The sequence below is a fragment of the Nicotiana sylvestris genome, chromosome 10 (assembly GCF_000393655.2).
Source record: "Nicotiana sylvestris chromosome 10, ASM39365v2, whole genome shotgun sequence".
NCBI lineage: Eukaryota > Viridiplantae > Streptophyta > Magnoliopsida > Solanales > Solanaceae > Nicotiana > Nicotiana sylvestris.
The window spans coordinates 153,371,269-153,443,357 of record NC_091066.1 but is presented as its reverse complement, the minus strand read 5'-3'; the positions used below and the strand labels follow the sequence as shown (position 1 = coordinate 153,443,357).

The window sequence follows — 72,089 nt, the reverse complement described above, 5'->3', positions numbered from 1 at the left end:
GCCAGTGGCTATTTTAGAGCGTCTGTTGATACCCAATTTTTTCCTATGTATTTTTATACTCAAAATACTTTCAGAATATCATATACATACATATATAAGTATGCCCAAGTGTTTTAGTATTTTTCCAAAAAAATTTTAAGATTTTTAAATTAATTTATTGCTCATTTTAGCAGTACAAAAACTAATAATTGTTCCTCAAATTATAATTTTGGTTAATAACTTATTTTATTCTCACATTTATACCAAAATATAGCTAAGGTAATTTTTATGCATTTTTACAAATTTATTTATTATTATTAAAGCTAAATTGTGTATAATTGCAATTTTAGCATATCTTAAGATTTAATTACGTTTATAATTACAAAATTGACTCTAGTATTTTTAATTTAATATTTACATTATTAATTAGTTTAGTACCCTTAATTTATTTTCAGAAATTATTTTACTATTTTTTATAAAATAAAAGGGAGAAAATGGCTATTTAAATACTAGCCCTATTTTATTTCAGTTTTAGCCTAAAATCAGCCCCAATTAACCCCAATTTCAAATTCAAACGGGCCAGCCCAATTCCTAAAATAACCCGTCCCTAACCTGCTTATCCAACCCGCCCAGTTTCCCCTTTTGATCCAGGTCGTTGATCATTCTGATCAACGACCAGAATTTCCCCTTTCCTTTTTAATTCCCAAACACCCCCAACCCTATCCCATTTCTCATCAACCGCCGCCTCTGAATCTTCTCATCTCTCAAACTCTCTCGAACCTTCCCCTAACCCTAGTAGCCTCCCATCATCCTCACCTCAAAATCCACCGGAATCCATGGCTTCTCAGGCCATGGAAACCTTATACTCACCTCCCTTTGCTCTTATACACTTGGTCCTTGAAGATTCGAGGTCTGACCTCGAAGGTTTCGTCCAGATCTCTGCCGATTCAAGGTTCTACGGCCATCTCCGACCTTGCTCTGGTGGCGCCTGGTCTTCTGAGCCTGATTCTGATCTTCTCCGACTCCGATCGGACCTTTTCAAAGCCTTTCTCATTCTAGGGTTCTTCCGAAACCCTAACTATTCGAGGTTTTCTCCGATTTTTCTTAGATTTGTTGTGTATCCATGCTCTACTAGAGTTTTCAAATGATTTCCCAACTTTTCTTTCAAAAATTACTTTCAAAATCATTTCTTTTCGATTTAGGGTTTTCTGAAAATGCTTAAAATGTTTCTCTGACTTTTCTTTTCCTTATCTTTGTGTGTAGTTGTCTCTACTATGTTCTTAGGTTTTCTTTTTACCATGCATGTTCTTCTACTGTGTTCTTAGGTTTCCCTTTTTATCACGCATGTTTTCCTATTGTGTTCTTATGTTTTCCGTCCTTTCTTCTACTTTGTTTTCTATGTTATGGTCTCACATGCTTTTTCGATATGTTCTGCTATATTCTGATATGCTTCGCCTACTGTACCCTTCTACCATGTTCTTAAGTGCTTACTGTTTTCTCTTCTACTTTACCTTGTTTTAAATTTCTTCTAAAAAGACCTGCTTAAGCATGTTTTCCTCTACTGTTTCTTCTACTCTCATTATACTTCGAATTAGTTTCTTCACTCTATTTGTTTGGACTTTCTACTATTTTTACCTTTTTCTCATGAGTTTCTGAAAGAAATCTCTGAGCCTGCTTCGACTACTTGCCTCCTCATCTATGTATTTGACTCGAGGTGGAAACCCTAGAATTTGGGGGTTTTACCGAGGTTTGATCATGTGATTGAACTAGGGTTATTTTTGAGAACCCTTGACTCTTTCAGACTAATTTTTGAGTCTTTGAACTGAGTTGGGACCCCTTTGTTTTCATACAATTCTGAACTTTTAAATTCTTCTACACTAGACTCTTTCTACTAATTTCACAAGAGCATGACAATCTTTTTTTCCCGTGTCTGTATGCTTTTATATGTGTCGAATCTTTCTTCAAAAGGGTTTTCAAGCTAGTGATTGATTCAGAATTACTGTTAAAAAGGTTTAATTAATTGTTTGCTGATTTTCCTTAAGTTAAAATCTTTCCCCTCTTTCTGACTTGGTTCATTCATACAAAATTTTCGACTTCTGATTTCTTGGCTAATAATTGATTTTCTTTCCTTAAATGTTACAACCATGTACTGTCAAGACCCTGTCCTTAAATAGACTTTATGTATTTTCCCTCAATTTGCTACTTTGCACAAAGTGTTTATTCAATTCCTTTCCTTAAAGGGCTTCACCCGTTTGAATCTGAATCCCTTAATTAAAGAGAAACCTTGTGTAATTGATTTTTAAACTATTATCTTACCTTATTTCTGCCTGATTTCTACACTATAAAAGGGGACTACCCTTCTGCACTTTGACACACTTCGAATTGCATACTCTTACACACAGACACACACTGAAATACACTCGAAAAAAACACTTCTGATTACTTACTGTCTTGCAATACTGTTTGAATTCAATACTTGGCTTTGCTTGAGATCTTTTGGAACTACTTTGTTTGCAACTTGGCTCTCTCAAGGCTACTATTTTCTTACTTATTTTCCTCTGAAACTGGTATGTCTTTAATTTAATTTTCTGCCTCACCCTTATGTGTTCACTCTACAGCTTCAGACTTTTGTTTACTTTACTGCTCATGTTCAGTAATTTGTGTTAAATATTTTTCTTCCTTGCTTCTATTTCTGTTATAAATCCCTACCCCTATTCCCTTCTATATGCCTGAGTTAAGGTCTTGGCCTGACAGTATCTTAATTACTGCCTAGGCCATAACCTGATCCACAATGGATCCTAGCTCTCAATGCTTGACTAGCAGGCTGGTCAGGGGTGTGCCAGCATCCCAATTGTTGGGCATGACCACTAGCTTGCCCTGTCTCTCTCTGATTCCCTTCCCCCTTGTGCACTTACACCTATTCCTAGAATCTTAAGCTCCGCCCCTCTCTTTTTAGCCTTGCTTTGGGACCTTGAGTTCCCTCTGAACTTGGACATCTGAGAGCTGGCCCTTCCACACTGCACTATAATCTAATTCTACAATATATTGGGTGTAAGCATTGCCCGAAGCCCTTTGAGACTCTTGGAAACTTTTGACATATCCCAGATAAGAGAAGGGCTTTGGAATCTGATCTTTGGAGTTGGTTTACTTCATGCTTCAGACAGAAATCTGAATCAGGCTCTCCTTGGTTGGGATTTTTAGCTTTCTAATGTAATTTTATTTTACTTTTTTTATTCATTCTGGGTTGTAATAATTTGTAATAACTTATGGGATTTTATTGAAAAGGGGAGGGTCACTCATGTATGCATAAGGGTAGACAATATGTTCATAGGTGTTGTTACTCATGAATCATGTCTACAAGTTCTGCACTTTCGCATTTAATGTGTAAAAACCATGTCTATAGGCTTCTGCACTTTTGCATTCTAGAAATCTTGTCTATAGGTTTCTGCATTTCTGCATTTTAGAACTCTTGCCTATAGTTTCTGCACTTCATACATAGATACCATGTCTATAGCTTCTGCACTTCATACATAGTTACCATGTCTATAGCTTCTGCATTTCATACATAGATATCATGTCTATATCTTCTACATCTCATATAGAGACCATGCTTATAGGTTTCTGCATTTCTGCCTATCATATAGAGAACATAGATTATCTATAGAGCTTCCTGAATTCTGCATATGCATCCATCATTAGGCAAACGTGTACATAGGTTTAAATAACAATCAGTATTTTAGGTACCATGCCTATAGGACTTCTGCACTTCTATAAATGTTTAAAATCAGTAACGCCTAGAAAGCATGCCTATAGGAGCTATCAACTAAATCAGAATCATTCAACTTGCTTATAAGTCTAAAATCAGTAACAACAATGCTTGAACATCTGCAAAACTTATGTTCCTGCAATTAATAAGTCTTCTTCTGTAAAATTAGTATATTTCTCTCCTGCATTATTAGATATCATGCCTATAGGTTTCACCTAGGCAAGCCATAAGATGAATTAATTAGCTGAATCAGACTTCGTTAAATTCCAACCAGCAGGCAGGTCTGATTCAGATTTCTTATCTGAAATACGTAATAAATCAGTCTGCCTCACGCATTTTTTCTAAGTTTAATCAGACCATAACTAGTACATGCAAGACATGTTAAACAATCTGTCTTTAAGTGAGGAGGCCTGTTTGAGCCTTTTAACTATTATGTGTTTTCTCATATCTGCTTTATGTGTTTTGTTTGTCGCCCTAAAATTTTATCCTTTTAAAACCATAAAAGCCCAAATCTCCCTCCCTTTTAGGATTAGTAGTCCCATCTGCCTCCGGGACTGATAAGATTGGTACGGGTAATAGCATGCAATAAGTAACGATACTATTCCGCGCTTTAATACCTTAACGGGGTGGGAAGGGTAGATATGGATATGATAATCAGTGCGCTAATATCACATGTGACCCCTCTTTTGAGGAGTGATTGCTGGGTATTGCATTGAAAGTGATCCATATTAATCATAAACCTAGGACCTCTATCCCTTTATTTTCTTTCATCTCTTCTTGTAAAACTATTCAAATCTTTTTCATAAATTTCTACCCTCTCTACTTACCATCAAAAGCTTTCAACTTATTTGCAATGTTATATGCAAGTCCCTCTATTTGAACCCCTAATTGCTTATTTGATTATATGAAGTCACAATTGTAAAATGGTCGGGACCACACTAGTGGATCTTGAGGGGTGCCTAACACCTTCCCCTCGAGATAATTTCTAGCCCTTATCCGAACTCTGGTTTTCCAACTCAAACCTTTCTTAAAGTGTCCTAATGCACTATAATCATTAGGTGGCGACTCTTCAACTTCTAAACCCAATTCTCGAAAGGGAATAGAGTTGTCCTCCCAATGTCGTATACCCGATTTCGACCCAAATAGAAAAAGGGGGCGTCAACAGCATGGCGACTCTGTTGGGGAGATTCTTTAGGCTTTTACCATTGCATGTTGCTTGTGACTTTACTATCTCATTAATTGCTTTATTTACTGTCTTTTATTCTTTCACTACGAAACTGACTTGGCTCTTCATGTCTTTCTTTCCTTTAACTGCTTTCCTTTACTGCTTTATTTCAATACTGTTGTAATTACTGCAATTATTGTAATCATCTATCTTATGAACATGGAAATACATGTCAATTTGTTTCATTCTTGTAAACTGCATCTTCAACATCATATTCCACTCGTGCCAAACAAATACTATAGCAACGCTTATAATGAGTGGTTGCGCTCTTCCAATATTATCACCCTTTAAAATTGGCAAAGGCGTATTTGCGGTAAAACCAGTCGATCAGCGGTGCAGTCGACGGTTCTGTGCCGTTCCCTCTTGAGTTGTCCGCTCAAGGGTACCTGTCTAATACCCCAATAGAAACCTTACCCTGTTCAATTGTACATGCATTATGGTCGAACCTAGCCGAGTCAGTTATGTTGTCCGCTATGTTGTCCAGGGAAACCCAAACGAACACCTACATGTTCTGTGCATTTATTTGGAGACCTAAATGCTTGCTATGTTAATTATTGGTTTAAATAGTCGAGTCTGGTGGGGTAAGGACCTAACACTCTGTTTTGCAGAAAATGAGGCACGAAGTCCCCAAATTTGGCATGGTAACCAACATTAATCCAAGGCTGTTAAATTGGTGGAAAGACCTCTACTCCAGTGATCAGATGCTCATCCGTCAATACTTAGGGAATCTGCCTTCTCTTCTAGAAATCCAGCCTGACAACAAAATCATAGAGGCTGCAACTCTACTCTGGGATAGTGACAGGTCCGTGTTCTGCTTCGGGGACCTTGAAATGACTCATTTGCTCGAAGAAATAGGAGGTTTAGCTGGTATTCCTTGGGAGACTCCGGGTTTGCTTATGCCAGAGAATCGCAAGGGTAGGGGTTTCTTTAAGATGGTGGGATTGAAGAAGAATACAGACTTGACCTGTTTGAAAGACTCCTACATCCCATTTGACTATCTGTACGAGAGGTACGACCATAGCAAGTCATACCGCACCAACTCAGACGAATTTGTCATCACCTCACTGGGGCATATTCACAGAAGGGTCTTCGTATTCATGTTTTGTTTCCTGGGGATGATAGTGTTCCCTATGAAGAAGGCTAGGATCCACACCAGACTGGCCATGGTAACCAAGACTCTGATGGAAGGAATTGGCGGACAACCTTTCAGTATAGTTCCCATGATCGTTGCTGAGATATACCGAACCCTGGACAACTGTCAGCGAAAGGCCAGTCATTTTGAGGGATGCAATTTATTACTTCAGCTCTGGCTCATGGAGCACCTCTAGAAAGGAGAATACCAGCAAGAGATCTTACGCAGAGACTAGGATGATCACATTGCCTTCCACCAGCCAAGGCGCATGAATTATATGCCTAACATGTTCGCTCAGCCAGAGGACGCTGGAGGATGGGTAGAGTTATTTGAGAATCTAAAGGAAGACCAGGTACAGTGGATGGTCGAGTGGTTCCCTACGGAAGAATTCATTGTTCGATCCCGAGACGCACCATTTCTCATACTCATTGGTCTAAGAGGAACTTATCCCTACGTTCCCCTCCGGGCCATGAGGCAGGCTGAAAGGAATCAAATCATACCAAGGATCGACAAAATGAGTCACTTCAGGGCTGATTTCCAGGACGATGATAGCCCTCACAAATGGCAAGCTCAGCACATGTGGCATTGCAAGCTCGTTTTGGGGAAAGAATCTATTGAGCCAGACAAGTATCACGCCGGTTGTGTGCCGCACTATTCGGGTTGATTGGAAGATAATCATAATGGTATGGGTCAGCCTGAGTTCATTCGAGGACACAGAATTATCGACGAGAAAGCTGAAGCGCGGGTTAAGTAAAATCAACTCTGCAAGAGAATTCGAGAGTGTGAAAGTGAGCATCGGGAAATACAAGAAGCCCATCAGAAGTTGATCGAGGAATGGAAGGATATGGCGGTCAGTGCCAACAAGCGACTAGGGTATTTGGAACGGGGTCTAGTGGAGCTAGAAGGAAAGTTCCTCAAGAGGATTGAAAACTGTCAAAACGCTGAAGGGAATGCAGGCAGACATTTGGCCCGAGCTTATCTGCTGCTAGGACTGCGCGAGCTGGTAAAGCTGTTCGAGGGAGACAAAGATGCCGAATCTGGGGAAGGTCCTTCTGGGACCAAGTAGTTAGGAGTCTTTTATTTTTGCTTTAACGATGTAATAAGGCCGATGGCCGCTAGTGACATTTTACTTTCTGTTATTTGGCGTCGTTTTGGATTCGTCTTATTTTTATCAATAAAATGAGGCATTTAGCATTATAATTTCTCCAAATTAATTTGTCGCTAGGCCTACCTCGGGCACAACGGGGCACCCAAATTAGGACACGATTTATATTCTTGCACAATGTGTTTATGCAACATTTTCTTCTCATAGCCCGCACTAACTTGTTACCTTTTTTGTTTTTATTTTATTTTTTTTATTCCCCTCCCCAAAGGTTAGTTCGTGCATTTTGGCACCATCATCATACAATACAAGATCTAAGGGCCCTTCACCTCCTCCTCCTCCGAGTCTTATCCGGAACAAGAACAAAGGTAGAATGGGAGATTCAAGCGCCAGAAAGGAAATTGAAAGAATTGAGATTCCTCAGGTACCCCGGTTGTTAAGGAAACTGTTGCCCAACTTGAGCAGAAATTATTGAAGCTCCGAGAAGAACTGGATCAAGTTCGGAACTTGACAAATTTATCATTCTCTCTCACCGCTCCTGATGTCAACTTTTCAAATGCTCAAAATCCCGCACCTCCACAGAACACCCCACAACCACAGATGCAACCTACTCATGCTCAACATTGCAACACATGCCACACTCCAAACAACACTCCACTACTCATTCCTGAACCACTGAACACCACAAACGACCACCTCCACAACACTCCCATTTACGTAGATACCGTACCCCACTACACTCAACCAATCTCAAGTGCACCTGAGTTTGATGAAAGGGACTCTCTTATCAGAAACTTGGTAGCAGAACTCAAGAAGTTGACCAGCCGAGTCCAGGGAGTGGAAGGAAACAAAGGTATAGAGGGGCTGAATTATGAGGACCTCTGCATTCAGCCAGATGTTGAACTTCTAGAGGGGTACAAACCTCCCAAGTTCGAAATGTTCGATGGCACGGGAGATCTCAGAGTCCATTTGAGGACATATTATGATAAGCTAGTTGGAGTCGGAAGGGATGAGAAAATCTGTATGAAACTCTTCATGAGAAGTCTGAAGGGGGATGCTTTATCCTGAACATCAGCCAGGACCCCAAGAAATGGACAAGCTGGGTAGGTATGGCATCGGATTTCATGGATAGGTTCCGATTCAATACAGAGAATGCACCAGATGTATTCTATATCCAGAATTTGAAGAAGAAGCCTATCGAGACATTCCACGAGTATGCTACTCGTTGGAGATCAGAGGCTGCTAAGGTCAGGCCGACCTTAGAAGAGGAACAGATGAATAGATTCTTCGTCCGGGCTCAGGATCCACAATATTATGAGAGGTTGATGCTGATCGAGGGCCAGAAATTCTCCGATATCATCAAGCTGGGAGAAAGAATTGAGGAAGGCATTAAGAATGGTATGGTTACTAATCTTGAAGCATTGTAGGCCACCAACAAGGTTTTACAGTCTAGTGACACGTCCAAGAAGAAGGATGTGAGTGCCATGATGGTCGCACAGGGAGCCAAATCACCACTAAAATACCACACTTATCTGTCACCTCCACTTACATATCAGCCCATCCCAAATTACCAAGCACCCGCACCCTCTTACCAAAATCCAACACCCGTTTACCAATCATCTCCACCTCCCACATATCAACCTACTTCACCCAGATACTCTCAACCTGCACCTATTTACCAAGCTTATAATGCTCAACCCTCTCATTACCAATCACCTCCCACTCGCCAAAATTTCCCTAGACCCAGACCAAATTTTGACCGCAGACCTCCCAGACAATATACAACCATCGCTGAGCCAATTGACCAGCTGTATGAGAGACTTAAAGCTGCTGATTACGTCTCCCCTATCCTTGCCATAACTCCAAAAAATCCTTCCCAGTGGGTCAACCCTAATAAGACCTGTGTGTACCACTCCGGCATGAAGGGACATACCATTGACGAGTGTCGCTCGTTGAAGGACAAGATTCAAATTCTGATCGACAATAAGGTTATCGTAGCAAAGAAGCCTACTCCTAATGTCCGCAACAACCCTCTGCCTGATCACAAAGGTGGAAACATTCACATGATCGAGATCGAAGATGATTGGGACCCTAAGGGGTCGATAGGATTGATTGTTGAGGGTGATGAGCCAAAGAAATCGGCGGTCACACTTAACCCAATTGTTGTGCAGAATCAGTCCCCTAAGGGCAATGAAGTAAATATGTCTATAGCTCTCGAATTTGAAGCACCTTCTTCTGCAAAGGCACCCGGACCAATTGAGGTTGAGTTTGGAGTCCCGAAGGTGCCTACACCTTTCGAAGTTGTTGTGTTACCACCAAGGGTACCTATTCCTGTAGCAATGTTAGACATAGCACCATTCCACTCAAATGCCATACCATGGGATTACACAGCTGAAGCAAGGAGGAAAGGGAAGACCAAGACGGGAGAAGCAATTGTTGCGCAGGGTATGACCAGAACAGGCAGGGTTTACACTCTAGAGCACCTAGCTGAATACAGTAAGCAAGCCTCTGGGCGGACTATTGAAACTGGGCCCGATGATCTTTGGAGGAAAATACAAGTTAAGAAGTTTTCAGTTGTTGAGCAGTTGAACAAAACCCCAGCACAGATCTCCATCCTAGCTCTTCTGCAGAGCTTTGACACACACAAAAATGCCTTGTTGAAGATATTGGGCAAAGCTTATGTGCCCAGCAACATAACTGGAGGCGAAATGGAAAATATGGTAGGGAAAATACTGGAAAGCTACAAAATCACCTTCCACGAAGATGAGCTGCCGCCGGAAGGACTGAGTCACAATAAGGCCCTGCACATCATCGTGCAATACGAGGATTACTTCATCACCAGAGTCTTGATCGACGGAGGCTCCAGCCTCAATATTTGTCCATTGATAACTCTCAGAACATTGGAAAAGAGCCTGCACGAGATCAAAATGGGGCCATCAATGTCAAAGTCTTCGATGGGTCCCAAAGGTCTACTATCGGAGAGATCACCCTATGCTTGCAAATAGGGACAACCTGGTTCGACATTGACTTTCAAGTGATAGATGTCCCAGCATCCTACAACTTGCTGTTAGGACGACCATGGATCCACACTGCTGGAGCTGTAGCATCGACCCTGCATCAGGCAGTGAAGTTCGGATGGAATCACCAAGAGGTGATTATTCATGGCAATGGTAGCAACCCCATATATAGTCGCCAGACCATCCCGATGATTGGAGGTAGAAGGATAATAGGCGGAGAAATGTACCATCACATCGAGCGGGTCAACACTGTAGACAAGGATAAATGGTGGGATAACAAGATTGAAAGTATCTTGAATTGGTGTGGATACGAACCTGGAAAGGGACTCGGCAAAAACCTCCAGGGAATCACCAAACCCATCAAGCTGAAGAAACATGGTACTACATTTGGTTTGGGGTATGAATACACTTGGAAGGAGTTCAATGACTGGTCGCCACCATGGCGCAGTCCCTACTATCCACTGGAGCATCCGATACCTCGCTTGGAGCAGACTTTCCAGCCGACAGACATCATATATGGATCAGAGGAAGATGAAGCATTAGCAACCATGAAGAATCTGTTCCTGGAAGATGATGATATAGACTGCTGTGTTATTTTCGAGGAGGAAGGGGAGGAAGGCCCTTCTATACAAGCTGTGAACCAAGGAGAATGCCTCAGCAATTGGTCAATCAGAACCACCATGGCCCGGAAAGCTTCGGGGTAGCAAGGCTAAACAAAAGCACCACGCATCACATTTTTATTTTTACTAGATAATTTTATTTCCGCATTGTCTTTAATTTTGAAAAAGCTCTGATATTCAAAACAATTATGAATTCAACCAAAGCATTTCAGTTTATTATATATCTCGCTCTTATTATTTTTCTATCATTCACTTTACACAGCATTACTATTACTTGCCTTGACGATGAACTAACGATTGTGACTTGCAACGAGACAACGCAATAAACGGATATGGATTTAGAAAAGGATGATATACCAAAAGAGGTCGTCAGAGAGGTTGAGAATTTTGAGAATAGGCCTAAGTCTAACTTGGATGAAACTGAGGTCGTTAATCTGGGATTTACAGAGAATGTCAAAGAAACACGCATCAGTGTTCACCTGTCACTATCAGAAAAGAAAGAGTACACAGAGTTCCTAAAGGAATATGAAGACATATTTGCCTGTTTGTATGATGATATGACCGGTCTCAGTACATCCATTATAGCTCACAAACTGCCAACAAATCCGACATGTCCATCGGTAAAGAAGAAGCTCAGGAAATTCAAACCCGACATGAGTTTGAAAATCAAAGAAGAGGTTACCAATCAAGTCAAAGCCAAGGTTCTCAGGGTAGTAGAGTGTTTGACATGGTTAGCCAACATCGTGCCAGTGCCAAAAAAAGATGGGAAAGTTAGGGTCTATGTCGACTACCGGGATCTTAACCGGGCTAGTCCCAAAGACGACTTCCCCTTGCCGAACATACACATTCTAATTGACAACTGCGCCAAGCATGAGTTGCAGTTTTTCATTGATTGTTTCGTTGGGTATCATCAGATATGGATAGATGAGGAAGATGTAGAGAAAACGGCTTTCATTACGTCGTAGGGTATGTACTGTTACAAAATGATGTCATTTGGTTTGAAGAATGTTGGTGCCACCTACATGAGAGCCATGACTACTATCTTTCACGACATGATACATAAGGAGATCGAGGTATAGGTAGACGACATCATCATCAAATTCAAGAAAGCCACAGATCATATGGAAGACCTAAGAAAGTTCTTCAATAGACTGAGGAGGTACAATCTGAAACTGAATCCCGCCAAGTGTGCATTCGGGGTTCCTGCTGGTAAATTATTGGGTTTCATCGTGAGTCGTCGAGGAATAGAATTGGATCCATCAAAGGTCAAAGCTATCCAAGAATTGCCGCCGCCAAATAACAAGAAGGACGTGATGAGTTTCCTGGGGAGACTCAGCTATATCAGCCGGTTCATAGCTCAATCTATGGTCATTTGTGAACCTATCTTCAAAATATTGAAAAAGGACGCTGCTACCAAGTGGACTGATGATTGTCATAAGGCTTTTGACAGAATTAAGGAATACTTGTCAACGTTGCCGGTCTTGGTTCCTCTTGAGCCAGGAAGACCCCTATTGCTTTACCTTGCGGTATTGGATGGAGCATTCGGTTATGTTCTGGGACAACATAATGAAACAGGGAGAAAGGAGCAAGCCATCTACTATCTCAGTAAGAAGTTCACACCGTACGAGGCCCGGTATTCCCTTTTAGAGCGCACTTGTTGTGCTCTGACTTGGGTCGCGCAGAAGTTGAGGCATTACTTATGTGCTTACAATACTTATCTTATATCCAGAATGGACCCGCTGAAGTATATCTTCCAGAAACCCATGCCCACTGGCAAGCTCGCCAAGTGGCAAATCCTGCTAAGTGAATTCGACATTGTTTACGTGACCCAGAAAGCAATCAAAGGGCAAGCCTTGGCGGATCATCTCGCTGAGAATCCCGTGGACGGAGAATACGAGCCCCTAAAAACGTATTTTCCCGATGAAGAGATATCTTTCATAGGAGAAGATATTGCAGAATCCTATGATGGTTGGAGGTTGTTTTTCGATGGAGATGCAAATTTCAAAGGAGTTGGCATAGGAGCAGTCCTAGTATCAGAAACCGGCCAGCACTACCCGGTATCCGCCAAGCTCAGGTTCCCTTGCACCAATAATATGGCCGAATATGAAGTCTGCATCTTGGGGCTTAAAATGGCCATTGACATGAACGTTCAGGAGTTACTAGTGATCGGGGATTCAAACTTGCTCATACATCAAGTTCGAGAAGAGTGGGAACCAAGAACTCTAAGATACTTCCCTACTTGCATCACATACAAGAGTTGAGGAAAAGGTTTACAAAGACAGAATTTCAGCACGTCCCCAGAGTCCAGAACGAGTTTGTTGATGCATTAGCTACTTTATCATCCATGATCCAGCATCCAGATATGAATTTCATTGATCCCATCCCAGTAAAGATTCATGATCAGCCAGCTTATTGCGCCAACGTTGAGGAAGAAACGGATGGAAAACCATGGTTCCATGATATCAAGGAGTACTTGACAACAGGGGAATATCCAGAACTTGCCAATGCTACTCAGAAGTGCACACTTCGTAGGTTATCCAGCAACTTCTTTCACAGTGGAGGAATTCTGTACAGGAGGACTCCCGATTTGGGTTTACTAAGGTGTGTCGAAGCAAAAGAAGCATCCGGGCTATTGGACGAAGTGCATGCAGGGACCTACAGGCCGCACATGAATGGTTTTGTCTTAGCAAGAAGATACTCCGAGCAGGGTATTTTTGAATGACTATGGAAACAGACTGTATCTGGTATGTTCGCAAATGCCATCGATGTCAAATACATGCAGATATGATAAAGGTGCCTCCAAATGAGCTTACTGCAACAACCTCACCATGGTCATTCGCCGCTTGGGGAATGGATGTTATCGGATCTATCGAGCCTGCCGCATCAAATGGGCACAGATTTATCTTAGTGGCAATCGATTATTTTACCAAATGGGTCAAAGCAACATCATACAAAGCGGTCACTAAGAAGGTTGTGGTAGATTTCGTCCGCGACCGCATTGTTTGTCGATTCGGAATTCCGGAATCAATCATCACTGATAATGGTTCCAATCTCAATAGCGACTTGATGAAAACAATGTGTGAAACATTCAAGATCAAACACAAGAACTCTACAGCCTACAGGCCTCAGATGAATGGAGCTGTGGAGGAAGCCAACAAGAATATCAAGAAGATACTAAGGAAGATGGTCGAAAGGCACAAACAATGGAATGAGAAATTATCATTAGCCTTATTGGGATACCGCACCACAGTCCACACATCGATCGGAGCAACTCCCTACATGTTGGTTTATGGTACAGAGGTGGTTATCCCTGCCGAGGTAGAAATTCCCTCCTTAAGGATCATACAAGAAGCAGTGTTGGATGATGCAGAATGGGTAAAAGGTCGCTGCGAGTAGTTAGCCCTTATAGATGGGAAAAGGATGAATGCAGTTTGCCACGGTCAGTTGTATCAGAACAGAATGTCCATAGCCTTCAACAAAAGAGTTAAGCCAAGGAAGTTTACACCGGGGCAGTTGGTGTTGAAGAAAATATTCCCATATCAAGATGAAGCCAAGGGGAAGTTCTCTCTCAATTGGCAGGGTCCGTACATGGTTCATCGAGTTCTAACTAGGGGAGCCTTTATTCTTGCAGAGATGGATAGAGAAGTCTAGCCGAAGCCAATCAATTCTGATGCAGTGAAACGATATTATGTGTAACCACTTATGATTCCTTTATGATGTAATTTGAACTACGCCTGACCTGATTCCATTTAAGAGGGGATACGTAGGCAGCCCTATGGGTTCGGTCACAATTTAATAAAAATTCCATTTTCTCCCGCTATTGGAACTGGGGCAGAATTTTGAGGAGGACCCTCAAAATTCCGAAGTTGATTTTAGTCCATGCATTGCCAGAAGCGCCAGCCCAGTAAACTGGGGCAGAATTTTAAGGAGGACCCTCAAAATTCCGGAGTGAAAGAGGTTGCAATGTCTTGAACCACATCCCAGTCGTTGGTTCATCTAAAGAAAACTATTTTCGATTATATACTTACATTATATTTTCTAAATCATGCATAATATTATCTGAATTGTTGTTGTTTAGCGACGCTACCCCCAATAACACACAACGTCAAGAGCCCGGGGAAGACAAACTAACCTTTTCCCCTTACAGAACTCACGATTTTTCTTTGGATGCAGGCACTCAACTTGCAGTATCGTTAAGTATATTTATGTACGCATACTTTTCCAAGAATGCAACTTCTCAAAATCATCACTTGCCCGCAATTGCTATCCGTACACAATCTCCCCAGCAGTCATATTGTCGTAATCGGCTATCAGCTAAGAGATCTTACTACTAATCGTCCTTTTACATTCTTGCACTGCATAAGACTACTTTTCTGCCTTTCAAGACTAAGACCTGTCTCCATCATCATCTACATAAGGCTACTTATCTGCCTTTCGAGACTAAGCCCTGTCTCCATCTGTATTTTTGCATTGCATAAGGCTACCTTTCTGCCTTTCGAGACTAAGCTCTGTCTCCATCTGCATTTTGCATAAGGCTACTTTTCTGCCTTCCAAGGTTAATCTCTACCTCCATATGCATATCTCTGCATTGCATAAGGCTACTATTCTGCCTTCCGAGGTTAAGCGCTACCTCCATCTGCATTTTTGCATTGCATAAGGCTACCTTTCTGCCATCCGAGGTTAAGCTTTACCTCCATCATCATCTGCATAAGGCTACTTTTCTGCCTTTCGAGACTAAGCCCTGTCTCCATCATCATCTGCATAAGGCTACTTATCTGCCTTTCGAGACTGAGCTCTGTCTCCATCTGCATTTTGCATAAGGCTACTTTTCTACCTTCCGAGCTTAAGCTCTACCTCCATCATCATCTGCATAAGGCTACTCTTCTGCCTTTCGAGACTAAGCTCTGTCTCCATTTGCATTTTGCATAAGGATACTTTTCTGCCTTTCGAGACTAAGCATTGTCTCCATCTTGCATTTCCTTGCATTGCATAAGGCTACTTATCTGTCTTTCGAGACTAAGCATTGTCTCCATCTGCATAAGGCTACTCTATCTACCTTTCGAGACTAAGCATTGTCTCCATCCTGCATGGCTGAAATATCGCCTCTTTACCTTTCTCGCACGGCTACAGCATCGCCACCTTCATTTAAATTCTGTACCGGCTGAAAGATTGCCACCTTTTGCATTTCATGGGCTGAAAGATCGCCAACCTATTAAAAGGCATCATAGTTCGAAGGCACCATCTACATGGCCCGAGAATATCATTTCACGGTCTGCAAATTTTTATTTACGCTCTTCATAGCCCGGGACGTCATGATCCAAGGACGTCATCCTAACCGTCCAAAGATAGCATTCATGGTCCAATGGGAACTTGTATCACGTTTAAATTTATGCACGATATATGCTTGTATTGCTTAATTGCAGGTACACCGGCTGGCAATGTCCGTCTCAGCAGGAGCGATCCCGCTCCGGTTCCCGCCGCCAATCGATTTTTCAGAAAAACCACTCTCAATCTAAACATCGCGTCCGTCCGTTTCAGATCTCCATCGGCATATTCCGTCAATGGTTCCTAAACTACATACGGCTTGATTCCTGTAAAACCAGGGATATGTAGGCAGCTCAGAAACCAGAGCCCGGTCAAAGTCCCTTTCAAATCGCCACTTTCGGTCAAAATTGGCCATCATATCTTTACCCGACAACTCTTTCATCCTTCCCGGGTTAAGAGGGGCAGCTGTTGATACCCAATTTTTTCCTATGTATTTTTATACTCAAAATACTTTCAGAATATCATATACATACATATATAAGTATGCCCAAGTGTTTTAGTATTTTTCCAAAAAAATTTTAAGATTTTTAAATTAATTTATTGCTCATTTTAGCAGTACAAAAACTAATAATTGTTCCTCAAATTATAATTTTGGTTAATAACTTATTTTATTCTCACATTTATACCAAAATATAGCTAAGGTAATTTTTATGCATTTTTACAAATTTATTTATTATTATTAAAGATAAATTGTGTATAATTGCAATTTTAGCATATCTTAAGATTTAATTACGTTTATAATTACAAAATTGACTCTAGTATTTTTAATTTAATATTTACATTATTAATTAGTTTAGTACCCTTAATTTATTTTCAGAAATTATTTTACTATTTTTTATAAAATAAAAGGGAGAAAATGGCTATTTAAATACTAGCCCTATTTTATTTCAGTTTTAGCCTAAAATCAGCCCCAATTAACCCCAATTTCAAATTCAAACGGGCCAGCCCAATTCCTAAAATAACCCGTCCCTAACCTGCTTATCCAACCCGCCCAGTTTCCCCTTTTGATCCAGGTCATTGATCATTCTGATCAACGACCAGAATTTCCCCTTTCCTTTTTAATTCCCAAACACCCCCAACCCTATCCCATTTCTCATCAACCGCCGCCTCTGAATCTTCTCATCTCTCAAACTCTCTCGAACCTTCCCCTAACCCTAGTAGCCTCCCATCATCCTCACCTCAAAATCCACCGGAATCCATGGCTTCTCAGGCCATGGAAACCTTATACTCACCTCCCTTTGCTCTTATACACTTGGTCCTTGAAGATTCGAGGTCTGACCTCGAAGGTTTCGTCTAGATCTCTGCCGATTCAAGGTTCTACGGCCATCTCTGACCTTGCTCCGGTGGCGCCTGGTCTTCTGAGCCTGATTCTGATTTTCTCCGACTCCGATCGGACCTTTTCAAAGCCTTTCTCATTCTAGGGTTCTTCTGAAACCCTAACTATTCGAGGTTTTCTCCGATTTTTCTTAGATCTGTTGTGTATCCATGCTTTACTAGTGTTTTCAAACGATTTCCCCAACTTTTCTTTCAAAAATTACTTTCAAAATCACCTCTTTTCGATTTAGGGTTTTTTGAAAATGCTTAAAATGTTTCTCTGACTTTTCTTTTCCTTTTCTTTGTGTGTAGTTGCCCTCTACTATGTTCTTAGGTTTTCTTTTTACCACGCATGTTCTTCTACTGTGTTCTTAGGTTTCCCTTTTATCACTGATAATAGGTGAATTTAACTATAATTAGGCCCTAAATAACCACCTTCTTGTATAGTTTGGATGATAAAAGTGATAACAAAATGCTCTTATTAGTGTTTTTCATGCTTGCAAGTTATATATGACCAGAGAAGGCTATGGAGTACTTTTAGGATCAAATATGGAGAATAAGAGGCCGATCGTAAAATTTCGTCAAGTAAACCACGCGAAACAGCTCAAGTCAGAACTGAAAGAGGACTGTCGCGGTTCCATCGCGACCGCGGCAGAACCGCGGTAGAAGATGGCTGCAGACAAAGTGAGAATCAGAGAGCATGTTTGGCCGCGGTTTGACCGCGACCGCGGCGGAGGCGGAGAACTTCAGGGACTAAAGTGCAAAACACGGGATTTTTAGCCCAAAACCCTATTTTAAACATTAGACTTCGCCCAAGAGAGGTATGTATTGATTTGGAGAGTATTTTGGCAAAATAAAATAATTGTGAGAGATCACCCAAAACATCTTTCTTCTTTTCTTTGATTTTTCTTGCAAGTTTTATGATGAATATTGTTTTAGTTTGTTTACTCATAGTTATGAGTAGCTAAATCCTTTGTCTAAGGTTTTGATGGAACCTATTGGGGGATGAACTTCTTGTTTATGTGAATACAAATTGCTAGTCTCAATCTTTATTTGTTCAACTTTGTGCATGTGGTAGTTAATTGACATGATCCTCAATTAGCTGTGCCTATTTAGTGTGCATAACTTGGGAGAGAGTGCATATTTAGGTTATTGTTGAACAACACCACTCCTAAAGTATAAGAGAGATCTATAACTGCGGGTTTAAAGGCGAGATTAGGGATAACGAAGCCTTGAGTGCAATCTAAAGTGAACCGTGTTAATTAGAGCTAGCTAGTGTATCTCAAGAGAGTGCATTGAGTATATTACTGTGATTACTCGGGAGAGATTTACGGTAAGATGAGCGTTCATGATTGATAGAGAGGTGTTGGTCAATTTGTATGAAGCATAAATAGAATGGATTCCATCAATAGGGGAAGTCATTACCTTAGTGTTTTCTTATTATTGTTTACAACCTTAGCATCCTTAGTTTACAGCTGTTTATTTACTTGCAATTTTAATTATTGAAGACACCATCAACTGTGATTCAAACGTTTGGGGAAATTGGTTCTCAAGAGTTTAGTGGGTCTAAAAATAGTGATTGATAGGTTAACTCTTTGTGGATTCGATTCTGGGCAGAATACTCAGGTTATATTTGCAACGTCCGCACGGTCCTTTTTATAAGGCATAGTTGGGCGTGATCAAATTTTGGCGCCGTTGCCGGGGAGTTAACGGAATTATCAATTACCATTGATAGAAATACAAAAATTCATAGTGTAGTCAGTTTTCTCTACACCAAATTTTTGATTGAAATTTTTTACAGTTGTTGACGTGGTTGCACAGGTGTATGCCTAGAAACTCTACGAGGACTGTAGAACTACTTGAAGGACTCTCAGACCCCGAGAAAACATTCCGGATATTGAACCGTGCCAACAAAAGACTTCAACAACCTCATCAAACACACAAACTCGAAATTGACATGGGTGACGTAGACAACATCAACGAAAACGTCAAAGATATGGCACCTCCTGTGCCTGAGGCTGCACTATATGACTGGGCACAACCCACAGCTGACAATATGGCCACTACCATTGTTGTGCCCGCGATACAAGCTGAATCGTTCCAGATCATGAACAACATGCTACACTTGTTGCAAAACAAGGGACTATTTTCTAGGATACCAGCTGAAGATCCTCAGCAACACTTGAAGAACTTCCTGTCGATTTGCAAAACTCAAAGGCAACCCAACGTAACTCTGGAAGCAATCAGGCTGTTATTATTTCCATTCTCGGTGATAGGAGCTGCTCAAGTCTGGCTAAACTCACTCCCCATAAACTCTATAGAAATTTGGGATGAGTTAGTCAAGCAATTTCGCATCAAGTTCCACCCGCCCAACAAAATAGCTCAACAAATTGATGAGATCATGAGCTTTAAACAGAAACCAATGGAGACACTGCATGAGACATGGAGCCGGTTTAAAGGAATGTTGGTTATATGTCCACACCATGGTATTCCAAATCAGATGTTGGGACAACAGTTTTACATGGGACTATCAGATAGCATGAAGAACATTGTAGATGCCTCAGCTGGTGGGGCATTTTTGAGCAAAACTTGGAGAGAAGGTGAGTCTGCTTGACAAAATGGCTCAGAATTCGGGGTGGACGACGAGGAATGCACCTATCACTCCAGTGGTGCACTCAGTGCCTTTTGACCCATCAAATTCCATGGCTGAAAATCTGGTGACCCTCTTGACACAGATGAGCATACTCACCAAAAAGGTGGAGGAATCAGGGCAAAAACAGCAAGTGCACATAGTAGATACTACCAATGGGGGCTTGTGCACATCTTGCATTAATCAGCCAGTTGGTAATCCTTGGAATGCAGAACATGATCATCATCATCAGCACCCTGAAGACATGAACTATGTGTCAAACTATGGAGGCCAGAGACGGGGCAATTAGAACTGGGGTTAGCAAACTCAGCATCCATACAAACCACCTCAGCCACAGTACAACGCTGGAAGCATGGGAGGTATGAGACCTCCCAACAATATGACACCTTATCCAAGGCCACAGGGGTACAACAATCAGCAGCAAGGGTATCCCTCACCTCAGCAACAGCATGGTGGAAGGCAAGAAGATGGGTTCACTAGACTTGAAGCAATGATGCAGCAGGTTATTGGGTCCAATGCAAAAATAAATGAAAGAGTAGATGCACAGGACGCAGCAATCAAAAATATTGAAGTGCAATTGGGCCAAATTTCAATGTCTCTGAACAATCATCCTCAAGGGACATTACCTGCAGACACCCAGATTAATCCAAAAGATCAGGCCCAAAGCAGCTGATGGCGGTGAGTCTCCGTAATGGCAGGGATCTAGATGTAGAACAAGAGAGAGCTCGAGAAAATGTACAAGCTGAGACATTCATTCCAGTGCCCATTGAGCTGGATGAGTCTACGATACTGACAGAGGTGACAGTCTAGCCTGCTCAGGAAGAAAAGAACATTCAGCAGGAGACCGAGAAAGTAGCTGAGCCAGTTGAAGAGCCAGTAGTTGAAATAGTAGCTGATAAAGAGAAGTCCCAAGTGATTGGGAAGAAGAGACCTCCTGCACCCTTTCCACAGAGGCTGGCCAAGCATCAAAAGGAGGAGCAGTATAAAAAGTTCTTTGAAATGCTCAAACAAATCCAGGTAAATATTCCACTGATTGAAGCTTTAAAGGAGATGCCTGGTACGCAAAAATGATAAAGAACTTGATGTCCCAGAAATTTGATTTTCAAGACTTGGCTACGGTTACACTTACTCAGACCTGTAGTGCAGTGGTGACGAGACCTATTGCTGAAAAGCTGTCTGATCCAGGTAGCTTTACAATTCCATGCACCATTGGAAATTTCGCCTTTGCTAAGACGCTCTGTGATTTAGGGGCCAGCATTAATCTTATGCCCCTGTCTATCTATAAGAGGTTGGGCATTGGGAGAGCTAGACCCACCTCCATGTTGTTGCAGCTGGACGACAGGACTGTGAAGCGTCCATTCGGTATCCTTGATGATGTGCTTATTCAGGTGGGGAAATTTGTGTTCCCTGCAGATTTTGTGATCTTGGATTGCAAAGTGGATAAAGAGATTCCTATAATCTTAGGAAGACCATTCTTGTCCACGGGGAGAGCTCTGATTGACTGTGAGACTAGGGAGCTCAAAATGAGACTCAATGATGAGGAAATAACATTCAATGTGCAGAAGTCTATGAGGCGACCAAGCGAGTTCGCCAATTGCTCTCTTATTGATGTCGTGGATGTAATTGTAGAGTCCGATGATGAGGTGTTGACAATTGAGGACCCCCTTGCTGCATGTTTGATGAACTTAGATGAAGTGAATGGTGAGGATTTGGCGGAATGGGTGTTGGCATTGGAAGGTAGAGGGTTCTGGGAGAGAAATCTAGAGTTTGAGCCCTTGCACTTAGAAAAGAGAGAAACTCCTCCAGCTAAGCCATCCATTGAAGAACCACCAAAGCTGAAGTTAAAGCCATTGCCAGCCCACCTCAGGTATGAATTTCTGGGACCTGACTCCACATTACCTATTATTATCTCATCTAGTTTGTTAGATGTGCAGGTTCAAAAACTTTTACAGGTACTAAAGGAGTGCAAAACTGTCATGGGGTGGACCATGACAGACATCAGGGGGATCCGCCCCGCCTACTGCATGCACAAAATTCTGCTGGAAGAGGGGCACAAACCTTCCAGGGAACATCAGAGGAGGCTGAACCCCAACATGAAGGAAGTGGTGAAGAAGGAGGTGATAAAGTGGTTGGATGCGGGAATTATTTTCCCAATCTCTGACAGCAGCTGGGTAAGCCCAGTGCAATGTGTTCCTAAAAAGGGTGGCATGACGGTTGTGACAAATGAAAACAATGAGTTGATCTCAACAAGAACCATCACATGCTAGAGAATTTGTATGGACTATCGAAAGTTGAATCTAGCCACCCGGAAAGACCACTTCCCACTTCCCTTCATTGATCAGATGTTGGACAGATTGGCAGGGAGGTCACACTTCTGTTTTCTAGATGGGTACTCAGGGTACAATCAGATCTCCATTGCACCGGAGGATAGAGAGAAGACCTCCTTCACATGCCCGTATGGCATTTATGCCTTTAGACGGATGCCCTTTGGCCTATGCAACGCACTTGCCACATTCCAACGGTGCATGATGGCCATATTCACTGACATGGTTGAGGACATAATAGAGGTGTTCATGGATGACTTCTCAGTGGTGGGGAATTCATTTGATGAGTGCCTGATAAATCTGACGTGTGTGCTGAAACGGTGCATCGAGACTAACTTGGTCCCGAACTAGGAGAAGTGCTATTTCATGGTACAAGAAGGCATAGTCTTGGGGCACCGGGTGTCAAGCAAGGGAATAGAGGTGGATCATGCAAAAGTTGATGTAATAGCAAAGCTGCCTCCACCAACTTCAGTCAAAGCCATCAGAAGCTTCCCGGAGGTTCATAAAAGACTTCTCCAAAATCGCTAATCCTCTCTGTAAGTTGTTAGAAAAAGATCACCCGTTTTTGTTTTCTGATGATTGCAGGGTAGCATTTAAGGAGTTGAAAAAGAGACTGGTCACAACACCCATCATTGTTGCCCCCAACTGGGAGCAACCGTTCGAACTAATGTGTGATGCCAGTGACTATGCAGTGGGAGCAGTGTTGGGCCAACGGAAAGACAAACTGATGCACCCAATCTACTATGCTAGTAGAACGCTGAGTGGAGTCCAGTTGAACTACACTGTGACTGAAAAGGAGATGTTGGTTGTAGTGTTCGCGTTTGACAAGTTCTGATCCTGCCTGATAGGGTCCAAGGTAATTGTATATACTGACCATGCAGCTCTCAGGTACTTAATAGAAGAGAAAGAATCTAAGCCACGCCTGATTCGTTAGGTGTTGCTATTGCAAGAGTTCGATCTTGAGATTCGTGACCGTAAGGGCACTGAGAATCAAGTCACTAATCATCTATCATGACTTGAGGGAGCTGAAAATGTAGTTGAGGTTGAGGAAATACAAGAAACTTTTCCTGACGAGCAGCTGCTCGCCACCACTCATCAGGAAGCGCCATGGTATGCAGACTTTGCTAATTACCTGGCCAGTGGTATAGTTCCTCATGACCTTTCATCGGTCCAAAGGAAAAGATTTTTTCGTGAAAGCGGCCAGTATTACTGGGATGAACCTTATCTGTTTAGAATATGCCTTGATAATATGATCCGGAGATGTGTCCCCGAGATAGAGCAATTTTCTGTTTTGCAGGCGTGTCACGCATCGCCGTATGGTGGACACTTTGGAGGGGTTAGGACAACGGCAACGGTGCTAGAGGCTGGATTCTTCTGGCCGACAATGTTTAAAGATGCGCACCTATGGGTGAAGGGATGCAATGAATGTCAGCGGACCAGGAACATTTCTCGACGCCACGAGATGCCCATGAGCCCAATTCAAGAGGTGGAAGTGTTTGACGTCTAGGGGATTGACTTCATGGGTTCCTTCGTCAGCTCCTATGGCAATAAGTACATTATTGTTGTTGTAGACTATGTGTCCAAATGGGTGGAAGCTGCGGCGTTACCCACCAATGATGCAAAAGTGGTGGTGGGATTTCTAAAGAAGAACATATTCACCCGCTTTGGGACACCACGAGCAATTATCAGTGATGGAGGCACTCATTTCTGCAACAGGGCCTTTGAAAAGTTGCTTGCTAAGTATGATGTGCGCCACAAGGTGGCTACTCCTTACCACCCACAAACTAGTGGACAGGTTGAAGTGTCCAACAGAGAAATCAAGAGTGTGTTAACCAAAACTGTGAACGCCACAAGAACTGATTGGGCAAGGAAGCTAGATGATGCACTGGCTTACAAAACTGCCTTCAAAACTCCAATTGGTATGTCACCATACAAGTTGGTGTTTAGGAAGGCCTGCCACCTGCCAGTGGAACTTGAACATAAAGCGTGGTGGGCATTGAAATAGCTGAACTTGGACATGGAAGCTGCAGGCACGTCAAGAGTCACTGAATTGAATGAGCTCGAGGAGTTCAGATATCTTGCTTTTGAGAGCACAAAATTGTACAAGGAGAGAATGAAGAGGATGCACGACCAGAACATTGTTGAGAGAAATTTCAAACCCGGGGACATGGTATTGCTATACAACTCAAGACTACGTCTGTTCCCAGGTAAACTTAAGTCACGATGGTCTGGACCATTTTGAGTAGTTGAAGTTTTCCCTTCATGAGCTATTGAGATTGCCACAGAGAATGACTCTCGTACATTCAGAGTCAATGGTCAAATATTGAAGCCATATGTGGGCATGAGCGAGAAAAATAAAGTGTTTGAGCTGCACCTGACTGAACCACAGAGGTCGAGCGAGCCTTAAATACGCTCATCTTGCATCGTGTCGCGATGTTAAATCAGGTGCTGCGTGAGAGGCAACCCACGAAATTGTTGTAAGTGTAACACATTATATGGAAAAAAAATCAAAAAAATCAGACAACTGCCAAGAACGCGGTCAAACCGCGGTTAGAGACCCCCTCTGAACTTCGTTCACCGTGTTTCCACCGCGACCGCAGTAGAACCGCGGTGGGAACCCCTCTCTGAACTTCGTCTACCGTGGTTCAACCGTGACCGTGGCAGAACAGCGGCAGACCCCGTCGGGCCCAGGTATGCAAAAAAAAAATTTTATTAATTCACCCCCCTTTCTAATTCACCTAACCCTGCACCCACCCCAAAACAATTATTCCCCCTCCCTATTCAGAAACAGAACGCCCCCCAAAATAAAAAAAAATAAACCCAAATCCTCTCTTCTCTTTATCTCTGAAATCCCTCCCTCACTCCCAAAAAAAACCGCCATTGTTATCTTCTCCACACCTCCTCTCACCACTACCCACCCCTTCCAACCTTCATCAAGTAAGTGTTCTCTTCTTTTTGATTCTATTTCTTCTTCTAATTAGTGTAATTTAGTCTAAACTAGTTTAGTTAAACCCTAGGTCGGAATAGTGTAGATTTTCTTTCAATTTTTGCTTCTTCTCTATTTTTATTATTGTATTTGCTTCTTGTGGATTTGTTTGGTGCTAAAATAGTTGGGTCTTTCTTATACTGCAATTGTGGGGGTTGTTTAGATGATTTGGAGGCCTAGAAATAATTTTTGCGGTGTAGTTTGGTGGAGGGCCCTTTTTGACCGAAAATTTGGGGCTTGTGGTGCTATTTTGAGGCATTTTGTGCCTATCCTAGGTTGTGGTGGTGTTATATTTAACGTGAATCACTTGAGGGAGTAAGCGTGGGGTGTTGTATGCCAGAATTTGTAAGAAAGTTGTGGGGCCATTGTGGAGGTTGTAACCTGGAACACCTCACTAGTTGGGGGTTTGGCATAGTGTATGAATGGAATAAATGGGGGATATTATTTGGTGCCATCGGGTGGTGAAGTCTGAGTAACCATCCGGCTGGCGCATGTAGGATATATTTGATGGTTCTTTTGTATTCTTTGCAGGTCATATGGCTCGTAAGAAGCAAAAGAGATCGGCAGGCACATCCCAACAGCCTACATATGATGCCTCACGGTTCGAATCAGAATTGGCAGAGGACGACTTTCATGCCAAGGCCTCAAAGAGCTTCATCCCTGAGATTCCGATTGACAGGGCAGCCCTCCATGTAGAAAAGGAGGAGATATATGAGGAAATCCAGCGGAGGGAAATGGAGTTCTTATTTGATGAACCTAAAACGGTGAACAGGATGCTTGTAAGAGAGTTCTACGCGAACTGACCATCACATACGTTGCGGGAGGTGACTGTATGGGGAAAATGGGTAGATGCCTCAGTTGAAACTATTCAAAAGGTGTTGCGGCTGCCCCGGTTTACTGGTGACGTCGACTATTACCAGGACGCACCAGGAGTCACTTGGGATATTATGACTGATGCACTCTACGCAGGGGGCAACCGATCTAGATACGTGACCATATCACCCTGAACTCCAATTCATTCACCCATTTGGCTAAGTGTTGGCTCACTATCATTTACAGCCGGTTCTTGCCCTCAGGCAACACGACTGACGTGAACTTCCAAGGAGCCCTCTTGACGTGGTGCTTCGTCACAAAGAAAGATTTTGATACTGCAAGACTTATTGGTGATGAAATGATCATACGGTCCCCGCTGAGGTCAAAGGGATTCTACTTCCCCTCCCTGGTGACTACATTGTGCCTACTGAAGAATGTCCCCACCAATCCTACTGATGGAGCGTTGTCCCCTAAAGCAGCTTTCAAAGCTTCGGGCATCAGAGTGGGCAGGAGTGCACGCACCACCATTTAGATCGATGATGAGGATGATGACCCGGTTCCCATGGCACCATCCAGGAGATCCTATGACAGTGCAAGACTCTCTCGGCACCCCCATGCTGGGACAGGCTTATTCAGATCACAGTCCACCCAGCCTATGTTGCGTACTATGGAGGAAGAGGTCGCGGATCTCTGCACCTCGGTGGAGGGCCTACACATGCGTATTGTCATGGGCGGCTTTCCAGCCGTGTCCCATGACCCCTTGGGCGCACCCCGTGGTGTCCTAGCAAGCCTTCCAATGCCTAGCGCCACAGATGGCCCCGTGGTCTTGGTCGCGCCAAGTGACAAGCGCGCATGTGCCTCTGTCGCCCCACCGATATCCCTCGCTAGCGCCCAACCGCAGGCAGATGCCAACAGCGCTGCGCGCGCAGACAATGCCGCGCGCGCAGACCCTGATGCCAAAGACTATGCTGCCGACAACGGCCCTGTTTTCTGCCTTATAGCAAACTAAGTCTTTTTCATTGTAAATATAGAGTAGTTTTATTCCATGTAATTTCATTATGTTTCTCTAGCTTAATCAAGTCTAGTCTTGTAGCTTTGGATTATTTTTTTAAGCATTATTAAGGGGGACCAAACAATCAAAACTTTCTAGCAAGCAAACAATTCTCTGTACTGGTGTCTCTCCCCCTCGACACCGCATTTCCTTTCTGTAATAGCTTTCATTAATGCAATCAAGCTTTCTTTCATTCTCAATTCTCATTCCTGTTCTCTCAATTTCTCTTGACATTGGTTTTCCCGTACGGCACTGACAATCTAGTCTAGCGTACGGAGGGGACCTCAGTTGGCGGACAGCAACTGCACTGACATCAGTTGCTTAGCCTTACGTCGCCCTTCCAAGGAATCTCAGGAAGGCGCCGCGTAACAGTTGGTATCAGAGCCTAGGCTCGACATCGGACGAGGGAACGCATTGCCATTACCACCATTTCTGACCATGGTGAATCATGGGGACCGCATTGCGGCCCTTGAACAGACGGTTGACGGATTACTGCCCATCATGGATACGGTGCCTGAACTAAGAACCAGCCTAGGGCAAAGGTTGGATGACCTGGACCGCAGGGTGCTCCAGGCCGAAGTTGACATAGAAAACATCAGTCGTGACTCCGAGGGAGATCGGCAAACGGCAGCCACAGAGGCAGCCGAAATTTTTGGCAAATTCGAGGGACTCCAACAGGAGCGTGCCGAGGATTTAGCTTACAGGGCACAAGAGGCAGATAGGGTGACTGCCATGCAACAAACTATTGACGACTTGACAGACAAGCTCAATGTTGTCAATGCTGCCTTACAGGGCCTACTGCGAGGCGGTGGAAACCAGGTCGGGGGCGCTGCAAACCCCACCTCCGCGACACAAAAACTGAAAATTCCTGAGCCAAAGCCATACAGTGGAGCTAGGAATGCCAAGGAAGTGGAGAACCTTCATTTTTGATGTCGAACAATATTTTGATGCTGTTGGGGGCCTAGAAGAAGCCAAGAAGGTAGCAACTGCTGCCATGTATCTTCAGGGTGATGCTAAACTCTGGTGGCGGGTGAAATACGAAGCCATCAAGGCCGGTGAAGATGCTCTCGAAACATGGGCAGAACTGAAGGCAGCCATCCGCCTACAATTCTTCCCCGAAAATGTTGAATACAATTCAAGGAGAAAGCTACGGGAGCTCCGTCAGACCAAATCTGTGCGGGACTACGTGCGGGAATTCTCCGCGCTCATGCTAAGCATACGCGACATGGGGGACAAAGACAAGCTCTTCACTTTCCTAGAAGGGCTGAAACCTTATGCCCGTATGGAGCTACAAAGGCAACGGGTAGATACCCTGCCCAAGGCGATCCAAGCAGCTGAATGCCTTGGGGACTATCAAATGGAAGCTCGGAAGGATAGGCCTCAACCGCCTACCCGAGCGGGATTCAAAGGGGGCCAGTCTAGCAATGGTGGCCCTAGCAGAAGTGGGGGAGATCGGAACTCAACCAAACCTAAGGCTCCCTCCACAGGCAGCAACAGTGCTGCATCTAACAACAATGATCGGGGGAGGAAGCCTCCTTCAGGGTGCCGTCATTGTGGCGGACCACATTGGAACAATGAGTGCCCACATGCACAGATGAATGCCCATCAGACTTTTGATGATGGGACAGGATGACGATTCAGACGATGCGGATCAGACTGAACCCGTAGGTGCCTTCAATGCAATTGTTGGCTCCATTTCTGAGGCATTAGCAGAGACTAGTGCTGGTATCCGTAAGAAGAAGGACCCATGTCCCGTCACCAAGAAAGGGAAAAAGAAGGCGGATGATGAGACTCCTCTTAAGCACGAGAGGACCTTAATGTTCGTTGAGATGAAGGTGAATGGCAAGCCCATTCGGGCCATGGTAGACACGGGTGCTACCCACAACTACTTAGCCTCGACTCAGGTGGAGCGCCTTGGTCTAGTCGTAGGGAAAGGTAGAGGCCGTGTCAAGGCTATCAACTCACCTCCCCAGCCAGTGGGTGGAATAGCCAAAGAAGTACCGATGAAGCTTGGCCCTTACGAAGGAAAATTCAACTTGCGCGTGGTGATCATAGATGACTTCGAGTTGATAGTTGGATTGGAATTCCTGAGGCAAACCAACACCATGCCTGTACCGTATGCTGACATGTTACTGATGATGGGAGCAAACGGGGCCAAGCCCTGCGTTATCCCGTGCATGCCCATGAAGATGGCCGTTGAAAACATCTCGGCCTTGCAGTTGAAGAAGGGGGTCAAAAGAAACGAACCTACGTTCCTGGCAACCCTCTGCATCGAAGATGTAGAATGCTCCTCGGGTCCCATTCCTGAACCCGTGAAGGAGCTACTACTAGAGTTTGAAGATGTCATGCCACAAGACATGCCAAAGCGACTACCGCCTAGGCGCACTGTGGATCATGAAATTGAGCTGGTGCCGGGCGCGAAGCCACCTGCCCGGGCGCCTTACAGAATGTCACAACCCGAACTCACCGAACTTCGGAGACAATTGACGGAAATGCTAGACACAGGGATTATCGTGCCCTCCAAATCCCCATACGGGTCCCCTGTGCTATTCCAAAAGAAACATGATGGTAGTCTACGACTCTGTGTGGACTATCGGGCTCTAAACAAAATTACTGTGAAGAACAAGTACCCTATTCCGTTAATGGCAGACTTGTTCGATAGACTGGGTGGTGCGACAGTGTTCACCAAAATAGACCTGAAGACAGGTTATTGGCAAGTTCGGATTGCAGAGGGTGATGAGCACAAGACGACCTGTGTGACAAGATATGGGTCGTACGATTTCCTAGTTATGCCATTCGGCTTGACTAACGCCCCAGCTACATTTTGCACTTTGATGAACCAAGTCTTCCGGGAGTACATTGATGAATTCGTGGTGGTCTACTTGGATGACATTGTGGTATATAGCCAAACATTGGAGGAACACCTGATGCACTTGCGGAAGGTCCTAGCTCGATTGCGGGAGCATGAACTATATGCGAAGCTATCTAAGTGCTCCTTTGCTCAAAAGCAAATTGACTTCCTCGGACATGTCATTGGGGAAGGGCGGATCAAGATGGACCAGCAGAAGATTCAGGCAATCACAGATTGGCCGCCACCTAAGGATATCCACGCCTTGAGGGCGTTCCTTGGTCTATGCAATTTCTATCGGCGATTCGTGAAAAACTACTCCCTCATTGCAGTACCATTGACAGAACTCCTCAAGAAGATCACGCCTTGGGAATGGGGACCCAAGCGAGCGGAGGCCTTTAACGCATTGAAAGCGGCTATGTCTAGTAGCCCCGTCTTGGCCCTTCCTGATCTGGCCAAGCCATTCGAAGTACAAACAGATGCATCTGACTATGCCCTCGGTGGCGTCTTGCTACAAGAAGGGCATCCTGTGGCGTACGAGAGCCGGAAGCTAAAAGATGCAGAGCGGCGCTATGCCGCCCATGAGAAAGAATTATTGGCTGTCGTCCACTGCTTGCGCCTCTGGAGGCACTATCTGCTGGGAACCCCGTTCGTGGTCAAGACAGACAACACAGCTGTTAGCCATTTCATGACCCAGCCGAAGTTGAATGGTCGACAGGCCAGGTGGCAGGAACTCCTAGCTGAATTCCACTTCAACCTGGAATACCGAAGTGGGAAGACCAATCATGTTGCTGATGCGCTCAGTCGGAGAGCTGATCTAGCATCAGTGTGCTTACTCGCCACCCTAAGGGGGAGCGAGGTAGCCACCTCCATCAAGGACCAGATACAAGATCTACTCATCAGAGATCCTGCTTCACAGTATTTGGTTGATTTGGTAGGACAAGGCAAGACTCGCCAGTTCTACATGGAAGATGGTTTTCTGAAAGTGAAAGGGAACCGACTTTATGTTCCTAAAGGAGGAGATCTACGAAGGACTCTTCTAGCGGAATGTCATGATACTCTGTGGGCCGGCCATCCCGGTGAAGAACGCACCATGGCGTTACTTCGCCGTGCATATTATTGGCCTCAAATGGCCGATGACGTTGCTCAGTATGTGAAGACTTGTCTAGTATGCCAGAAGGACAAGTCAGACCGCTTAACACAGGCGGGACTCTTGGAACCACTAGCTGTCCCAAAGAGACCTTGGGAAAGTGTTTCCCTGGATTTCATCACCGGATTGCCCAAGGTCGGAGATCTAACAACTATCTTGGTTGTGGTAGATCGGTTTTCCAAATATGCTACCTTTATTGCTGCCCCACAATATATATCAGCAGAAGATACAGCTCGACTCTTCTTCTCTCATGTCGTCAAATATTGGGGCCTACCCAAAGATATTGTTAGTGATCGTGACTCACGCTTCACTAGCAACTTTTGGACCCAACTCTTTAAGTGTCTTGGGTCGAAGCTGAATCACAGCTCAAGTTTTCATCCGCAATCTGATGGCCAGACGGAGCGGTTCAATGGTATGTTGGAGGAATATTTGCGTCATTTTGTAACCGGATCGCAGAAGAATTGGGTGAAGCTTCTGGATGCTGCTCAACTGTGTTTCAATTCACAAAAGAGCTCTAGTACAAACAAAAGCGCTTTTGAAATTGTTACCGGACAGCAACCGCTACTCCCACACACCGTCAATGCACCAAATATGTCTAAATCTCCTCGAGCTGCTAGCTTCTCTAAAGAGTGGAAGCAAAATTTGGAGATAGTGCGGAGCTATCTTGTCAAGGCTCAAAAGCGGATGAAGAGGCATGCTGATCAGAATCGTCGCTTTGTTGAATACCAAGTAGGAGACAAAGTGATGGTCAAAATTCCAAAACGTTACTTATTTGCAGGGGTCCATGACCCTCGCTTATTGCAAAAATATATTGGACCCTTGTCCATTGAAAGGCGTATTGGGAAAGTTGCATACCGGGTGGATACCCCAGCTTGGTGGAAAATTCATCCTGTTTTTCATGTCAGCCTCCTGAAACCTTTTCGGGAAGATACAGAGGATCCTTCAAGGAGCCAGCTCACAATACCCAGTATTCGAGGGCCCAATTCAACCGGGAAAAGGCGTGTTGAAGCTATCCTTGATGATAGAGTGATTCATGCCTCAAGGAAAGATCACCAGGAGTTCTTGGTGAAATGGCAGGGCTGTGATACAGAGGAGAACACTTGGGAGAGGGGAACAAACCTCAAAGCCTACAAGAGCCTAATTGAAGATTATCTTGCAAGTAAGGCGCCGAGGACGTCGCCAACTCAGGTGGGGGAGAATGTCATGGGCGGCTTTCCAGCCGTGCCCCATGACCCCTTGGGCGCGCCCCGTGGCGTCCTAGCAAGCCTTCCAATGCCTAGCGCCACGGACGGCCCCGTGGTCTTGGTCGCGCCAAGTGACAAGCGCGCATGTGCCTCTGTCGCCCCACCGATATCCCTCGCCAGCGCCCAACCGCAGGCAGATGCCAACAGCGCCGCGCGCGCAGACAATGCCGCGCGCGCAGATCCCTGATGCCAAAGACTATGCTGCCGACAACGGCCCTGTTTTCTGCCTTATAGCAAACTAAGTCTTTTTCATTGTAAATATAGAGTAGTTTTATTCCATGTAATTTCATTATGTTTCTCTAGCTTAATCAAGTCTAGTCTTGTAGCTTTGGATTATTTTTTTAAGCATTATTAAGGGGGACCAAACAATCAAAACTTTCTAGCAAGCAAACAATTCTCTGTACTGGTGTCTCTCCCCCTCGACACCGCATTTCCTTTCTGTAATAGCTTTCATTAATGCAATCAAGCTTTCTTTCATTCTCAATTCTCATTCCTGTTCTCTCAATTTCTCTTGACATTGGTTTTCCCGTACGGCACTGACAATCTAGTCTAGCGTACGGAGGGGACCTCAGTTGGCGGACAGCAACTGCACTGACATCAGTTGCTTAGCCTTACGTCGCCCTTCCAAGGAATCTCAGGAAGGCGCCGCGTAACAGTAAGTATGAACAAATTCAGACTGTGAAACTGCGAATGGCTCATTAAATCAGTTATAGTTTGTTTGATGGTATCTACTACTCGGATAACCGTAGTAATTCTAGAGCTAATACGTGCAACAAACCCCGACTTCTGGAAGGGATGCATTTATTAGATAAAAGGTCGACGCGGGCTTTGCCCGTTGCTGCGATGATTCATGATAACTCGACGTATTTGATTGGTGTTGTTGTGTATAATTGACTGTACTCACATTAGAAGTAACTGACTTGGCCTAACGACGGACACTTGTCGACAGGTCTCTTGAGGGTCAAAGTAGGATTTAAAAAAAATATAGAGGACTCTTCCTTAGGATGGACCACTTGGACAGTACTCTTGAGGGAAGTAATCCATGTAGTTTCTTTATTTTATTTTATTTTTTCTTTTTTAGGTAATGTAGTAATTTTCCCTTGGTTTTTCTTTTGACCACGGTTCTTTTCCAAGGGCTTTTCTTGAATCGGATTAGGTAGATTTTTCGTTTTTAGTTTTAGGACCAAAATGGGTGAAGGCTAGAATGCAACCCTTGATGTACACACCTGAGAATAACAAAAACGAACATGAGGGTGCGACGTCTAGGCTCGTTTGTAGACTCGTAAATCTATGCCTTAATTTTGCACATCCTGTCTTGCTTGAACGCTCGTATGAGTATGTTAATAAACTGATTCGAAATGAGTTACATGCCAAGTGTGTGTGAGCTATTACTTGTATTCTGTGCTTGCATGTGATACCTAGAACTTGCCCTGTGTGTTTGCAAAGCGAAATAGAAGTTGTTTGGTTTTAGAGATGATTGAGGCATTTCTTTGTGTAGCCTGTATATTTGTGAATCCACCTGTATATATTGCCATAGTTAACCCCTTTGAGCCTGAGGCCCGTTCGTTGATAACCCTATAATGACCTATATCCCTGTGCTTGAATAGTTTGACTGTTTGAACCTGTACCTCCTAGAAGCACTTGAATTACTAAAGAACATACAAAAATCAAAGTGTGGGGTGGTAAGGAAGTAGGAAAAAAGGGAATCAGGAAAGAAATACTTGAATGGTGCAATGAATTTGAAAAAGTCGCAAAAAAAACAGTTGCACCTAAAGAAAAGTGGGGTCACCTATGAACTAAAATGTGGAAGAACGAGTGGGCTGAGCATGGAAATTGAAATAAAAGGAAGTGTGTAGTAAAAGTGCTTAGGGAAGTTAGTCACTATATCCAAATATATCTTACCCGTCCCTTAGCCGACATTACAACCAAATAAAGACCTCTTGATCTTTGACTAAATAGCTCGATTAGTAGAGTACTACATTAGGGGCAAGCTTATGGTGTGTCTGTGTGACATGTGAATGTTCTTTGCTGAGAGTGAGTGAATTCTTCCTATCTTTGGTTCCTTATTGCTTGAATTTTATGTGTGTGGAACTTCTCTCAGAATTATGATGTGAGGGCATGTAACTCAGGAAGAAAAAGTGAGTTTTCACCTCTATTAGAGTAACTAGAGTGAGCATGAGTGTGTCATGGTGTTAGAGTCTTCATCTGAGGCATGACTGTTGCACTGCTTAGGTTGTTCCTTCATAATGGCGGGTGTGGAATAAAAATAAAAAAATAAAAATTGGGTAATGCATCGAACGATTAGGCCTAGAAGTGTGGTTTAACTTGCTCGAGGACGAGCAAAGGTTTAAGTGTGGGGTGTTGATAATAGGTGAATTTAACTATAATTAGGCCCTAAATAACCACCTTCTTGTATAGTTTGGATGATAAAAGTGATAACAAAATGCTCTTATTAGTGTTTTTCATGCTTTGCAGGTTATATATGACCAGAGAAGGCTATGGAGTACTTTTGGGATCAAATATGGAGAAAAAGAGGCCGATCGTAAAATTCCGTCAAGTAAACCACGTGAAACAGCTCAAGTCAGAACTGAAAGAGGACTGTCGCGGTTCCACCGCGACCGCGGCAGAACCGCGGTAGAAGATGGCTGCAGACAAAGTGAGAATCAGAGAGCATGTTTGGCCGCGGTTTGACCGCGACCGCGGCAGAACCGCGGCGGAGGCGGAGAACTTCAGGGACTAAAGTGCAAAACACGGGATTTTTAGCCCAAAACCCTATTTTAAACATTAGACTTCACCCAAGAGAGGTATGTATTGATTTGGAGAGTATTTTGGCAAGGAAAAACAATTGTGAGAGATCACCCAAAACATCTTTCTTCTTTTCTTTGATTTTTCTTGCAAGTTTTATGATGAATATTGTTTTAGTTTGTTTACCCATAGTTATGAGTAGCTAAATCCTTTGTCTAAGGTTTTGATGGAACCTATTGGGGGATGAACTTCTTGTTTATGTGAATACAAATTGCTAGTCTCAATCTTTATTTGTGCAACTTTGTGCATGTGGTAGTTAATTGACAAGATCTTCAGTTAGTTGTGCCTATTTAGTCTGCATAACATGGGAGAGAGTGCATATTTAGGTTATTGTTGAACAATATCACTCCCAAAGTATAAGAGAGATCTATAACTGCGGGTTTAAAGGCGGGATTAGGGATAACGAAGCCTTGAGTGCAATCTAAAGTGAACCGTGTTAATTAGAGCTAGCTAATGTATCTCGGGAGAGTGCATTGAGTATATTACTGTGATTACTCGGGAGAGATTTACGGTAAGATGAGCGTTCATGATTGATAGAGAGGTGTTGGTCAATTTGTATGAAGCATAAACAGAAGGGATTCCATCAATAGGGGAAGTCATTACCTTAGCGTTTTCTCATTATTGTTTACAACCTTAGCATCATTAGTTTACAGCTGTTTATTTACTTGTAATTTAGTTATTGAAGACACCATCAACTGTGATTCACATGTTTGGGGAAATTGGTTCTCAAGAGTTTAGTGGGTCTAAAGATAGTGATTGATAGGTTAACTCTCTGTGGATTCGACTCTGGGCAGAATACTCTGGTTATATTTGCAACGTCTGCAGGGTCCTTTTTATAAGGCATAGTTGGGCGTGATCAATCACGCATGTTTTCCTATTGTGTTCTTATGTTTTCCGTCCTTTCTTCTACTTTGTTTTCTATGATATGGTCTCACATGCTTTTTCGATACGTTCTGCTATATTCTGATATGCTTCGCCTACTGTACCCTTCTACCATGTTCTTAAGTGCTTACTGTTTTCTCTTCTACTTTACCTTGTTTTAAATTTCTTCTAAAAAGACCTGCTTAAGCATGTTTTCCTCTACTGTTTCTTCTACTCTCATTATACTTCGAATTAGTTTCTTCACTCTGTTTGCTTTGAACTTTCTACTATTTTTACTTGTTTTCTCATGAGTTTCTCAAAGAAATCTCTCAGCCTGCTTCGACTACTTGCCTCCTCATCTATGTATTTAACTCGAGGTGGAAACCCTAGAATTTGGGGGTTTTGCTAAGGTTTGATTGTGTGATTGAACTAGGGTTCTATTTGAGAACCCTTGACTCTTTCAGACTAATTTTTGAGTCTTTGAACTGAGTTGGGACCCCTTTGTTATCATGTAATTCTGAACTTTTAAATTCTTCTACACTAGACTCTTTCTACTGATTTCACAAGAACATGACAATCTTTCTTTCCCGTGTCTATATGCTTTTATATGTGACAAATCTTTCTTCAAAAGGGTTTTCAAGCTAGTGATTGATTTAGAATTCCTGTTTAAAAAGGTTTAATTGATTGTTTGCTGATTTTCCTTAAGTTAAAATCTTTCCCCTCTTTCTGACTTGGTTCATTCATACAAAATCTTCGACTTCTGATTTCTTGGCTATTAATTGATTTTATTTCTTTAAATGTTACAACCATGTATTGTCAAGACCCTGTCCTTAAATAGCCTTTATGTATTTGCCCTCAATTTGATACTTTGCACAAAGTGTTTATTCAATTCCTTTCCTTAAAGGGCTTCACCCGTTTGAATCTGAATCCCTTAATTAAAGGGAAACCTTGTGTAATTGATTTTTAAACTATTATCTTACCTTATTTCTGCCTGATTTCTACACTATAAAAGGGGACTACCCTTATGCACTTTGACACACTTCGAATTGCATACCCTTACACACAGACACACACTGAAATACACTCGAAAAAAACACTTCTGATTACTTACTGTCTTGCAATACTGTTTGAATTCAATACTTGGCTTTGCTTGAGATCTTTTGGAACTACTTTGTTTGTAACTTAGCTCTCTCAAGGCTACTATTTTCTTACTTATTTTCCTCTGAAACTGGTATGTCTTTTATTTAATTTTCTGCCTCACCCTTATGTGTTCACTCTACAGCTTCAGACTTTTGTTTACTTTACTGCTCATGTTCAGTAATTTGTGTTAAATATTTTTCTTCCTTGCTTCTATTTCTGTTATGAATCCCTACCCATATTCCCTTCTATATGCCTGAGTTAAGGTCTTGGCCTGACAGTATCTTAATTACTGCCTAGGCTATAACCTGAACCACAATGGATCATAGCTCTCAATGCTTGACTAGCAGGCTGGTCAGGGGTGTGCCAGCAACCCAATTGCTGGGCATGACCACTAGCTTGCCCTGTCTCTCTCTGATTCCCTTCCCCCTTGTGCACTTACACCTATTCCTAGAATCTTAAGTTTTGCCCCTCTCTTTTGAGCCTTGCTTTGGGACCTTGAGTTCCCTCTGAACTTGGACATCTGAGAGCTGGCCATTCCACACTGCACTATAATCTAATTCTGCAATATATTTGGGGTGTAAGCATTGCCCGGAGCCCTTTGAGACTCTTGGAAACTTTTGACACATACTAGATAAGAGAAGGGCTTTGGAATATGATCTTTGGAGTTGGTTTACTTCATGCTTCAGACAGAAGTCTGAATCAGGCTCTCCTTGGTTGGGATTTTTAGCTTTCTGATGTAATTTTATTTTACTTTTCTTTATTCATTCTGGGCTGTAATAATTTGTAATTTTAGTGAAAAGGGGAGGGTCACTCATGTATGCATAAGGGTAGACAGTATGTCCATAGGTGTTGTTACTCATGAATCATGTTTACAAGTTCTGCACTTTCGCATTTCATGTGTAGAAACCATGTCTATAGGCTTCTGCACTTTTGCATTCTAGAAATCCTGTCTATAGGTTTCTGCACTTCTGCATTTTAGAAATCTTGCCTATAGTTTCTGCACTTCATACATAGATACCATGTCTATATCTTCTGCATTTCATACATAGATACCATGTCTATAGCTTCTGTATTTCATACATAGATACCATGTCTATAGCTTTTGCACTTCATACATAGATACCATGTCTATAGCTTCTGCATTTCATACATAGATATAATGTCTATATCTTCTGCATCTCATATAGAGACCATGCTTATAGGTTTCTGCATTTCTGCCTATCATATAGAGAACATATCTATAGAGTTTCCTGAATTCTGCATATGCATCCATCATTAGGCAAACGTGTATATAGGTTTAAATAACAATCAGTATTTTAGGTACCATGCCTATAGGACTTCTGCACTTCTATAAACGTTTAAAATCAGTAACGCCTAGAAAGCATGCCTATAGGAGCTATCAACTAAATCAGAATCGTTCAACTCGCTTATAAGTCTAAAATTAGTAACAACAATGCTTGAACATCTGCATAACTCATGTTCCTGCAATTAATAAGTCTTCTTCTGTAAAATTAGTATATTTCTCTCCTGCATTATTAGATATCATGCCTATAGGTTTCACCTAGTCAAGCCATAAGATGAATTAGTTAGTTGAATCAGACTTCGTTAAATTCCAACCAGCAGGCAGGTCTGATTCGGATTTCTTATCTGAAATACGTAATAAATCAGTCTGCCTCACGCATTTTTTCTAAGTTAATCAGACCATAACCAATACATGCAAGACATGCTAAACAATCTGTCTTTAAGTGAGGGGGCATGTTTGAGCCTTTTAACTATTATGTGTTTTCCCATATCTGCTTTATATGTTTTGTCTGTCGCCCTAGAATTTTATCCTTTTAAAACCATAAAAACCCAAATCTCCCTCCCCTTTAGGATTAGTAGTCCCATATGCCTCCGGGACTGATAGGATTGGGATGGGTAATAGCATACAATAAGTAACGATACTATTCCGCGCTTTAATACCTTAACGGGGTGGGAAGAGTAGATATGGATATGATGACCAGTGCACTAACATCACGTGCGACCCTTTTTTGAGGAGTGATTGCTGGGTATTGCATTGAAGTGATCCATATTAATCATAAACCTAGGACCCCTCTCCCTTTATTTGCTTTCATCTCTTCTTGTAAAACTATTCAAATCGTTTTCATAAATTTCTGCCCTCTCTACTTACCTTCAAAAGTTTTCAACTTATTTGCAATGTTATATGCAAGTCCCTCTATTTGAACCCCTAATTGCTTATTTGATTATATGAAGTCACAATTGTAACATGGCCGGGACCACACTAGTGGATCTTGAGGGGTGCCTAACACCTTCGCCTCGAGATAAATTCTAGCCCTTACCCGAACTCTACTTTTCCAACTCAAACCTTTCTTAAAGTGTCCTAATGCACTATAATTATTAGGTGGCGACTCTTCAACTTCTAAACCCAATTCTCGAAAGGGAATAGAGTTGTCCTCCCAATGTCGTATACCCGATTTCGACCCAAATAGAAAAAGGGGGTGTCGATAGTGTCAGGTTCAAAAGTTGAGATCAAAGGATATAGCTTCAATGAAAGTGCAGTGGAGAGGTTGGCCCATGAAGGAGGCTACCTAGGAGACCGAGCAGGAGATGCAGAGCAGATATCCTCACCTGTTTGAGGCTTTAGGTGCGTTTCTTGACCCGTTCGAGGACGAACGGTTGTATAAGAGGGAGAGGATGTAACGACCCGGCCCGTCATTTCATGAGTTACCGCTTTGTTTCCCTTATTTCTACTTTTTATTGCATTGTTAATCTGTGTTATATGGTATCGGGTTAGTCGGTTCGAATCTAGAATGGTTTTGGTAAGGTTTGAGATATTTAATCTCTAAAGTTAGCCTTTGAGTTGGAAAGTCAACCGAAAGTTGGCTTGTGAGCATTCGATCTCGAAATTTTGTTTTTATGATACGGATAGCTTCAGGAGGTGATTTGGGACTTAGAAGCATGGTTGGAATGTGTTTTGGAGGTCCAGAGTAGATTTAGGCTTGAATTGGTGAACTTGGAATTTTGGCATTTTCCAGTTGATAGGTGAGATTTTGATAGGGATCGGAATAGATTTTCGGGAGTTAGAGTAGATCTGTTGTGTCATTTCTGACGTGTATGCAAAATTTTAGGTCATTCGGACGAGGTTTGATAGACGTTTTGATCAAAAACGGAATTCGGAAGTTTTTGGAACCTTAGGCTTGAATCCGATGTCATTCGGTTGATTCAATGTTGTTTTAGGTGTTTCGGAGATTGGTATAAGTGTGGATAGTGGTATATGACTTGTTCGTGCTTTTGATTGGGGTCCTGGGGCCTCGGGGTGATTTCGGATGGTTGACGGAAGTTGGAGTTGGAGAGCTGAAGCTGCTAAAGTCTATCATAACCGCACCTGTGGCTTGGGGATCGCAGATGCGGGCTCGCAGAAGTGCCCAGAGGGTTGTAAATGCGGAAATGGGCATGGGAGCTGGAACCGCAGAAGCGGTTGTTCGAGCGCACCTGCGATAGCGTAGGTGTAGGATTTCTGATCGCATGTGCGGTCTTAGGCGCTTAAGTGATTTGCGCAAATGCGCACCTGGGACTGTAGGTGCGGGTCCGCAGGTGTGAGATTATGACCGCAGAAGCGGTTTAGCTGGGTCAAAACATATAAATTATGGACTTCGCGATTTTTGGCCTTTCTTCACCATTTCTAAGTCATTTTTGGAGCTTTTTGGGAGATTTTTGAAGAGGGAATTCAAGGGAACTTCGTTGAGGTAAGATTGTTGAACCTAAAACCCGTTTCTAGGGTGTTATTTCACTGATTAAGCTTGAAATTTATGGAAATTGGTGCTTAAAAATTGGAGAACTAGGGCTTGAAGTTGGAGACCTGTGATTAGAGATTTGAGAGATCATTTGTGGTCAGATTTTGATGTATTTGATATGTATGAACTCGTGAGAGTGTAAGAATTTCAGTTTTGTGATTTTTATCGAAATTTGAGACATGGGCCCGGGGGTCAGGTTTGATCAATTTCGGAATTTTTGATGTAAATTGGTTATTTTCGAGTGGGCCTTGTTACCTTAGCATATTGTGATGGTATAAATCTATTTTTGGATAGATTTGGAGCATCCGGAGGCCGATTCAAGGAGCAAAGGCATCGCAGGCTAGAGTTTGGACCGGATAGAGGTAAGTAATGATTGTAAATGTTGTCCTAAGGGTATGAAACCTCGGACTTCACATTGTTGTGATACTTTGAGGTGACGTACGCTCTAGATGACGAGCGTGGAGTCGTACACCATTGGGGATTGTGACTTAGTCCGTCCCATATGACTGTTAAACCGCGTATTTGATTGAAAACTATTTGCTATCATTGTGTTTTGAAAAGTATTATCATGTTTTGGGCTGAATGTCATATTTGGGCCTCGTGCCAACTGTTTTGGACCCTTAGGGGATTTTTACTATTATTTCTCACTGTTTTGACTTCATATTATACTCAGTCATGTTGTATTCTACTATTTTTATAACTCAACCATATTTACTCCGTTTTGACATTTTAAATGATATTTTACGCTGAGCATCTTGTTTTACTGTTGCCCGAGTGATTTGAGAGATTTTTGACTAAGTGAGGCCAATGGCTTGTGTTGTGAGGATACTATGGGATCGGGCTACGCGCCGTAACAGTGTTGTACTGATTCACGATTATGAGGCCGAGGGCTAGTTTGATTATGCCACGAGATGGCTTGATATAGCGCTTGGGTTGTAGGAGCCCCTTCGGAGTCTGCACACCCCCAGTGAGCGCGGGTACCTAGTGTGAGATGTGATATTGCCCGAGGGCCGTTGTTGTTCATGTTACAGCCCGAAGGGCTGATACGAGTGATTGTGAGATAGCCCGAGAGGCTGTTTCTGCTGATATTTTGCCCGAAGGGCTGATTTATGTTTCTATCTTTTTCTCCCTGTTTTCATCACTCGTTTGAACTACTGAAAGATATTTTAAAGGGGTTTTTACTGAACTAATGTGTTTTTACGAGCTTTTACTATTTTATTGCATTGTCCTAGTTTTGTACTATTTTTGTTGTAGCATTATGTTGTGTTTCATGTGTTTTTTTATCTCTCAATTGCCTTTACTTTTATTACTTACTGAGTTGGCGTACTCACATTACTCCCCGCACTCTGTGTGTAGATCCAGGAGTCTCGGGTCATACTAGCGAGTGTTGATTTGCCTTCCATCAGGCTTGTTTGGAGTTGACTAGGTAGTTGCTCGGCGTTCGCAGCCCAGTGTTTCTCCTTCCAATCTTTACTTCACTTTGTACTAGCCTTGTATTGGACTATGTTGTCTTTTCATACTCTTAGATGGATTTTAGATGCTCATGACCGGTGACACCCCGATTCGGGCTATACTTGATTCCGCATTGTTCTATTCTACTCTTTATTTTGGGATTTTTAGCTTATTAATGACTTTAAATGATCTATTATAACTGTTTAATTGGTTTGGGGGTTTGTGTCGGCTGACTGGTTTCACGATAGGCGCCATCACGACTGGGTCCAGTTTAGAATCGTGACAAGTACGTAATGCCTTGAGTGTCCTATCCAAGAATCTTTGAGGATCTGCTGAATTAATAGAACCTGTGAATTTTGGTGATTTCAATTTCAGGAACGCTTGTAGGGGTACTTCCTTATTCTCAAAAGTCCGAGTTTATGCAGGTGCATGTGTCTGTAAAGTAGCCGAGGAGCTGAATTTCCACCCTGAGTAGGCACCAATGCCTCTAACACATTCAACAACCTTACCACTGCGTCTGCAGGTAAGGCAATAGTAGGTACAACAGTTGGCGTTGGTGATGGAGGTCCTGAACTCCCTGCCCTTGCACTTGATCTGGCATAGCAGCTTGGGGTTGACCTATGTTCCCAACTTCAGGTTGAGGAGTAGTCTGTTTTCTAGTTTGATGAACCCCAACTTGAGCCACCCCGGGTAGTACCACGTCTAGCACCACATCCAACAGATGAGGGTGAGCGTGTCCTAGCCATTTGCAAAAGAAATATTCTAAAGTCAATCTCAATTTATCCCAACGCACGATCAAAAAATGAAAGAAGGGAAAACATTCCTAGATGTTCAGTAGCCTCAAGATCATAAGTATGGGCGCTTACATACCCATGAACAAGACTCTACTAAATATTGCTCCATGACTCGGGACTTAAAGCCTAAGCTTCGATACCAATTTTGTCACGACCCAATTTAGGATCATGACCGGCACTTAGGAGCAAGTGCCCCCAAGTAAGCTTCATCGGTATTTTACAGAAAATCGGACAGAGTTTTCCCTATTTTTGGACTATCCCAAAAATTTCTCTATCTCAAATCAACAACCAAACATCCTAATATCAATTCAAACGATAATGACTTTATCAATTAACCAAAACAAATATCTACCATTAATATTTCACCCACTAACAACTAGAAATACAACTCTATCTCCAACTTTGATAAGAATGAGCGATACTCAACATAAATCTATAATAACAAAAGAATACTCAAGACAATAAAAGAATGACTATGGAGCGACTCTAAGAGATCAAAGAAAAGACTATAATAATAAATAAAATCTCTGCCCACACGAACAAATGCGAGGCTCACCAAGAACTATCAACTTGTGCGCTCTAGTTAACAAAATCCTCACCTGCGTCAAATGCGATCTCTCTAAAAAAATTAGCATGAAATGAGTCGCTAGCTCAGTGAGTAATAACACTTAACCACAACCATTGTTATTGGGGATAAGTCAGAAAACATGTTAGTATATTAAACAGAAAATATCATAAAAATGCCCTTTCAGAAACAATAAATAATTTTCAGTCTCATCATATTTTTCTTGTAGTATAATACAATTAACAATTTAGTAATAAGCTCGGTAACCACTGTATAATATCAATATTCACATTTGGGAGGTTTCAATGAATGAAGCCATTAATCGGTATAACTGTGGACTTTTTCGCAAGAAGTCAAATATAATGGTAGTCCCTACTCGAGGGAAATTAGTAACGGTATGCTAGTTCTACCTTCCCACTAGCGAGGGTTATAACGGTAATTGATAATTACAAGGTGCACCAGGTCTAAAGAACCCGCCATTAGCTATAATCCGTATATTCTCGTAGAAAATATTTTAAAACAATATAGGTCATTACGGTTCTTATCAAATCATATAATTTCATTTCGATAACAGTAAATTCAAGTAATGATAAAATAGATCTAGTAACAACGAAAATATTTAAAACAACAATAATCATCTCGAATAACTATTTCGGTATCATATCGACTAAAAGACTTGTCCCACATGCAACTCAAAATAATCGCCAACATATTCATATTAAAGATCATGTGTAAATCATGCAAGTTATGAAAACACAAATTGCGATAAGATTTACTACTCACAGTACTCGTGCCGAAATACCAAATGCTTCACCTCGAGCAATTCGTACAAATTCCTCCAATCAATCTATAATTACATAATATCGATCTCATGTTAATTTCCTTGTTTAGTCTAATTCATAGCTTTTTAGAATACCCAATCATCGGAGTTCATGTTTGAGTCTTAATTTGTTGATTTATATTTACTCATAGAACTAGTCCAAAATCTATAAATTTCAAACTATTTAGTATACTTTATTTCTCCAAAATTAGACCAATCAGTACTTAAACCAAAACTTTATAGCCTTAATGTCCATTATAATTACTTATTTATTTATTAACAAAAAAACTGATATTGAATTCTTTTGTACTACATGAAATCGCGTAGATGTGGTGAAATAATTCAACTGATAAAAAGAAGGTTAACCTCTTGAGCCGAAGGAGAATTTTATACATTCAATTTCAACCCCTAGTTCTTATTAAAGCCTTTGTCCAAATCTTTCTTCTTCCTCCTCTCTTTTCTTCTTTTCTCTTTCGTTCCTTCTCTGCTTCTGTACTTTTCCGTTTCTGAAGCTTCTACTTCGTCCCCTTCCCCTAACCCTTTTAAAAAGTTGGGGCAGATGTTTGTTATGGGCTTCGGCCCTTTTGTCTTAAATTCCTAACCTTTTCCCCCTCTTTGTTTTTTGTTTTATTAGTTTGTTCCTCTTTTTTCCCTTTAAACTTAAATTATTTACTAAATATCCCATTTGTCCTCGTTTAAAATATTGGGGGTATTATAAATTGTTAAGTTTGACATAGGTCAATATTTTTAGTAAACGGCCTCAGAATCGTAATTTGACAGTCCAAATAGGTTCGTATGATGATTTTGGACTTAGGCGTATGTTCGGATCGGGTTTTGGATGACCCGGGAGCGTTTCGGCGCTTAATATTGAAAGTTGACACATTGAAGATTTTTACAGTTCTTTAAATTTGATTAGAAGTTGGTTTTGGTATTATCGAGGTCCATTCGGGATTTTTCACCCAGAAATAGTCCCGTATGGTGATTTAAGACTTGCACGCAAAATTTGGTGTCATTCCGAGTAGTTTAAGTATGATTCGACGCGTTCGGAGCAAGTTAGAAGAATTTGAAGTTTTTGATTTGGAGTGTGATTCTTAGTTTTGGAGTTGTTTTCCGTCTTTCGAGAGGTCGAGTAGGTCTATCTTATGTTTACGAACTTGTTGGTATATTTGGTCAAGGCTCCGAGTGGCTCGGGCGAGTTTCAGATGGGGCTCGGATCGATTTGGGCCATGTTGAAGTGCTGGAAATTTTTTGTTGCTTTTACTGAAGTTTGGTCGCAGAAGTGGCTCGGGAAGCCTAGGCGTGAAGTCGCAGAAGCAAGGCAGGGATCGCACCTGCGAAAGCGCAGGTAAGAGGCAGGCGACCGCAGAAGAGGGCAAGGTCGCAGGTGCGATGTGTGCGCCGCAGAAGTGGGCCGTTGTCCGCAGAAGTGGGCCGTTGTCCGCAGAAGTGAAAGTAGGCCAGCTGGGGGAGGGCAGCATCTGCGATGCATTTTTCGCAGATGCGGAGCCGTAAAAGCGAAAATCGCTGGAGGAAGAAGGTTCATTTAAGACGGGACTTAGGCCATTTTGGTTCATTTATTTCACTTCTTAGGCGATTTTAGGAGCTTCTTAGAGAGGGGTTTCTACCTAGCTATTGTAGGTAAGTAATTCCTACCCAATGTAAGTTTAATACATAGATTATGGATAGATTTAACATAAAGTTGTGAAAATTATGGGTTTAGTTGAAAAACTTAGGTTTTGATAAAAATGAGATTTAATCACGAAAATGATTATGGAATTGAGTGAAAATGATATATTTGAGTTCGTGAGGTTATGGGTAACAATTATCTTCAAATATTTCCGGAATCTGGGCACGTGTGTCCGGGGGTGAATTTTAGGAATCTTCCAATCAGGGTGGTAATTATCCTAATTGTTAAATTATAGACTTTTGAGCATATATTGACTTATTTATATAATACTTGGCTAGTTCGGGTTGTTTGGCACCAAGTTGAGAATTTAGAGCGTATTTGTGGACCGGAAGTGAGCTTGAGAACGAGGTAAGTCCCTTCCCTAACCTTGTAAGAGAGAACTCATCCCCTTAAGTGTATTTTTGTTATGTATTACTTGTATGGGGAGCTACGTATGCATTATGTGACGTGTGTAGCTATATTCCATGAGATGTCCGGGTAATCTTAGGTTTATATCATGCTTTAATTGTACTGTCATATTTGTTATGCATATTAATTATCTTGAATAGAGCTGAGACTAGAGATTCTAAAGTTGAAAACTTCCAAGTTAGACTTCTTTTTTGGGGGAAAGAATTGAGGAATATTTAATAACTCTGAGAAATCCATGTCCTCTTGCGTCACAAGTACTTCCGCGAGCAAGATAAACTTCTCTATTCTCTTGGGAGCGGGCCGTTCGCCTTGGTAGTTTAATAGATGTATTTATGATTTGTGTCGTTCGACCCTTAGCATTGCACACAATATCTTTTTGGATCGGGTCGTACAACCTCGGCATAAATCGTGTGTGATAATACACGGAGCCTAATTACACTTGATATTATTTTATGGCTGGAGAGGTTATTGTCACACCTCCTTTTTACCTACACCTCGGAGGGTATAAGGGAGTTTTTCCAATTTAAGTGACAATCGAAACGAGATTATTTATTAAAAAATTCAGAGTCGCCACTTGGGATAATTTATGGTGTCCCAAGTCATCGGTTTCGAATCCTGAATCGAGGAAAGATTGACTCTGTTTTATAGTCCGCGAACACAGAAATCCAGGTAAGGAATTCTGTTAACCCGGGAGAAGGTGTTAGGCATTTCCGAATTCCGTGGTTCTAGTACGGTCGCTCAACTGTTATATTTGGCCTATTTACTTGATTTTAATACATGTTTTAGCCTATGGTTCAATTTTAACTTTATAACCGCTTTATTTAAATATTTTTCAGGAAGATTCAACGTCATCTAAAACACATCTTTAACCACGTCACATAAATACACCCGCGGTCTACAACCCATTTTATTTAACGTTGTTGAGATTTGGATTTAGGTCACATAAATACACACCCGAATTTAGGAAGGTAATTTTTTTAAAAAAACAATAGCGCGTCTAAAGCAACTACGCACTATGATTAATTCTTTCTAAGACGACTTTGATATTATTACAAGGTCATGAGATATGGATAATATCATGGAGGAAATGAAGTAAAATAATTCTAGAAAAATATAGGCTAGCTTATGATTTTCATTAGTATGGGCCATTGTAGGATCTTATCATTTGGCCCAAGTCTGATTTGTCTATGTCCAAACCTACATCTATACCTAGCTTTTCTTTTTTTGACAGAAGGTGATTTGCATTCATCAAATCTCTTTATAATGGGATTTCAAAATCTGACATCCAAATACTACGTCTATATAGTCATACAAGTTTTAATATAACATCAAAGGATAAGGAAGAGATAAAGGGAAAGAAAAAAGAGTTAATTTCTCAAATAAGACTGCTCTTGAATGCAACTGAACTAATTTAGGCCACTTTGGTAACAACAGCATGTATGGCATCGGCAAGATGAGGAATTGTGCGAGAACTAAGGCCTGCCATGCTAATTCTCCCATACAAACCAGTAAATTTTTTAAAAAAACAAAATCAGCCCCAATAATCTGCTACACATAAAAACACAATTCATTTTGTCTTTTTCTTTTTTAAAAAAACAAGAACAAAAAAAATAAAAATAAAACACAAACAAAATAATGAAAAGGACTAAAAGCTTATTTAAAAGAAACACAACAAATCAAAACAACAAACGAGTAATCCAAAGAACAACATATCCAACCTAATCAAATAACCCCGACAAAAATTTCAAAGAACAGAAGACCACGTATTGCATTTCATCTCCATCCAACATCAGAATACTTATATAACCATGCCAAACAATGTGTCACATGTATATAAAATTTAAAAGGAACAAATAAATAGAGAAAGAATTTGAACCTTAAATCCCAAACGGGTTTGAATCAACCTTCGGACCGGAGCTTGATCAACGACCTCAATGGCCCTCAACAAAAAATGAATCTCAATTTGAACAACGTGATGATTCCACATCTAAATTCGGCCAATGGTTCCAACTTCAATAAGACTTGTAACAAAATAGTGGAAGTGGGAAGTGTGAGCAAAAGAGAATCTGTGAGATTAAAAAAAATAATAAGAAGGGGTGAGATTTTGTGGAAATTCTTTGAAGTGTTCTTTTTCAAGGGAGATGATGGTCGTTTTTTATAAGGCAGCGGCGCTGATTTTTTGTGAGGGTGTCCTTCTTTCTTAGAGTGTGTAGGTCTAGGAGTTGAAAAACCTTTTTCTTTTAGGGTTTTTATAATTGGGTATTTTATATGGAGGTGGGAAGGAATGATGACCATTGGATTAGAAGGAAATAGATAGCTAGGATTAAATCTTGCACTTAAGTGGGCTAATGGGTTGGGAAGAATGAGCTAAGGGTAATTGGGTTGGACCATGTCTTTTTGGGTATGAACTTAGGCTAAAAAGACCAAATAATACAATATATCTATAAAAAATGTAAAAATCACTCTAAATTAAAATAAACTAATATAAAACTAAATACTACAAGTGAAGCTAATTTTTTTGTATTTTCAAATATCATAATACTATAAATATAAATATACTAATTGAATTTAACCTAAAGATGAAAATATTTATTTTATTTTTGTAATTTTTATTTTTTTGTGATAAAATAAAGTAAAAGAGTCATAACTATTTAAAATAACGATATTAAACCTAAACTAAATATTTTACGCTAAAAATGTGTAAAATCTTGGGGAGGGTTCAAAAATCACATGTCTACAGTTATAATTCATTTAATGATAGAAATTGATTTGGAGTTAGTAGGTGTTGGAATTTGCTATCAGTTAAAGAATCATTCATTCGCTGCTTGCTATTGTGTTATTATTATTATTTACATAACCCATGCTTATTTACAATTTTTGCATTTTATTTGTTGGCCCATAGTAAGTGTCAATATCGATCTCTCGTGTTATTATTATTATTTACATAACCCATGCTTATTTACAATTTTTGCATTTTATTTGTTGGCCCATAGTAAGTGTCAATATCGATCTCTCGTCACTACTTCTTTGAGGTTAGACTAGATGCTTACTGGGTACATGTTGTTTATGTACTCACGCTATACTTCTGCACTAATCGTGCAGGATATGAGGCAGGTGCATTTGGCAGTCATCCCGGCGCGCACCCCTAAAACTCCGAGACTTAGTGGTGATCTACTTTCCGAGTCCGTTCTGCAGCACCCGAAGTCTCTCTTTTATATTTACTTTCTGTCTACTCTATTTCAGATAATAGTTTAGCGTTTTTGTATATTGTACCAGTAGCTCATACACTTGTGACACCGGGTCTTGGAATTATACTAGTAGACATTTGATGGCTTTTGAGAATTTATTTCACCACACATGTTCTTATATTTGTTTAAACTTTATTTTATTAAATTTTTTACCTCTTGCTTACTTAATAAATAAAAATCAACTATTTAGAAATTGTTAAAAAGAATAAATACAAGGCTAGTTCACTGTTGGCTTGCCTAGTGGTGACGTTGGGCACCATCATGACCTATAGGAGAAATTGGGTCGTGACAACATGGTATCAGAGCACTAGGTTCATATAGGTCCCACAAGTTATAAGCAGGCCTAATTGAGTCTTGCGGATCCATGCGGAAACGTCCGTACTTATCTCCGAGAGGCTATATGTTGTTAGGAAACTACTCTTTCTTCATCTCCTATCATGCAGTTGATGTTGTGCTAAGTATTTTTCTCTTATTCTCTCACAGATGGTGAGAACGTGCACGACGGATGTACCCGACCATGGAGGAGCTGCTCCCCCTGTTGCTAGAGGCCAAGGTAGAGGCCGGGGGAAGGCTCCAGCTCGTGTAGGGGGCAAGGACATCCCAGAGTTGCTGTAGTTGTGCCACTAGAGGATCCTGTGGAAGATCCTACTATTGAGGAGCAGGGCGAGGTGCTTGCAATGGAGCCAGCCCTAGTGGATTTCATGTCCGCACCAGGATTCCAGGAGGTCATGGGCCGTATGTTGCGGTTCATAGATTCTATGACTCAGGCTGGTTTATTTCCAGTAGACCCAGCCACATCTCAGGAAAGAGGGGGAGCACAGACCCCTACCGCTCAGGCTCATGGGCATGAAGATGCCATATATCATACCCCAGGCACACTACTCGTGGGCGGAGCCCAACCAGTTATAGTAGTTGTACCTGAGCCCAGACCAGCTGCAACCAACTAGCCACAGAAGCTATTAGACAGATGGACCAGGCCACACCCTCATGTCTTTGGAGGTGAGCGACATGAGGACCACATGACTTTATTGATCGTTATAGGGATATACTGCACAACATAAAGATATTGGAGTCCCATGGGGTGGACTTTACCATTTTCCAACTAGAGGGCAGGGACCGTAGGTGGTAGCAGTCATATCTTCTCGGCAGACTAGCAGGTTCTCCTCCTTTGACTTGGGACCAATTCACACGTATCTTTCTGGATAGGTATATTCCATCCTCTCAGAGGGAAGATATGCGATTTTGTTCGAGTAACTCTAGCAGGGTTAGATGTCGGTGACCTCATGAGGTGAGATTTTCTGAGTTGTCTTGCCACACACTTATGATACTCCCCATCGATGCAGAGAGAGTGCAGAGGTTTGTTGCAGGTTTGCACTCTGGTATCCAAGCCACTATGGCCTGAGAAGTTGAGATGGGGACTTCTTACGAGCTAGTTGTGGAGATAGCTCGGAGGATAGAGGGTGTCCGTTAGTGGAGCCGAGAGCATATGCTGCGGGACAAGCGGTTCCATTTTTCCGAAGGGTTTAGTGGTGCTCCGTCTGGGGGCATAGGTCAGTCTAGCAAGCCCACATATCCAGCACCACCGCCTTCTCGGGTGCTCCAGTGCGGCCCTATTTCAGTGCCATACTAGAGAGATCCTACCACCCTCCAGCTATTCAGGGTTCCTCCAGTGGGTATTCAGGCTATTAGGGTTAGACTTCAGGTTAGCAGTCCACTGTTCTGAGAGGTGGTTACGAGTGCGGAGATCCTGGCCACATAAAGAGGTTTTGTCCCAGACTTTGTGGCAAGGCAGTATAGTAGGGTCATCAGCTTATGATTACAGCACTAGCTGTCGCATCAGCTGTCCGGCTGCCTAGAGGCGGAGAGCAGGTGGGTAGGGGCCGTCTGATAGGTTAAGGCCAGACAGGTGGTGCTCCAGCTAGGTTCTATGCTTTTTCAGTCAGACCAAATACAGTGGCCTCAGATGCCGTGATCACAATTATTATTTCTGTTTGCAGTAGGGATGCTTTGGTACTATTTGATCCAGGGTCTACATATTCATATGTTTCATCTCTATTTGCTCATTTCCTAGGTGTTCCTTGCGAGTCCTTGGGTACTCCTATATATGTGTCCACATCAGTGGGTGATTATGTTATGGTGGATCAGATCTATCGATCCTGTATCATGACTTTCGATGGTTATGAGACTAGAGGGATCTTCTGTTGCTTGATATGACCTACTTTGAGGTCATCCTGGGCAGTAGATTGGTTGTTTCCATATCATGTCATACTTGATTGCCATGCCAAGAATATAACCTTGGCGATGCCAGAGTTGCCTAGGTTGTAGTGGAAGGGTTCGTCTTTCAATGCATATAGTCGGGTTATCTCTTTTCTAAAAGGGAAACCCCAACAATTGATTCAGTGTCCGTGGTTCGGGAGTTCTCTGATGTGTTTCCTTCTGATCTTCCAGGCATGCAACCAGATCGTGATATCTATTTATGTATTGATTTGGCTCGGGGTACCCAGCCTATCTCTATTCCATTGTACCGCATGGCTTCGAAAAAGTTGAAAGAGTTGAAAGAACAACTTGAGGAGTTGCTAGAAAAGGGGTTTGTCAGACCGAGTGTGTCGCCTTGGAATGTATCGGTGTTATTCGTGAAGAAGAAAGATGGGACTATGCGGATGTGCATTGATTACCGCCAGTTGAATAAAGTTACCATTAAGAACAAGTACCCGTTGCTGCATATCAATGATTTATTTGACCAATTGAAGGGTGTCAGGGTGCTCTCTAAGATTGACTTAAGATCGAGGTACCATCAGTTGAAGATTCATGATTCGGATGTTCCGAAGACGGCTTTCCAGACTAGATATGGCCACTATGAATTTCTAGTGATACTTTCGATTTGACTAACGCCCCGTCGACATTTATGGATTTGATGAACCGGGTGTTCAGGCCATATATTGACTCGTTTGTCATCGTCTTCATTGATGACATTTTGATCTACTCGCGTAGCATGGAGGAGCTCGAGCAACATTTGAGAGTGGTGCTTCAGACCTTGCAGGAACATAAGCTATATGCTAAGTTCTCCAAGTATGATTTTTGGTTAGATTCTATAGCATTCTTGGGGCAGTTGTATCGGGCGAGGGTATGAAGGTTGATCCCAAGAAAATCGAGGCAGTTCAGAGTTGGCCTCGTCCTACCACATCGACCGAGATCAGGAGCTTCTTGGGGTTAGCAAGTTATTATTGTCGGTTTATGGAGGGATTCTTATCTATTCCAGCACCTTTAACTAGATTGACCTAGAAAGGTGCTCCATTTTGATGGTCCGACGATTGCGAAGTGAGATTTCAGAAGCTCAAGACTGCCTTGACTTCAGCACCGGTTGTTAGTGTTGCCTTCCAGTTCAGGGATGTATACTGTGTATTGCAACGCTTCACGCATTGGCCTTGGTTGTGTATTTATGCAGGAGGGGCAAGTTCCGGCATATGCTTCACGTCAGCTGAATCCTCGTGAGAAGAATTACCTTATACATGATTTGGAGTTGGTCGTGATAGTTCATGCTCTTAAGATCTAGAGGCAATATCTTTATGGGTCTCCTGTGAGGTTTACACCGATTATCGCAGCTTGTAGCATTTGTTCAAGCAAAGGTATCTCAATTTGAGGCAGTGCAGGTGGCTTGAGTTACTAAACGATTATGATATCACCATCCTTTATCATCCAGGCAAGACGAATGTGGTTGCGGATGCCTTGAGCAGAAAGGCAGAGAGTATGGGTAGTTTGGCATTCATTTCAGCAGAGGAGAGTCCATTAGCTTTGGACATTCAGTCCTTGGCTAAAATACTTATAAGTTTGGATATTTAAGAGCCCAGTCGAATTCTTGCATGTGTCGTCGTCCAGTCTTCACTATTCGAGCAGATCAAGGCTCGCCAGTACGATGATCCACACTTATTAGTTCTCAGAGAGACAGTACTACAGGGTGGTGCCAAGGAGGTTACTATCGGTGAGGATGGTGTTCTGCGAATCCAGGGTCGTCTATGTGTCCTTAATGTTGATGGATTGAGGGAAAAGATTCTAGAAAAGGCACATAATTCCCGGTATTCTATTCATCCAGGGGCTACGAAGATATATCACGACCTAAGGCAACATTATTGGTGGGAGAGGATGAAAAAGGACATAGTTGAGTATGTAAAGAGGTGCCTTAATTGCCAGTAGGTTAAGTATGAGCATCAGAGGCCAGGTGGCCTACTCCAACAGATGGTTATACCTGAGTGGAAATTGGAGCGCATTACTATGGACTTCGTAGTTGGGTTGCCGAGGACCTTGATGAAGTTTGATGCAGTTTGGATCATTGTCAACAGGTTGACCAAGTCGGCACACTTTATTCCGGTTGAGACCACATATTCTTCAGAGAGATTGGGCCAGATTTACATTCAGGAGATTGTCCGGTTGCATGGTGTGCATGTTTCCATTATATCAGATAGAGTCCTTCAGTTTACTTCGCATTTTTGGAGGGCATTATAGAGTAAGTTGGGGACCCGGGTAGAGCTCAATATAGCCTTTCACCCGCAGACCGACGGGCAGTCAGAGTGGATGGTTCATATCTTGGAGGATATGCTCAGAGCATGTGTGATTGACCTCGGAGGGCAGTGGGATCAATTCTTACCTTTGGCCGAGTTTGCATACAACAATAGTTATTAGTCCAGCATCGAGATGGATCCATTTGAGGCTTTATATGGTCGGCGATATCGTTTACCTATCAGATGGTTTGAGCCCGGCGAGGCTAAGTTATATGATACTGACTTGGTCAAGGATGCCTTGGAAAAGGTAAAGTTGATTCAAGAGCGACTTCGCACAACACAGTCCATAAAGAAGAGTTATATGGCCCAAAAGGCCCGTGATTTATCATTTATGGTGGGCGAGAAGGTTCTCTTGAAGGTCTCGCCGATGAAGGGAATCATGAGGTTCGGGAAGAAGGGCAAGTTGGGCCCAAGGTTTATTGGTCCATTTGAGGTGTTGAGATGAGTTGGGGAGGTTGCTTATGAGCTTGCTTTGCCTCCCAGTCTATCGGGAGTTCATCGAATTTTTCACGTGTCTATGCTGCAGAGGTATCATGCCGACAAGTCGCATGTGTTAGACTACAACACGGTTCAGCTAGATGAGAGCCTGTGTTATGAGGAGGATTCAATTGCCATTATTGATAAGCAGGTTCGCCAGTTGAGGTCTAAGAAGATTTGTGCGATAAAAGTACAATGGAGGGGTCAACCAGTCGAGGAGGCGACTTGGGAGACCGAGGAAGACATGCAGAGTAGATATCCACACTTATTCAGCACTCCAGGTACGATTCTAGACCTGTTTGAGGACGAACGATTGTTTAAGAGGTGGAGAATATAACGATCCGACCGGTTGTTTTGCTTTCTAGATCCCCATTCTCCTAAATAAGAATCCCCGTATGTGATTTTAATATTTTACGACTTGCGAGGATGATTAGTTTGGGATTTGGAAGGCTTCGGGTTGAAATTAGAACACTTAGTTCCTTGTTATTGGCTTAAACGGGTTAAGTTTGACTTGGGTCAACATTTTTAGTAAATGACCTCGGAATTGATGGTCCCAATAAGTTCGTATGATGATTTTGGAGTTGGGAGTATGTTCGGATCTGGTTTTGGATGACTTGGGAGCGTTTCTGTGCTTAATATCAAAAGTTGGCACATTGAAGGTTTTTCAAATTCTTTAAATTTGGTTCGAAGTTGATATCGAGGTCCGTTCAGTATTCCAAGCCTGAGAATAGTTTCGTATGGTGATTTAAGACTTGAACGCAAAATGTGGTGTCATTCCAAGTAGTTTAAGTATGATTCGGTGTGTTCGGAACAAGTTGGAAGAACTTGAAGTTCATAAGTTGATTCGATTTGGTTTGGAGTGTGATTCTTAGTTTTGGTGTTGTTTTTCGTGTTTCGAGAGGTTGAGCAGGTCTGTCTTATGTTTACGGACTTGTTGGTATATTTGGTTAAGGCCTCGAATGGATTGGGCAAGTTTCGAACAGGGTTCGGATCAATTTGGGCCATGCTCAAGTGCTGGAAATTTTCTGTTGCTGGTGCGATCACTTCTGCGGAAGTTTGGTCGCAGAAGCGACCTCGCAGAAGTAAGGTGAAGCTCACAGAAGCGGCTTGGCAGCCTGGGTATGAAGTCGCAGAATCTAGGCAGGAACCGCACCTGCGAAGGCGCAGGTGCGAGGCACGTGACCGCAGAAGCGGGCAAGGTCGCAGGTGCGACGCGTACGCCGCATAAGCGGGCTCGCAGAAGTGGGTCGTTGTCCATAGAAGCAGAAGTAGGCCAGCCACGGGAGGGCCGCATTTGCGATGCATTTTCCGCAGATGCGGAGCCGCAGAAGCGGCCAATTCTCCGCGAAAGCGGAAATTGCTGGAGGCAGAAGGTTCATTTAAGACGGGACTTAGGCCATTTTGGTTCATTTATTTTACTTCTTAGGTGATTTTTGGAGCTTCTTAGAGAGGGGCTTCCACCTAGCTAGTGAAGGTAAGTAATTCCTACCCAATGTAAGTTTAATACATAGATTATAGGTAGATTTTAACATGTAAAATTGTGAAAATTATGGGTTTAGTTGAAAAATCTAGATTTTGATAAAAATGGGATTTAACCACGAAAATGATTATGGAATTGGTTGAAAATGGTATATTTGAGTTCATGAGGTTATGGATAACAATTATCTTCGAAAAATTTCGGGATCCGGGCACGTGGGTCCGGGGGTTAATTTTACGAATCTTCCAATTAGGGGTGAATAATTACCTTAATAGTTAAATTATGAACTTTTGAGTATATATTGACTTATTTATATAATATTTGGCTAGTTCTGGTTGTTTGGCACCAAGTTGAGGACTTAGAGCGTATTTGTGGACCGGAATTGAGCTTGAGAACAAGGTAAGTCCCTTGCCTAACCTTGTAGGAGAGAACTCATCCCCTTAAGGTGTATTTTTGTTATGTATTACTTGTATGGGGAGCTACGTATGCACTAGGTGACGTGTGTAGCTATATTTCATGAGATGTCCGGGTAGTCTTAGGTTTACATCATGCTTTAATTGTACTGCCATGTTTGTTATGCATATTAATTATCTTGAATAGAGCTGAGACTAGAGATTTTAAAGTTGAAAACTTCCAAGTTAGATTTCTTATTTTGGGGAAAGAATTGAGGAATATTTAATAACTTTGAGAAATCCATGTCCTCTCACGTCACAAGTACTTCCGTGAGCGAGGTAAACTTCCTATTCTGATGGAAGCGGGTTGTTCGCCTCGGCAGTTTAATAGATGCATCTATGGTTCGTGACGTTCTACCCTCGGCCTGCACACAGTATATTTCTGGATCGACCATATGACCTTGGCATAAATCATGCATGATAATACTCGGAGCCTAATTACGCTTGATATTATTTAATGGCTTGAGAGGTTATAATTCATTTAATGACAGAAATTGATTTGCAGTTAGTAGGTGTTGGTTAGAGATGTTGGAATTTGCTATTAGTTAAAGAATCATTCATTTGTTGCTTGCTATTGTATTATTATTATTATTATTATTATTATTATTTACATAACTCATGCTTATTTAGAATTTCTGTATTGTATTTATTGGCCCATATGAAGTGTCGATGTCGACCCCTCGTTACTACTTCTTTGAGGTTAGACTTGATACTTACTGAGTACATGTTGTTTATGTACTCACGCTACACTTCTGCACTAATCGTGCAGGATCTAGGGCAGGTGCATCTGGCAGTCATCCCGACGCGCACCCCTGATACTCCGAGACTTAGTGGTGAGCTGCTTTCCGAGTCCGTTCTGCAGCACCCGAAGTCTCTCTTTTGTATTTACTTTCTGTCTACTCTATTTCAGACAGTAGTTTAGTGTTTTTGTATATTCTATTAGTAGCTCATACACTTGTGACACCAGATCTTAGAATTATGCTAGTAGACATTTGATAGCTTTTGAGAATTTATTTCACCACACTTGTTCTTATACTTGTCTACACTTTATTTTATTAAAATTTTCATCTCTTGCTTACTTAATAAATAAAAAATCAGCTATTTCGAAATTGTTAAAAAGAATAAATACAAGGCTAGTTCACTGTTGGCTTGCCTAGCGGTGACATTGGGCGTCATCACGATCTATAGGAGAAATTGGGTCGTGACATATACAGAATATAGATATATTATTATAACTGATTTGACGTAAATGTCATATAAGCTTTTACCGTTATGCAATGTGTTGAATTACTATGAATGTATAACTTATTTGGTGGAATGTATTAGGGAAAATAATATATGTATTAGGTTTGGTATTATTAATCCTTTGTTTGGTAGTGTTTTTTCATCATATTTGGTATTATCTTATGTATAACTAATACTACATAACAAACTGTGACTTTAGTAATATCATGGTTTGTAATACATGGATAAACATGTATACACTCCTATGCAAAACATGTTTTTTAGACCAAACCAAACAGTGGATAAGAAATAATACCAGTATAACTAATCTCAATGTTACTAATCCTAGCATTATTAATACACTTATTTAGTACTATTCTTAGCTAGCGTTTGGACATAAATTTGATTGAAATTGAAAAAAGAGTTTTTGAAGTTGTATTGAAGAATAATTTTTAAAATTTGAAGTTATGTTTGGGCATGCATTTATTTGAAGAAAAGTTGATGTTTTATGAATGGAAGAAATACCCTAAACCAGTTTTTGAGAATTTGAAATATTTTTTCCCCAAAATATGATCATATTTCATGAACAAACATTATTTTCAAACAAAAAACTGAAAAAATTGAAGCCAAAATCTTGTAAAAATAGCACGGTATAGCCAGTTTTCGGACTGGTCATTCAAAATTAGCTAGCGTTTACCAAGTCAATGAAAAATAGCCACTATTTTGCTGCAACAGTGACCGGTCCAGCATAATATATTGAAGTTCGGTGCACCTGTGTATGAACTCCAGCATATTATGCTGGACCGGTATACTTTGTTGGCTCCAGTATAATATACTGGAGACTGGAGCACAGGTGCTCCAAACTCCAGTATATTATGCCGGACCGGTATACTTGCTGGAACTCCAGTATATTATGCTGGAGTTCTAGTGTACTTATGTTGGAACTCTATCATATTATGCTGGAGTTCCAGCATACTTATCCTGGAACTCCAGTATAATATGCTGGAGTTCAAGTATACTTATGCTGGAACTCCAGCATAATATACTGGCGTATTTTTCTGGTTTTGAACATTGTTTTCGCTCAAATTTATCTTTACGTGAAAAGTAACTAAATTTCGATTACTTTTAAGATTGGGCTATTTTTGAATGACCGGTTGTAAATCTGGCTATTTTTGAATTTCTCCCCGAAATCTTTGGCCAAACGGGAACGGTACACCCTACCAAACCACCCCATAGTATGTGGGTGTATTTTGGTTTGAAAAAAATTCCTATTTTTCAATATTTTGACTTTTCTACATTAATTTAATCATAGGAAGCGGGAAAATTAAACTAAAAGAAATGTGAAATGCATGTACAGCCACATTGCTGAACTTTCTCCTGATTTTTTTTAGAACAAATGTCAAATCCAATTACACCCGAGTAGGCAAGTACCGACATATAATAATGGCTACTCACTCTTCTTCTTTGTATGTATGTATGAGTAGCAGAAAACCCAATGCCACTATGCTAACAGTTCTCTCAGCCAGAACTGGTGGTGCTCCGCCACCAACACTTTTCTTTGGAATTGGATCCAAAAGAAAATGTTGGAGTTTTAAGCCTTTTAGAATATGGGCTGGTGAATTTCCGGATTTTCTTCCTAAACAAGTGGAGAATATTAAAGATCCTTTTGCTAGAAAATTGGCTTCAAGAATTGAAAGATTACCAGTATGTTTTTCCCTCTTTTTATTAGCTTCAAAATGTGCTATTTTCTTTAATGATTTCTGTATCTTTTTTCTATTTCAATGTTGCATGAAGCATTGGGAATCACCTGGAGCAAAATCTGTACTTTTTGTGAAATGGGTTCTGTTTTGATGAGTAAAATTTTGTTGCTTTGGACAAATACTAACACATAGGTCGCAAATTTAGTGTTTTAGAACCTAAATCAGTAGTACAAGAACAAGAATTGCACCATGCATGCAGGTTTTTATGGTAGCTAGACAGGCTATTTTGATGTTTTTATGACAATGGTGTTCAAGTGAGCTTGTGTGTACCTCTGACTATTCTGGTTTAGCTGCTACCTCCCATTAGTATGCCCACCAAGACTTGGACATAAGGGCTATTTGATGTCTCTACTTGGGGATGTTGGAGAACAAATTTTTTTTAATGTAAATTTCTTCATAAGTAGTTAATAATTGTTTACTCCCCCATCCAAATTTATATGAAGGTATTTGCTTGGACCTGAAATTTGAAAGAAATATTGAAGTAATGGTTGAATTTTTTTTTATAGAGGAAACAATACATCCAAGTCTAAAGTTTGAATAGTTTGATAAACTTTATTTCTTGAAAGTTGTGAAAATTTTACAGAAATGATATAGTGTCAAAAACTTTTGGAATATCCTAAATGGGAAGGAGTTATCATATATTTGGAAGGAGGGAGTATTTTCTATTTAGTCATGGTTTTTTAGGAATAAACCAAAATTTTAAAACAGATAGTCAATACTGCTGCACATACTACCTCGTGACAATGCGCGCAGGCTTAATATGAATATATATATTTTAGATCTTTTCATATATATTACACACACACACATACCTAGATGAATGCAGCAGGTAAGGGTGCAACCTTTGCAGTAGTATACCTGCTGCCATAGACCCATAGTGGTAACCACCCATGATCTGCAACTTAATCAGTGTTCTTGTGTATGTATTTTCCTTTTAATCCTTAAACTCAGATATCTAAATATCTTGTTTCTCCTGTTTTGTATTGAAATCCATCATTCTCTTCCTTTATAAGGTTCTAGTTACTGCCTTGACGGTTCAGCTTCATTGCTGGTCCATTTAGGTAAACTTTTCGAAGGGTTGTGTCATGAGTAGTTGCGTGAAGCCAAAAGAACAGACAGAGGCCAATCCAGTTGTGCTTCTCCATGGTTTTGATAGGTATGCCTCATGCTAAGGTAATAGTTTTTACCACTTTCTCTTGTTGTGATCCTGTTGTTCATCAAACCTTATTGTTCAGCACATGTTTAGAGTGGAGGTACGCACTTCCATTGCTTGAGGAAGCTGGGTTGGAGACATGGGCAGTTGATATCCTTGGATGGGGTTTCTCTGATTTAGGTAAATAGTATTGTCCTGGTTCTTTCCTGATTTTCATTTTTCCAGAAAGATTCTGCAAACAAAAACTGAAGACTTGCTTACGGTTTCATCTCTTTCTGTTTGCTTGTGATTTTAAAGAAAGGCTTCCATCGTGTGATGTAGCTTCCAAGCGTGATCATCTGTACCAGGTACCTGCTGATCTTATGAATTATATGTCTTAATCTAGGGGAGCCGTGGAGCAACGGTAAAGTTGTCTCCGTGTGACCTATAGGTGGGTTTAAGCCGTGGAAGCAGACACTAATGAACTGTCTACATCACACCCCTTGGGGTGCGGCCTTTCCCCGTACCCTGCGTGAATGCAAGATGCCTTGTGCACCGGGATGCCCTTTTAATCTAGTTCACACAAACTTCAAATGTTGGAATTAGTCTCTTTTATTAGACATTCTAATAAATGTAAAATAGCATACATAAGTACAAATTAAGTACCATATCGAAGTACAAAATTAAGTTAAAAGTCACATTCAATTATTTTTTGGTAGTTTACTATAATACTTGCTATGCAAGGGCGCATACCACAGTTGTAACCCATTGTGCAGTGGTATGATATCACAGTTATGCAGCATTATGGGGGGACCCTTTCTTACTCAGCACAGTCCTACACTAGGAAATTATGGAAGTAGTATTTACTTGTCTAAGTTTATCTGTAGAAACCACTAAAAAGTTTAATAACTGTAAGGCCATGTTGAAGAATTAGTCTGATAATAAATTTTCGAAGGTAGGGGTAAGATCTGCGTACACACTACCCTCCCCAGACCTCACTTATGGGATTACATTGGGTTTGTTGTTGTATTAAATTTTCGAAGGAATTTTCCATTTACTTGCTTTGAATATCCAGTCTTGTTTTTTTCTCAGTTGTGGTCTACCTACATCAAGAGGCCAATGGTACTTGTCGGACCGAGTCTTGGATCTGCTGTTGCTATTGACTTCTCTGTCAACTATCCAGAAGCAGTAAGTACATTAAATAACTGTGAATCCCTATACAGATTTTATAGATCATTTTCTATTATTAAGGAGGTATCATTTTATGGCTTACTCTGAAGTAGGTTTTACTTTGATAGGTGGATAGGCTGGTTTTAATCGATGCATGTGTTTATGCGGAAGGTACAGGAAGCCTCGCAACCTTACCAAAAGCATTAGCTTATGCTGGGGTGAGTCCCCTCCAAGTCCTCTTAAAATAAAGGGATACAGTCTACTCCTATTTTGACCGTTTGATTTAAATGAACATCTATATCAACTTAGACTGTGGTTTCACCAAGAACTTGATTTATGATAAGCTTGAAAGAAAAGGAGAATCGTAAATGATGATCAGCTTAACTGATCCAAAGATTAGCATCCCTTGTATAGTGACACTGTTTGTTCGTCAGATCTTTCCCTTGAAGCTGCAAAACCCCAAATAACTCATACTAGATACATCGGATATCAAGTTATCATTCAGTCTTCTACTGGAAAGATTCTGATCCAAATCATGGATATAACATGTATCCAAATATATTTACAGCATTCTTTGAGTATCTTCCATCTATATTTCTTATTGTTTTCACTATCTTGACAACAAACTTGTTGCAGGTCTACTTGTTGAAAAGCATACCACTTCGTTTATACGCAACATCATTGACTTTCAATGGCTTACCATTAAATACCTGCATAGACTGGACTAATGTAAGTATCGACCCTCTGATCTTTAAGAAACCTGAAAGTCATGGAGCTCAGATGTCTGAAATGTGCGTCTGCACTACTTGTCTTATCAGACCTTTTAATTACATGGTTTTCTATCCAGATAGGTCGTCTACATTGTTTATTACCTTGGTGGGAGGATACAACAGTGAATTTCATGATCAGTGGAGGTTACAATGTCATTGATCAGATACAACATGTATGTAGAAATTGACTAAATAATCTTTAATTTTTTCCTATATAGACATGCCTGTTGCCACCTTTTATAATTTCTTTTCTCATGACTGTGGTATCGAGCTACATGTTCTTGCTGTAAAAGATGTTGTGGGGCTAGCGGTAAAAAATATAATCTTACTAGTCATTTATGCAATTGTGGGAACAGCCTCTCTGCCCCTCGGGATAGGGGTAAGGTCTGCGTACATATTACCCTCCCCAGACCCCACTTGTGGGACTATACTGGGCCGTTGTTGTAGTCATTTATGCAATGTTGGAGTCCAAATACAGAAACTCCTGCCGAATGGTTAATTTTGAAAATCTGTTGTAGTAAGTAAAATCTTGTGTTATATTGTCAAAACAGACTAGAAAGAAAAGTGAGATGCCAAATTCTTGTCCATCCAGCAAATCGGCATACTGAGAAGTTCACGTGTTCGCCTCAACCACGCGTCTATTAGGTGGAAACCATGTCACTTGCTTCATATTCCTCTTTCTACCCAATTAATTATCGGTTTTCCTTTTTGGGTTGTCCCAAGAAACATCCATTTCTAGAAAGAAAAAAGGAAGTATCATGTATACTTATCACAGTTATTTTGGACTGCAAACACCTATGAGCTTCTCTTGAAATTCCAAACTTATTAGTTGTAGACATCATCAATATTATTGGTTTGGTAATAATTTACACTGGAGTTACCGTTGATCTCTAGGGCCCTCATACTAATTTTTTGGCGGATCATTCTAGTAGAATTGCGGCTGATTGATCCACACTTGCTTCTGCTTTTATAGCACCAAGATTGTTTCTTCTAGCTCCATTTCCTATGTTGTCTACTGGTTTTCTTCTGTCCCTATGGAGAACTCTACAGTATTCTCATACTGGAAGGAGTTCTGTTATACAGGTCAAGCAGAAAACACTGATAATATGGGGTGAAGATGATCAGATTATTGACTACAAGCTCGCAGTGGTATGTTTCTTTCAAGTTTGTAAGAGTAGAAACCTGTTGGCTTGTAGCAGCCAAATACGTGGTGCATAAGTATTACCAAAGTGTCCATTGACTCTTATGTGTGCAGAGATTGCATTGTGAACTGCCAAATGCTATTATCTGCCAAGTACCAAAGTGTGGTCATATCCCTCATGTGGAGAAGCCTGATGCTGTCTCCAGGTTGATTTTGGAATTTATTCACTCTGATCAATCATGAAGGGAAAAGCTTGACTCAGTCTCCGCCATCTCTGTTCCTGCTTCATTAATGGTTACTTGTACAAGCAAATAGTTAGCATATGCTATCTCATTTGGGGATCCGACTTCTTGATTCTACATAGTGATGAGGTTAGTTGGCCAGCTTCAATAGTGAACTATGCTTTCATTCTTTGAGCAACATTAGCCTTATTATCCATATATTGAAGGTGCTTTGGCATTCAGTACTGAAGTGTAAAAAAGTGAATACTTAAGCTGTGTAATTAGCTGAATACTATAGCATTCTGGTACATGTTTCTTTCAGTTTCTCTCCAATATAGAGCTGAAGTTTATGGTCGGTGAATAATAGCATGGAGCAGTGCAAGCCTTCGTGAGCACAGAGTAATTCGGTATCTATGCTGTTGGGAGTTAAAGGTACCTGGTGACATTGTCAAATTGCACAAGCTGGCCTAGAGACCACTGTTATTTCCGACAGGAAAAAAAAAAGAACAAGAGGAGCTTGGAGCAGTTCTGAAATTTTGCTGTGTAATATATCTTGAATAATATCACTCTTATGTGGCCGGAGCTTCAAGCCAGTAATCATGGTAGTTTCAGGAACATTTCAAGCCAGTGATCGTGGTAGTTTCAGGAACATTTCGAAATAGCAGTGAATAGTAGAGGGTAGTTGTATTGTGTAATAAAGACTTGAGGATGAGACACTACAATATCTTAGTTAAGGCATATTGGTGTTTCATGCACTGTTAGTTGAATGATAGGTGTGCTAGTAAAGCAAGTTGAATGATATGTGTTAAATAAAGTAAATTTTTCTTTAAATAAAGAAAGTTAAATGTACATAAATATTTGTCGATTTTAAGTTTTATATTATTATCAAATTCGTTCAATTTTAAGTTTTATATGCCTACAATTTACATAATACTTGTCGGATTAGATCTCACTTAAAAGATAGTAAGTAAATGTTTAGTTTCTCTATAATATTATGTATTGGAGATATGTTATTGGATATTTATTCAATCCTTAATTTATTCATTTCAAACGGTCATTAAGAAATTCAATTCAATTGGTTAGACAGGATTAGGAATGAAGTTATTTGGGACAAGGTAGGGCGGAAACGAGGTTTAGATGGTTTGGACATGTAAGGAGAAGTACAGACACCTCGGTAAGGAGGTGTGAGGGGTTGACATTGGAGGGCCTAGGGAGAGGCAGAGGTAAGGAGGTGTGAGGGGTTGACATTGGAGGGCCTAGGGAGAGGCAGAGGTAGGCCGAAGAAGAATTGGGGAGAAGTGAGACATGGCGCAGCTACAGACCGAGGACATGACCCTTGATAGGAAAGTATGGACGTCGAGGATTAGGGTAGTAGGTTAGGTAGGCTAGATTGTTAATATCGTAGTATTAGTACGCATTCTCGCTTTCTGTTGGTAGTAAGTTTTTATGACTACCTGTCGTTTCTTGCATTTTGGTCATCTTACTATTTTCTTGTTATTTATGCTGCTTTTATATGACTTCTCGGTGTTGTTCCTTCATGTTTTTCTTTTCATTAATGTGGTGCTTATGCTTTCTAGTTTCCTTAGCCGAAGATCTATTGGAAACAACCTCTTTATCTCCACAAGGTAGGGGTAAGGTCTGCGTACGCAACACCCTTCTCAGACCCCACAATATGGGATTATATTGGGTATATTATTATTGTTGTTGTTTTGAGTTGATTCTATCTCTGTATCTTCGTTCATATCCATTGGCTAATTATAATTGAAATTAGAGTTTCATGAACTTAAAATCCTTAAATCATTGGTTTTTGTTACCACCACAACTTCTTCTGTTTAAGTTTATATATTTTATTTTTCGTAGTTACTTTTTAAAAAAAATGACACAACTTTATATTTTATCCTTAGTGTCACAGGGGCGGATGTATAGCCCAAATCATGGGCACGTGAACCCCTAGAATTTGTCTAATATTATATGTTGGCACTCATGCTTCAAAAAGACTTAAGGGTGCACTTGGTTTAATATTGAGTTATTCACTTAGAGGAACATGAATCAACTCCCACTTAATGCTATTTTTCCCACTTTTTTAGTGTTGCACCTATATTCACAAAATCTTAAATCCGCCTCTGCTTAGTGACATTCTTTTAAAAAAAAAAAAATATTATATGCTTAAGACATATTTTTGGCATGTTAAACACCATTTAACTAATTAAAATCATAATAAATAATTATTTTATATTTTAAATTTCGTGTTCTGTCAAGTTATTATTTTTTCCTATGTGAAAAAAAAAAGTGAAACGCGGCCACATGATGACATGGCCGAGTATTATCTCGGCGCCTACTCGTGATTGTAAGTGTAAGGCCCTAGCCTTGTTACAGTTATCAGTTGTGCTCTTCTTTCTCTGTATGAGTAGTAGAGAACCAGAGCCACCGTGCAGGGCTGAGCCGCTATTATGCTTACAATGCTCTCAACCAGAGCTGGTGTTGCTCTTCCAACATCACTTGCTCTAATTGGACCAAACGTAAGATTCTCCATTTCGAGGCGTTTAAGGATCCGAGCTGCTGAATTTCCGGATTTTCTTCCTAAACAAGTCGAGAATATCAAAGACTCTTCTGCTAGAAAATTGGCTTCACGAATTGAAAGACTACCTGTACGCTTTTCATTTCTTTGTTACTTTCAAAATGTGCTACTCAATCTTCTTTTGGGATGATTTCTAGATGTTTTGGGATAATTGCAGTTTTTGATCCCTCAGTTCTTCGTAAATTATGGTTTTGATCCTTGTAATATTTGGCGAAGCACATTTAACCTTCAATTAACTAACATGTCTGGCTTTGGTTTATATAGGAATTATGTGATATTTAGACTATTTTTAGAAATATATTGCTCTCAAATATGGGATAACATTACAAACTTAACACATCGGTAATTAAGTGGTTTAACACCTAATAATGGTCAAAAGTGCTGAATGTGCTTAACCAGCAAAAACAAGGACCAAAATCAGAATTTTGTCAATATTTGAGGGACTAAAAGTGCTAATTTCCCTAGATGTTTTTCTTTATATGTTATGTTATTCGCATTTTGGTTGTTGAGTAAAGAGTAGAATTTCAAAGTGCATGAAGAATTGGGATTCAATTGGGGCAAATTCTGTACCTTTTTTGGTGAAATAGGTTATGTGTGGATGGGTAAAATTTTGTTAAGTGCATGAAGAATTGACATGCAACAACGGCAAAGTTTGTGCTTTATATGAACACATAGGTAGTTTGCAAATTTAGTGCTTTAGAACTTAAAATCAGCTGTAAATGCATGCACGTTCTTATGGCAGCTACAGGGGTAACTTTTATGTCTCTTCTTCTGGTTACATTATGGAAGCTAGAGGGGTTATTTTTATGACTCTGCATGTGGATGTTAGATATGGATTAGGTTAAAAAGTACAAGAGAGCAACCCCCCCCCCCCCCCCCACAAAATCTTCTTAAGTAATTTTTACTCCCTCCATCTCATTTTATATAACGGTATTGCACTGGACCTAGAATTTAAGATGTTAATTGACTTCAATAATTTTTTTATGATAGTTCACGAAATTATTAAAGAAATAGTTCCTTATCAAAAAAAGAAAAGTTAAAGTCATCGTTAAGTTAATTTTTATAGAGAAAACATCCAAGTCTAAAATTTGGATACTTTAATGAACTTTACTTCTTGAAAGTCGTGAAAACTGTATAAAAATGAAATGGTGTCAAACATATCGGGACATCCTAAAATGGAGGGAGTATCATAAATTTGGGAAGCAGGGAGTGTTTTTTTTACTTATTCGTGATTGTTTAGGAACAATCTATAGTGGAGGCTGATCCAGGATTTTAAGACTTTGGGCGTTGACTGATACAACACAGACTACTTTGTGACAATGCGTGCAGCTTACTATGAATGTATATCGTAAAAATATTTTTGTGTACACACACACAGGAGCCGAATGCAGCGGGTGTGGGTGCACCCAATTGCGGTTGTGTATCCATTGCCACAGAGATGCCCACCTCTGATATGCGACTTAATCATTTTTCTTCTGTGTGTGTTTTCCTTCTAATAGTCCTAAACTCAGATATCTAATATCTCGCCCTGAATTCAATTTTTTTTTCTTTCTTTATAAAGCTCTGGTTACTGCTTTAGTTTGATGATCCAGCTTCATTTTAGGTAAACTTATCAAAGGGTTGTGTCTTGAGTAGTTGTGTGAAGCCAAAAGAACAGAACTCTGCCAACCCAGTCGTGCTGCTCCATGGTTTTGATAGGTATGCCGCATGCTAAGCTAATAGTTCTGACCACTTTCTCTTGTTGTGCCTGTTGTTCATTATACCTCATTGTTCAGCTCATGTTTAGAGTGGAGGTACACATTTCCGATGCTTGAGGAGGCTGGGCTGGAGACATGGGCAGTTGATATCCTTGGATGGGGTTTCTCTGATTTAGGTACATTGTCTTGCCCTAGTTCTTTCCCGGTTTTTCATTTTTTCAAAAAGGATTTTGCAAACAAAGACTGAAGACTTGCTCATGGTTTTGTATCGTTTTGTTTCCTGTGATATCAAAGAAAGGCTTCCATCATGTGATGTAGCTTCCAAGCGTGATCATCTTTACCAGGTACCTACTGATTTTAAAATAAATGTCCTAATTTAGTGCATACAAAATTGGAAGGTTGTAAATGATCTCTTTACTACACATTCTAAAATGTAAAGTTGCAATTCTACGTTCAAAATTAAGGTAAAACTCACATTCAGTTTTTTCGTAGTAGTGTGGTAATACTTAGTATGCAGGTGCACGTGCCAAAGTTATACCACATTGTGCAGTGGTATGATATATACCATAGTTAAGTAGCATTATGAAGGGGCACCCTTACTTACTAGGCACAGTCCTACCCTAGGAAATTATGGAAATATTGTTTACTTGTCTAAGTTTGTCTGTAGAAACCACTAAAAGGTAGGTCTCCCTCCGAAAGGCCATCTCAAAGAATTACTCGGATATTCTGAAAGAATCTTCCATTTACTCGTTTTTAAATTTTTCAGTCCCTGTTATCTTTCAGTTGTGGTCTACCTACATCAAGAGGCCAATGGTACTTGTCGGACCGAGTCTTGGATCTGCTGTTGCCATTGACTTCTCTGTCAACTATCCAGAAGCAGTAAGTACATTCGATAACTGTGAATGCCTATCCAGATTTTATAGTTTATTTTCTATTATGAAGGGGGTATCATTATGTCTTACTCTAAAGTAGCTTTTACTGTTATAGGTGGATAGGCTGGTTTTAATCGATGCAAGTGTTTATGCGGAAGGTACAGGAAACCTTGCAACCTTACCTAAAGCAGTAGCTTATGCTGGGGTGAGTTCCCTCCTACTCCTCTTAAAACAAAGGGATACATTCTACTCATATTGGATTATTTGATGTAACTGCACTTATATGTTATAAGGTTTGTGGTTTAGTGACAACATGATTTCTGATTATTAGCAAACTAAAAAAATAAAAAACAGAGAAACTTCACAACAACAAAAAAAAAAAAAGAAATTGTTAATGATGATCGACCCTTAATTGATTTAAGAAATAAAGAACTCTTACCATTAATTTCAATGGAAAGATCACAGATATAACATGTACTCAGATATGTTTCTTCAGCATTCCGCAAGTATCCACCATCTGTATTTCTTGTTTTTTCTGCTAATCTGACAACAAACCTGCTGCAGATCTACTTGTTGAAAAGTGTTCCACTTCGCTTATATGCAACATCATTAACTTTCAATGGCTTACCATTGAGTACCTGCATAGACTGGACTAATGTAAGTTTTGACCCCCGTAATCTTCAGAAACCTAAAGATCGTACTGATCGATGTTCAAAAGGTGCTTCTGCCATATATTTAACGCAAGGTGTAATATCCTGATTATCTGGTTTTCTATCTAGATTGGCCGCTTACATTGTTTGTTACCTTGGTGGGAGGATGCAACAGTGAATTTCATGATCAGCGGAGGTTACAATGTTGTTTCTCAGATAGAACATGTATGTGCAAATTTACTAAATTTTCTTAAGCACTTCCTATATAGACATATCTGTTACGACCTTCTGTTGCTCCTGTTTTGCATTGACTCTAATATCAAGCAACATTATCTTGTTGGATTTGATAGGCAATGATTTGATAATGGAGAGTTGGGGACTAGCAATAATGATTTTAATCTTATTAGTTTCATCTTAATATGGTTGCCATTTGGGCATGCAATTGTTGTAGTCAAAATACAGGAACTCCTGCCCACTAGTTTTAATTATATTAATCTGTTTTAGTAAGAAAAATTCTGTCTGTTGTATTGGTTAAAACAGACCAGACAATTGATATGCCGTGAGTCTAAAGTGTTAACTGCAAACTTCATGTAACTTCTCTTGGAATTGCAAACCTATTAGTTTTAGACGTCAATAAAATTAATTGTATGGTATGTAAATGAGACCAGTGTTATAGTAAATTTCTCCATCTGTAGCCCCCAGAATTTTCTATGGAACCAATTTAGTAGGTCTTAGGGCTGATTGAATTTGCGCCGCTTCTGATTCTGCTGCTCCATTGCTTAAAGATGTGTTCTGCTAGATGTATTTCCATTCTCCATATCATCTTCTGTTTTTCTTCTTGTTACTGTGGAAAATTCTACAATGTTCTCATGAGCAGGAGGGTTGTTATACAGGTCAAGCAGAAAACACTAATAATATGGGGTGAAGACGATCAGATAATTGACTACAAGCTCGGAGTGGTATGTTTCTTTCAAGTTTGTAACAATAGAAACCTGTCGGCTTGTAGCAGCCAAATACATGGTTCATAAGTATTACTAAAGTGTCCGTTGACTCTTATGTGCGCAGAGATTGCACTGTGAACTGCCAAATGCTATTATACGCCAAATACCAAAGTGCGGCCATATCCCTCATGTGGAGAAGCCCGATGCTGTCTCCAGGTTGATAGTGGAATTCGTTCGCTCTGATCAATCACAAAGGGCAAATCCTGACTCTGTCTCCACCATCTCTGTTACTGTTTGATTACTGGTACTTCTACAAGCAGATTGTTAGCACACCCCACATGTGGAGATCTAACTTCCTGATTCTACTCAAAGATGAGGTCAGTTTCCAGTGAGCACCATCAGCCTTATTGCCTACTTATTGAATGTGCTTTGGCATCCAGTACAGAAATGTAATAAACTGATTACCTAAGCAGTGTAATTAGCTGAATATCTTAGCATTCTTCAACATGGTTCTTTCAGTTCTTCAATATTTGGAGCTGGAATCTATGCCTGGTAAATCATAGCTTGCACCTTGATGCAGTGGTGAACCTTTCTTGTATAATATAGTATTTAGGATTACATCACTCCTATTAGAGCTTCATGCCAGGTACCATGGTAGTTTCAGGAACATTTCGAATTAGCAGTGAATACTAGAGGTAGTTTAAGATGTTATCTCTAGAAATCAGAAATCTTTTTGTGATATTGGCAATTAGAATAACGTATCTTGGGGATAAGAAACTATAGTAACTTAGTCAAGGGATATTGCTGGACAGTTTGTTGAAAGATAGATGTCGCTAGTATTTTCTGTCTGC

The 72,089-nt window shown here is 41.0% G+C and overlaps 3 protein-coding genes across 4 annotated transcripts; all 3 read left to right on the top strand.

Moving 5' to 3' along the window:
* Positions 1 to 21,197: 21,197 nt before the first annotated feature.
* On the top strand, positions 21,198 to 43,201 carry LOC104222705 (uncharacterized). The gene is made up of 8 exons (XM_070159801.1): positions 21,198 to 21,867; positions 22,065 to 22,235; positions 23,492 to 23,881; positions 24,050 to 24,373; positions 24,485 to 24,661; positions 25,972 to 26,219; positions 28,933 to 29,035; positions 43,122 to 43,201. The coding sequence occupies exons 1-8, from the start codon at positions 21,198 to 21,200 to the stop codon at positions 43,199 to 43,201; spliced, it is 2,163 nt and encodes a 720-aa protein (XP_070015902.1).
* A 16,520-nt stretch (positions 43,202 to 59,721) lies between these two features.
* Positions 59,722 to 65,333, top strand: LOC104240729 (alpha/beta hydrolase domain-containing protein VTE7-like). Of its 2 annotated transcripts, none has more exons than XM_009795604.2 (11): positions 59,722 to 60,010; positions 61,128 to 61,222; positions 61,302 to 61,399; positions 61,517 to 61,566; positions 62,291 to 62,386; positions 62,497 to 62,586; positions 63,005 to 63,097; positions 63,216 to 63,311; positions 64,222 to 64,287; positions 64,394 to 64,650; positions 64,823 to 65,333. In XM_009795604.2, the coding sequence occupies exons 1-10, from the start codon at positions 59,750 to 59,752 to the stop codon at positions 64,520 to 64,522; spliced, it is 1,074 nt and encodes a 357-aa protein (XP_009793906.1). In that variant the 5' UTR covers positions 59,722 to 59,749; the 3' UTR covers positions 64,523 to 64,650; positions 64,823 to 65,333. The 2 variants fall into 2 exon arrangements, with proteins under 2 accessions (XP_009793906.1, XP_070016438.1); XM_070160337.1 differs by having other exon boundaries at positions 59,933 to 60,010; positions 61,080 to 61,222.
* Positions 65,334 to 66,853: 1,520 nt separating this feature from the next.
* Positions 66,854 to 72,077, top strand: LOC104240737 (alpha/beta hydrolase domain-containing protein VTE7). The gene is made up of 10 exons (XM_009795614.2): positions 66,854 to 67,148; positions 68,682 to 68,776; positions 68,854 to 68,951; positions 69,070 to 69,119; positions 69,559 to 69,654; positions 69,763 to 69,852; positions 70,212 to 70,304; positions 70,427 to 70,522; positions 71,191 to 71,256; positions 71,363 to 72,077. Exons 1-10 carry the CDS (start codon positions 66,951 to 66,953, stop codon positions 71,534 to 71,536), a joined length of 1,056 nt encoding a protein of 351 aa, XP_009793916.1. The 5' UTR covers positions 66,854 to 66,950; the 3' UTR covers positions 71,537 to 72,077.
* Positions 72,078 to 72,089: the final 12 nt, after the last annotated feature.

Coding starts and splice junctions, on each gene's coding strand:
- LOC104222705 (XM_070159801.1), top strand. CDS start 21,198: ATGATAAAGAACTTGATGTCCCAGAAATTTGATTTTCAAGACTTGGCT. Junction 24,374..24,484: donor TGCCTTCAAAACTCCAATTG/GTATGTCACCAT, acceptor TGGAAGCTGCAG/GCACGTCAAGAGTCACTGAA. Junction 29,036..43,121: donor AGAGACTAGTGCTGGTATCC/GTAAGAAGAAGG, acceptor CTGCGTCTGCAG/GTAAGGCAATAGTAGGTACA.
- LOC104240729 (XM_009795604.2), top strand. CDS start 59,750: ATGGCTACTCACTCTTCTTCTTTGTATGTATGTATGAGTAGCAGAAAA. Junction 61,223..61,301: donor CTTCTCCATGGTTTTGATAG/GTATGCCTCATG, acceptor CTTATTGTTCAG/CACATGTTTAGAGTGGAGGT. Junction 61,567..62,290: donor AGCGTGATCATCTGTACCAG/GTACCTGCTGAT, acceptor TTTTTTTCTCAG/TTGTGGTCTACCTACATCAA.
- LOC104240737 (XM_009795614.2), top strand. CDS start 66,951: ATGCTTACAATGCTCTCAACCAGAGCTGGTGTTGCTCTTCCAACATCA. Junction 68,952..69,069: donor ATGGGGTTTCTCTGATTTAG/GTACATTGTCTT, acceptor GTGATATCAAAG/AAAGGCTTCCATCATGTGAT. Junction 69,655..69,762: donor CTGTCAACTATCCAGAAGCA/GTAAGTACATTC, acceptor TTACTGTTATAG/GTGGATAGGCTGGTTTTAAT.